The 59,011-nt window shown below is 37.5% G+C and overlaps 2 protein-coding genes across 3 annotated transcripts in view; one reads left to right on the top strand and one right to left on the bottom strand.

Moving 5' to 3' along the window:
- LOC140155342 (flavin-containing monooxygenase 5-like) overlaps positions 1-780 on the top strand; it is an 11,310-nt gene extending 10,530 nt beyond the window's left edge. The window contains exon 10 of the mRNA XM_072178141.1: positions 1-780. This exon is cut by the window's left edge and continues 610 nt beyond it. The gene's annotated coding sequence lies outside the window, so the exon portion shown is untranslated.
- An 18,926-nt stretch (positions 781-19,706) lies between these two features.
- LOC140155341 (uncharacterized) lies at positions 19,707-57,278 on the bottom strand. Of its 2 annotated transcripts, none has more exons than XM_072178139.1 (23): positions 57,048-57,278; positions 50,000-50,221; positions 43,454-44,057; positions 42,692-42,788; positions 41,742-41,847; positions 40,895-41,078; positions 40,323-40,439; positions 38,201-38,317; positions 37,468-37,566; positions 35,978-36,133; positions 35,423-35,515; positions 34,783-34,896; positions 33,755-34,047; positions 32,368-32,433; positions 31,282-31,384; positions 30,640-30,760; positions 28,356-28,958; positions 27,317-27,392; positions 25,725-25,800; positions 24,961-25,063; positions 23,736-23,841; positions 22,812-22,962; positions 19,707-22,138 (listed from the first exon to the last, which is right to left on the bottom strand). In XM_072178139.1, the coding sequence occupies exons 2-23, from the start codon at positions 50,185-50,187 to the stop codon at positions 21,938-21,940; spliced, it is 3,774 nt and encodes a 1,257-aa protein (XP_072034240.1). In that variant the 5' UTR covers positions 50,188-50,221; positions 57,048-57,278; the 3' UTR covers positions 19,707-21,937. The 2 variants fall into 2 exon arrangements, with proteins under 2 accessions (XP_072034240.1, XP_072034241.1); XM_072178140.1 differs by having other exon boundaries at positions 57,098-57,278.
- Positions 57,279-59,011: the final 1,733 nt, after the last annotated feature.

The following is a 59,011-nucleotide window of genomic DNA, read 5'->3' as shown; positions in this document are numbered from 1 at the left end:
TAGAAAGCCCAGCGTACCAAAATGCCTGAATCATTACATGGCATCTCTGTGAACCCCTTGATATATAGGCATCTGCCCTGATTTGTAGGTGTCACAATGTATAATCATGCAAAGCTGTAAGAAGGTACCATTTATTGAACATAAGTATAAGAGCCAAGGCAGATTTTGAATGACCCTCGTATCATCAGAGCTTGAATTCACAACCCTGGATTAAGCAGGTTTTGTTATTGCGTGGGACCATGTATTGTCCAAACTTTCATGATACCATAGAGTATGAAATATTGTATATTGTTAAAATTTATTGATTCAGCCATTTCTATAGGTCAGTTAAAAATTACTTCATGAAACAGATTTGAAGTCCTACCTAGTCAAACCTAACCCAAAGGCTGTTTTATTTTATATAAGTTACTATGTTTAACTGACCTAATTTGATAATGTAAGAAAGAAAACAATGCAAATATTGTTGCAAGTGTAATAATTTTTTATATGTTAAAGCTATTTTACTGAAAGTCACTGATTGGTGCACATGTTTTATTATGATATTTTTATTTGCTTTTAGCTTTGGTTAACAAAGAATCATCTTTGTTTTATGTAAGTGTACCAAAAACAAAACAAGATGCAAGCTTCAAATCATATATTTATGATGAAATCATGCAGCCACAAAGTACACAGTAATAGATTAAGGATATGTTGAACTCTGTATGATGCCCTGTGTAAGGATTCCTGAAATGAAAAATATAATTATGTGTGCTAAAATTGTTCCAAAACACAGCTTTTAAACTTAAATAATTGGCTAAAATTATTTGGTTTTTGTTACTGGTTGTTGTGTACTAGTCATGCATTATGCAACGCACAACCAGTGCAAGTGCTGCGCCCAACTTCATGCATGTCATTCTATATCAATACACAATGTTATGAGTCTTTCTTTTTTCTTTTGCCAATTATAAGTCAAACAAACTTTAAGATGGTTTATGACTTAGAAAAGAAATAGTACTGGAAACCTTCCGCCAGGTTTACTTGCCATGAATTAATGTGTGAGACACCCTCATCACAAAAATGTTTTAATAACATGTTTTGAAAGTATTAGTCTACAATGTCTCTGGAATCCTGATGATGAGGGAATTATATCAAAAATGTCAGGCTAGTTAAATTTTCAATTTTTGCTGAAAGTGAAAGTCAGTTTAGATTGTTTTGGATATTTAGCATGCAAAAATGTACATTCAAGCACTGTAAACTTGTGCTATACTCTATCCTATCCAATAGTCAACATTTGTGACATACAATGTAATCTTATCCAAATTTGAAAATGGAGTTATTATCATCAAGTTGCACCAAGGATTCTCGAGTACTAATATACTATAGGATAAGCCACTCGTTTGCGCAAATGAAGTCAGTCATTCAGCCTATGCGCCTTCATGCATGTGATGGCATAGTACCGGTACCCCTGTACGTGTAGGAGTGTATTACCTGTGGAAGAGATGATGCAATGTTTACGTCATCGTTTCCAAAAATATTAAATGGCGAAAAACGGCGAACATTTGGTCGAATCTTTCCATTACTATCATATCGTGAAAAACCAAATAGCTGAGGAGTTAGCTCAATATGCTAGGAAAATATTATAACCGATTACCCCATGACGAGACTGGCTAAATAAGCTGTATTTTTGCTGGACGCGATCCTAATCGTTGGTACTCGATGCGCAACATCTTGGAAAAATAGCTCAAAATAGACTTCCTCGACAGTCGTTCAAGATTGAGGAGATTTTAGCCTGACGATGTTAGACTTGATCAAGACGGAGTGTCGTTTGCACTGTATCGGTCTAAATGTGCACATTTCATACATAAAATTAGCTTGAAATTCAATAAAACAAGTAAAATATGGGTCTAATATTATCTCTACTAATATAAAATTTGATGAAAATGGTATTTCTTTCTTAAAACAAATAAACATACTTTCAAATTATGTTACAATCGTACCTGTACTTGCAGGTCTGAAACTAAGACTAATATACCACCTCGATGCCCTAGCAACTGTCAATCAAATACAGGATATGTCCTTTTGACCAGTAAAGCAGTAACGCGCATCATAGCCGTTCACAAGTACGTAAGTTTTAGGCTTACCACCTCGATGCATAGCAACCGGCATAGCAACCGTCACTCAAACTGTCGGCGAAGTGACTTCATTTTTTATACAGGGATTGAATACGAGTGTCACGGCCCTGGTTGCACTATATCCAAGCATGCTATATTGCTAAAATTCCTAATGCCTGTATACAAAGTTTTTCTTACATGTATCTTATTGTTTATTTGCTCTCTAAATCCCTTCAGCTATTCCATTTAATATCCACACTACACCTGTGGAAGATTTTGAAATATCTTCCACAGGGGAAGTATAATTTCAAATGGAATGAACACATTAGGCAGCTCAATTTGAATTTCATACACCTCTGAGAAAGATTCAACCTGAATCTTCCAGAGAGGGAGGGTGAGTTTAAATAGAGTTGCCTAATGTGTTTATTCCATTTGAAATTTTAATTCCCCCTGTGGAAGAAATGGAAGAGCCAATTGCTACCTGCAGGCTGTTTGCATCGGAGAGTGTCAAATTTTCTTTCTGAAATGATTAAAAAATGTGCAATATGTAATTTAGTATTATTACTTTGATTTTTTTTTAAAATAAATAAGTATTTCACATTAGTTTACTGACATGGTGCATTTGCAGGATTATGTAAGATTTGTGTTGCGACTTTGAACATACTCTTCTTTATGCTCTGCATGCTAGCCATATGCTTCAACATACAAAATTTTGAGATATTTTCTCAAAAAGTAAGAGCTATCTCAAGAACAACTGAACCAATACTAGGCTTGTTTGTACTCATTTTGATGCATTTTTCATGCCAATTCCAATTTTGATCATGAAAATATACAATTTTGAATTGATGGCAATATGTGAACTGTTTAATGTATTGGTACAAATGTAAAATGCCACAATATCAGATATTGTCATAAATGTCTCAAAAATATTTATTATAATTAAATAAATACATGCAAATCAAGGCAAAGCGGTTTATAATGTACAAGTCAGCAGTGGCGGTGCCAGGGGGCATGGGGGATTCCCCCAGTCCGTACTCTTGCCTCCCAGTAAAAACCCAAAATTACAAAAATTTCCACTTTTACAGTGATTTTGCAAAATTGGTTGATCCCCCTGAAATTCACTTTGCCCCCCACCAAAAAAAAAAAAAAAAAAAATCTGGCACCACCACTGTAAGTAAGCTTAAAAGAATGTATAGTGATACTGACTTGATCAGTAGGTTTTAATAACTAATAATGCCAAAAATGTGAACATTACTTTACACATCTCAAGTAGAAGCTTTGTATTCTAAAGAAATATCTTTTCAGTTCCAAGAGCCAAACTTAAACTAAGCTCCATAATGTCGGATAATTATATTTGACAATGGTGCGATAAAGCCATAATGTACAATTTCCATCAAATTTCAGTTTTGTTATTCTTTATTCAAAATACTGAAATAACATTAAGTATTAACTCAAGGGGTGAGTGACACAAAGATGTAACTCCATTTTGGCTATTCTGAGAAAAATGAGTTTAACGATAATGGTCCACATTGACTTATGTAGTTTGTTTCACTGGCCATTGATTTCAATGGGGTGCTAAATGGAGTTACTTCTATGTGTTTATTGGAAAGTGCTCATGTTTCTAAAAATTTTGATATCAAAATCTCATTTTCAAAAAAAAATGGAATTACGTCTTTGTGTCACTGACCCCTCGAACTGTTGGGAAAGGTATCTGTCTGAAAATACTAACAAGGTAAAGTGACCGAAAACCTGTTGGCTATGTTGGCCATTTAACATGGAGTTCTATAGGGGACTTACATTATGTCATAATTGCTCTGTTGACATGACAAACAAATTTGATTGATTCCATTTCTGCAGAAGTTGAGATAGGTGTAATCATTACAAATATGCCAAAAAATCAGGTTTGAAAAAGAATTAACAAATTTCATATAAAAGATTGTAGGCTTTCATATTATCCCGTCATATAAAGTCTTTCTGTAACAGCTAACTTTTGTTTATATATTCTGTGCCTTTCTCAGCGACTAGTTGGGTCTGATAGTCTTGAACTGAATTAATTCATACCAGCCAAAGTTGTCTGACACATGTCCAGTGGCGTAGCCAGTGGGGAGTTATCCCCTCCCACCACAAAAATTGTCAGTGATGAAAATGGGGACGGCAAAGAGTAAAGTGTCATTAAAAATGGCTAAAATGGGTCAAAAAATCGACAAATGGGGCCAAAAATTTGACTTTGCCCCACCCCTCCCCACCCACGCTAACAAAGCTGGTTATGCTGCTGACACTGCCTGTAAGGAGTTATATGCTGTGGCAATCAAGCCCAAGACTTAGTTCCTTTTGTGAATATGACCAAATCCATTACAGTAAGACCTACTCCCAATTCCAGAAAAATACACCACTTATTTTGGGTTTTTTTGTGATTAAAAATTTAAAAATATTATTCTGTTTTCCCAAATGAAACAAATCTAAAACGTAATCCTTCAGTTAGCCAATGCAAATCAAATTATTTTGGAAAACACATTTCACAATATTAAAATTAACATACAATATTAAAATTGTGAGCAAACTCTTGGCCTATATATACTCCAGATTTTAAGTACTTAACGCGGCTGTGTACTCTAGACATGGTTTCTTTCGCAAAATTGAGTTTTTTTTGATAAGTTTGTACTTTGTTATGTTTTTTATAAATACAAGGAATGAAATCCAGATTTGTAAACTCCAACTGCAATATTTTAAGGATTTTATTTCACTATTCCACTCATATTTGAGATTGAAAAGGAAAGAAAATCTTTGTTGTACCAGCAGGGTACATTGCAGCACATAACCAAGCATCGCGTTAGTGTCGCGCAATTTGTTAACGCACAAATCGCTACGCATAGCGTATCTACATCTTGCTGGCGCATCTTATGGAAGCACCACGGAAGCACTGATTTCACAAAAACCTAGCAGTCAAATGGCTCCGTTTTAGCTGATAAAATGTGGGTTTTTTCAAGTTCTTTCCCCCGATTTAAATATCAAGTTATGAATGGATTTCGCTCAAACTTCTCAAGGGGCTGTGGATTTACCCGATGTTCACATTATATAAGGTAGAAAAACGAAAACTGCCGCATTCTCCTGTAAGATTCGATGAAAGTGCAGAATGTGACCACTTTAAACTTCAACGGCCATTCTTTCAATGTTCATTTTCTCGGTAAAATGACGATTTAGGTACACGATAACTCAATAAATACAGCATCTATAGGTAAGCAAATATGATCATCGTAAAAAGCATGATCGACTCAAGAAACGGTTTTCTCATTTTTTATATTTTGGTCTATTTATGATTTTAGGCATCATTTTGTGCAAATAGGCGTTTGTGAATTTTAAAAGTTCAATTTGATGCCTTATATGGTCAATATCTCAAAAATAAGGCCAATATCAAAAAATAAAAAACCGTTTTTGGAATGGAGCCTCAAGATTGAGCTAAAAACAAAATAAAATATTTTGGAAAGAGTGTTTTTTTGTTATGATGTACCTAACAAATATTGCCAAAAACTCACTTTTTGTGATTTTCTTCATAATTGTTGTTTTACCCCAAATCTGTATTTATATTAAGATTTATTGATGTCTTGCCTTCATAAAATGTATACTTTTATATATCTTGTGAATAATTACAAAGTTATTGCACTTTTACTACATGCATATCTGAGAGTACACAGCCACCTTAAGTCTTGCTCCAAATCTTTTACTTTTGTGACTGCAATTATTAGTTAACATGCAAAAGTGCATGTTTTTGGCCCATTTCCCCTCAAATTGCAAAAATAATAGAATTTGACTTTTATTTGCCAGTTAGTACTAACTAATGAATTAGGATTATGATATGTTTCAATTAGCAAAACAATAATATTTTTAAATTCTAAATTAAGTAGTGCTCTATTTTTCTGGAATTGGTAGTAATATATACAATCAAGAACATAATTATGGTAAGACACTATTTTTATGAATGTGCAAATTATGATTTATGCTTTAAATTAAAAACGATTTAATGAAAAATATAACACTGTGTCAATGTGGTTACTTTGTTTCAAATTTCAAGATTTTCCGATTTCATTAATAATGTCTTGTTTCAGGAAATATTTTTTCGGGAGGAAGATAAAAAAACAACACAATTTTTTCTTGACACGGCACTTACACTACGTATTCCATCATTTAGTAATCAATAAACACTTTATACAAAAAGAATTAACATATTGTACAAATATTACAAAAAGATTATTTACAATTTCAACATATGGCAAAAAAAATGTTTGCTTGCCCTCCACCGACTGACCCAAAATTGGCCAAAATTTTTTTTAGTTGTTAGTTTATAATTTTAATGGTTTGTTATTACGTTTTTGTGTCTAAATTTTATTTCAAAGCTAAATTTGGCCAATAACATTTTTTTAGAGAAGAAAATCATTACTGTAAACTGCTAATTCACGCATCAATGTTTCCAATAAACTTTGCATCTGAAAGTATGCAGTTGTTCTAAATGAATGATGTAGGCCTATATCTTGCGTATTGAAGGTCTGAAGTGAAGTATTTATGTATTTTTCCACATGACCAATGTTCATTGCCTACAGGCATATACAGTATAGTGAGTCATCAAAAAACTTTTTCCAACCGACCGACCGACCCACCCTAAAAATCCCATTGGAGGGCAAGCAAACAATTTTTTAGCCCAGGTGACAGACGTAGCCAAAGCATGATGCTTTCCAATGCATGAAAAACATAAAATATGTTTGGCCTTCAACATTATTTCAGTATTGCAGCTGACCCAATTGTGTTTACTGATCAATAAAACATAGCCAGATGACTTACAAGGCACTAAACAACCCAAAAAACTTTTGGTAGTTAGGATTTGAATTTTGGAAATCTGGCCATAAAACACCAATACACTTACCCTAGACCTTCCCACGTTTTATATTCTGCACAACCATGATTTTGGTTTCTGTGTTTGAACTGTCCCTGATTGGATTGACAAAATTGTCTTATGGTGCGAAAACGCTTGTGCGGTGTCGAGGAACTTTTTATTTTTGTAATGTGCAGTATTGGCCAAAATTCTTTTATTTGGTATTTTGTGATGCAGTCCGGCCAGTAACTAAAAATCATCACGAATTTTAATCAGGGTTAGGGATATTGAAGTAAATCAAAAGATTTGATGAGCCTGAAAACTGAGAAGAAAAACCCTCCTGACTTTTGCAAAGTTGGTTTAACGTCAATTGCCGTCATTAATACTAGTTATGTAGATAGTATACTAGTAGGTATATATACGTTTTATAATTAATGTCTTATCAAGATTACTGATTTCCAAATGTAACTTTTACTTTAGATACAAAATGTATCAATCATAAAAACTCTACTTGCTCCTGCACCTCAGAGTGATATTATTTACATATTTCATTTTCTAAGCGTGGGACTTTTCCTATTTATAAAAATATTCAAATTTGAAAGTTATCAAGAACAATATTTGTTTTGCGCGCATCTTAAAAGAGTTCGTCACTTCTTCCCTTTCGGGCGAAGATTCTTGGGCTTGTTGTATTTCTTCAGTCCTCCAAAATGGAACAGTCGCTTCTTAAGAGATTTTTTGACGACAGCATGTTCATTGGAAGTATCGTAATGATTGCCATTGGAATCTCCCACTGTCGACGACGACATATCTGATACCCCATTGGCCAATGCCTCCGAGGGCCCGCTAACATCCCATGAATCGGAATCTGCTTTCCCTGCTGCTGGTGCTGCACCTCCTTCAATACTCCAAGAGTCAGATCCAATTGCTATTTCTCCTGGTGAGTAAACACGAAGCGTATCTTCAGATGCGTTTGGACTTCCAACACAAGTAGACGTTGACATAGATGACTCGGAGTCAGCTGCTTGACGCTGCGCTGGTGGTGATGTGAACTTTCTACTCTTTTTGGAGCGGAATATTTTGCAAAATCTAAATTTCTTCTTTTTCTTTTTGACCGACGATTGTTGCTCTGGTGTAACGGTGTTCTCAATCACGACGTCAGTTGCGCTGTAAAACGCCGGTTCTTGCTGTAACGCTGCGCTGTCCTCAACCACGACATCAGTTGCGCTGTAAAAAGGTTCTTGGTTGGACGCTGCGACACTTGGGCAGCTATCTGTGGCTAGAGTTTCTTGTTCAGTTGGAAGATCATCTGGGGATTCTTGTCTCATAACTTGTCTATCCATGCCTTCATCGTTTACTTGTATCTCATCGATTTTACGAAGTACCTCTTCTGATTCTTTCAATGCAGTGTTGACCCGATTATCAATCATGTCGTCCGAGATAGCACTGTAATCGCTTTCTTCTTCTAGTGCTGCAATGTGTTCGTCGGGATTAAACATGTCAGGTAGACTGCCACCGGTATGCATCCCGAAAGGAAATATGACATCTCCTGTGTCATGGCTACCGTAAAATGATGGATTGCTTGTCTTCTTGATATCATCACCATCATCATCATCATCATCACTTTCAATCTCATTTTGCAACCCTTCACTTTCCTTGCGTTTGTTGAGAAGCTCAGCTGTCCGTCCTTTAATTTTCTTACATTTCTCCATCCACGCCTGTATTTCCTCCTCACTTTCACTCGGTTTTACGAGAGCTTCTAACGCTGCCTCATTTGTGGCATCACTCGGTATTTCAGCATCCGAAGCTTGTAACCTGTCGCTACGGTCATCACTGGTATCCGCTACAGAGGTTTTCTCCTCAGCAACTGAATTATCCGCGATTGATTCGTCTTTACTTTGGCCCAATGACACATGTATCTGTGCTTCTTCCACTTGTAGACATGAAATTTCGTCATCACAAATTGCAAGCACAAAGTTGTCAGTGTTATCGTCAAAGTGTTCCATCGCTTCTTCATCAACACCATCGTATTTGGCTCCCTCGTCACGAGCTCGACTTTCTTCAAATTCTTCATCGTCGCTTCGGACTCTCGACTTCTTGTCTTCTGCACTTCCGCTTTGCAAAGCGAAAAAGAAAGCTCTGTTCTACCAAAAAGGTCCCTCGTGTGATTTCGTCATAGCAACTTGCTTCTTGCTGACATCGAGAGATGATGAAGATGACGTCTGTCTGGCAATAATATCCTCAAATTTTGAACTGCTTCTTTTGTAGGTGTTTCTGGCTTGACCACCGCTTTTGCTCGATTTTTCTTTGTCTTTGTCTTCTTGCGCTTTCCAATCTTCTCCCAGAAGAAGATACGTGTTTTTACTCGAGGACGTTTTCGTGTGCCGCCAGCACTTGTGCTTCTCTCGCGTTTCGCCCTTGATCGTCCCTGTGAATCTGCAGAGGATGACGATGCGGACGACACTACGGATGATGCGGCTGTGAATGATGCTTCGAGAGACGTCACCGGTGATTGTTGTTGGACCAATTCGTTAGCTTTTTGTTCAGGTGATGTCACTGGTGTTGTCATCTTCTTAACTGTTGTGGGTCTTCCCCTGTCATTTGCATCCTTGCATCTGATATTCTGGATTTTCGTTACATCATGAACTTCACTATTAAAAACTTGGGTTACGTTTGATGATGTCTTTGTATCCGAGCCATTAGCTGTTTTTGGTTCCACTTCAAACGGTATTATTGTCTGCTGTTGCGACTGGACTTTGGTTATTGTTGAACTGAACGGTATTGGTCGTTCTGCAGATGTTGTATGGGAATCATGAAGTACCTCCACTGCAGCATCTTTTGCACCGACGAGTTGTCTTCTAAGTGCAGCTAATGTCATCACTGATGCTGAGTTATCCGTTGAAGACAAGCTAGTCGCATCTTCCATGTTTTCCGTTTCTTGTTTATTAATCGACTCATCGGCTCTGTGTTCTATGTTAAGAACAGTTGTCACGATTGGAGCACTGACATGATTATCAGTGTCCAGCAGCGGTTTCTGATCACCTCCTTGATCAGTGGACAACTCACAGTTCATTTCAATGTCACGAATTTGAATTATGCCTTCGTCATGATTCTGAATCGAGTCTTTATTTGCCTTTTGATCATAGGACCAATCAGATCTCTGTGTAATCTCTATAACTGGAGCAGTGTGATCGTCGAGGCCCAAAATCGAATCTGGCTCTTCTTGATCATTGGATCGATTACATATCTGCGCAATATCTCGACTTTGCATGGTATCCTCATCATGGCTAAGAAGCGAACTCGCTTGTGTATCGTGATCCTTAAACGACTCAATTATCGGCGTTATATCTCGATCTGCAGCAGTAGGAACATCGTCTTCGTCAGATCCCGTGAGTGTGATGTCAGTTATGTCGCTTGTGACACTGTGATCCATATTGGGTATGCCTATCACCGTTATATCTCGACCTGGAGCAGTAGATATATCGTCCTCGTCAGGGCCAAAGAGTGTGATGTCAGTTATGTCGCTTGTGACACTGTGATACGACGAAGCTGCCGAAATACCACTCTCCCCCTCCGACTCGGATGTGCCATATTTCTCAATTACCTCCTCAATCGCTAAATCATACCACTCCTTGTCCAGATTGTCAGTTACTTTGTTCATAGTCGATAAATTCAATATGTCATCAACAATCTCTCTGACGATTTCAGCGTCTTCTTTGTCTTCTAAGATTCCGACGTGGATATCACTGAAGGAGCTTAGTGCGTCGCTGAAACCTGACTCACCCTGGCTGTCTGACACTGTCTCAATCGTAGTGGCACTGTCTATTTTGCCACTGACGTCTGCTTGTGCATACGCGGGCTCATCATCATAAACCACGTCACTCACCAATATAGACTCGAGTCCATCTACCGTTTTGTTTTCAGCTATTTCATTGGCGATTCTCAAGCTTTCTACATTCATTTTCTGCAAGCTTCTATGAATGATGCATTTCGTCAGCCTCACTGCAACTGCTTCGAGGAGAGATTCTCTAACAAGGACTGAAGCATCCTCCTCAGAATCCCGAGATTTCGCGTCGACATATTCGTCGTCACTTCCTCCACTCTCAGCTGAAACATAAATGTCTTCTTCAGTGGTGAAGATACTGTCACCTGCACTGGTTGATTCTACGTGACTACAGACAGGACGGGGGAGTGACCCTACTCGGCTTGGACCAATTACCTCTTCTTCTCGATAAGGCATCCACTTGAAACTGTTCTGACGATTTGTCTCTGCCAAAGAAGCAGCTGCTCTCTCAAATGCAGAGGACGACCAGTGGAATAAGACATCGTCGCTCGATGTCGGCGTGACAATATTCAAGGTTTCTTTCGCCGAATCCGTAACATTGGGCGTGTTTCGATTAAAATGCACACCATGGGTTTCCGAGTGGTGATCATCTGGTCGGGCCAGGTTATTGTTAAGCTTTCTCTCCAACAAATATGTACCCACTGCCTGGTGAACCACTCTGTAAACGAAATTCTCCACTTGCTTTCGAAAATCACCAGCTCCGTTACGATATCAGCAGCACTTGTATGCTTCTCAACAGCATTACGTAAGAGCGAGCTTTTCTGAGGAATGGTAGTTTTACTCTAGGAATGACAGAACTATTTGGACCTATTAGTTGCTGCTTGTAGTCGACTGGTCTGTTAATATCTGCAGGTGTTTCAAGACTTGTCAGCTGTGTCCGGTTGTTCGGCGCCAAACATATTTCAGTTTTGTCTCGGACTTCTGAATTAAAGACGCTCAACAGGGGCGATTCCGTTTGCATTCCTCGGTCAATTGCCGCTAACACGTCTTTAAAAGTCGGTTTTGATTTGCTGGAAATATCCGCAGCCTTCATTCGTTTCTCAAGGTTTTCATCTGTCTGTGTTGTCGCCGACGTACAGTTCTTCGATGTCTGTATTTCTTTATTTTCAAACGTGGCTTCTGTTTTAGCATCTCCCGTTGCTGTTATTTTGTCTTCAGCGTTAGAGTCATCGTCATTCACACACTCGACGTCGCTAAACTGCGTTTCCACAACTTTCTTCAACAGTCGATTACAGACGGGATTGCTCGTTCGCAACCTAAACGGAACTGGCGGACTCGCTTGATAAACTTCCCGTAATTTCATTCTGTCGTTTGATGTAACAGCTGGAGTAGTGTGTGCAAGACTTTTTTGTGCACTTGCTTCAGAAAACCGGTGCTCCTCAATTGAGTCATCATCATCATCTTCTTCATCAATCACCATCCGCGTGAATTGCTCAGGGTAATCAACTGTCTTCTTTGCCGCAAGTTGAGGAGCAGGTCTGAAAGGAGTACTTCCACGTGGTACAACGAACTCACTCTGACCTCGATTGCCTTCAATTTCAGGGATGTCAAAGGTCACTCTAGGTTTTTGAAGATCTGGTGATTCTTTCGTTGTCCAGTTTACACCTTTCTCGGCAGTTTCAACCAGTACGGAGTACAGAGTAAACATTGAAACGGCACTGTGAACGACTTCCTTCACCAATCTTGCCCCTTCTGCCTGAAGCAATGCTTCCCGGTACAAACTAGATGCTTCTGAAAGAAAGGAATATTTGAGCCGCCTCCAATCAGGAAAGCCGAAATCTTCGTCAGGCAGGGCACCACTGTCCATCTCGTCTGTTTGCATCTTCAGAAAAGCTGCTTCAGGCGTAAAGAACTTTTCCAAAACTGGGATATCATTTTGCGGTGTTCGTGTTGTCATCTTTCCGCTGATGGTGTCCGGCCAAAGATGTCGTTGGTTCATTTCTGCTTCTGGTGTGCAAAATATTGCGCATGAGCATGGGCATTTACTGTCTTTTTCATGGTAATCTTCACCTGCTGAATCCATGTTTATTGCAGTAAAATCCAGGTTTGCTTCCTGTGATGAGGAGCCCGCCTCTACCAAGGCGTCAAATTTTGCAGTCTGATGGTCTGTTGCTTCTGGATATAGAAACGATGAACGTCGCGTGGAGGACTGGTTTGGATGCTGACATTCTGGTTTAAGATGGTCGGGAATGGTTGCTCCTGGATACAGAAACGACGAACGTCGCGTGGATGAAGGCTGGTTTGGATGCTGACCGTCTGGTTTCGGTGCTTTATGTGTTCTATACGACTCTGGCTGGGATGAAGACGGGTTTGGAAAATTATGGTCTGGTCTGATGGTTTCTGGGTATGGAATCGACGACCATTGCAATGACTGGGTTGGATGCTGGTTGTCCAGTCTTCGTTGTTGACGTGTTGGTCGACTCTGTACCCCTTCAAGTCGCAACACTATAGCAAGGAGGAAATCGGCCAGTCGTTGGTAGCGTTGACTTGGATCGCTCGTACCGTCTTGCTGACTTTCGAACTGGTCTCTCTCCATCTGGTAAATATATAAATATAAAATTCTACCTTAGTACCTGCGTGTGATCAGATTGTGGACGGTCCGAAACACATATTGTTTGAGAAGGGGATTTGCCATTTGGTCTAATATCCATTCCGTCTACATCCATTTCGTCTAAACCCATTAAGTCTATATCCACTACGTCCAATAATCATTTGGTCCTTTAACCATTTGGTCCGATAACCATTTGGTCCCATAACCATTTAGTCTAATAACCAATAAGTCTAAAACCATTTAGTCTAACAACCATTTAGTCTAATACTCATTTGGTCTATAACCAATAGGTCTAATAGCTATTTGGTCTAATACTCGTTTAATCTACAAACCATTTAGTCTTGCAAGCATTTAATTTATTAATAAATAGACGAAATAACTGGTTATTAGACCATACGAGTGTTAGACCTTATGGTTATTAGACCAAATGGGTATTAGACCAAATGGTTATTAAAGAAATATTAGACCAAATGATTCGATTATTAGACTATATGGTTAGTATACATAGACCAAATGATTATTAGACTATGGTTAGTAAACATACCGGTTATTAGACCAAACAATATTAGACTAAATGGACATTAGACTATATGATTATTAGACTAAGTGGCAATTAGCCTTTCTGGTAATAAACCAATTGAATATAGACTAAACGGGAATTCAAGACGAAATGGTATTAGACCAAATGGCAATAGACCGTGGAGAACCATCACCCAAACATTTTAAGTTTGTATTTTATTATTGCTCCAGCGAACTTGGATTTTAGAAGCAAAAATGTGTATTCTGGTAGCCCATAGATCAGCACACGACTTACTTCCGGGATGGTAACCCTCAACCTACCATGCATTTGGGGTTTTTTATACATTTTTTTTTATAGGACCTTAACAAAATATATTCTGGGCCTAAATGTAATTGTCAGAGTTATGAGAAGAATAAAAGCTAGCGGGGGTGGGGGAGGGGGCAAGTGGGGGAAGAATGCACCCCTGACAAAAAATAAAGAGAAAATCGGGAAGGCAAAGGAAAAGCAAAGGACAAAGGAGTCAGCTTCCCAACAAAGTTCACCCCGATCATGGGCCAAAATAGTGTGAAATACCACAGTCCAAATAAAGCCTTTTTTTGGTAATTCGAAGACTTTACATGATTGTGCAGTCTCTCTACAAAATGTAAATATCTTACCGATAATAGCGAGTTCAAAATGATGAAACCGGGATTTCTTTTTCATCTTTGCCCCAAAAATATTTATTTTGTCCCCTCCGACCAAGGAAGTTGGCCACACCCCTGGAAATATGTGCAGCTTTCAATGAAAAAACTTAGTTTTTCGTCGAAAGTTTATCGCGTAAAATGAGTTTTTTTGTTCACTTGGCCCTGATTATACTGGTGAAATTAAGCAGTAGCGGGGGGCAAATGGGGCAAAGGCGGGTCGGAGAGGAGCATGACCTACATAAAATACCGTTATTGTAAAAAGCTGACACCCGGGGCTGACACACAAGAAATATAAACGTTATAAACGCGATTAGTGGCTTCCTCGACTCATCGTTTCCACATGTAAGATCAATGTGAATAAGAAGTAGGCAGTTTTAGCTAAAACTGACAAATGGCTCAATGGCCCATTTTTAAAAATGAATACTAAGTTTATTTTTCTTTGAGCAACAAAACACTTGATTAAGACAAGTCGACATCAAATTTCACGGTTGATCCGGCGGTTGATTAATTAGGCCTAAGCCATAACAAATAGGTTTTTATTTCTTTTCCACCAAATGTTAGATTTCACTGTCCGATAGGCCTACGTTCCCTTTACATTTTGACCCCGTTAGGCAAAAAATTTACATTACAATCGTGTAAATTTGGACAAACATTGAAGACGCGACCTCCTCATTTTTGTTTCTTATTTACATCCCCCAAAGATAAATTATTAGTAGGCCTATAATATAACTGTGAGCTTAGATTAGCTATAAAGATGAAGGCAAATAAATTAGGCCTATCCTGAATAGATGGAGTAGGCCTAAAAGTCATGCAAGTATACGGGTTTATCCGTGGCAGGTTTTATTGAAAATGCCATCCATGATATTTAAAAGCATAACTTTAATCAGAATTAAGCAAATTACGGTGAGTGAGATTGCAGGACTATAAGCGATATTTTTCCAGTTTTAGCCATTAACTAAAGTGTACTTTATTTAATTCTTAAAAAGTTCATTCATGCATCGATATTACTAGGAAATGTGTCAAGGAAGCCGATAAATGTACGATATTTTTTTTTTTTTTAATGTCTTGCGGTTCTTGAGTTGCGGCATAGTAAGTATATCATCAAATTAAAAACGAAAGTTTTGACTTTGGGGCGTTTCCCCCTCCTAGAAAAATGATGCCTATCATGACATGGGGGGTGGAAATTGGACGGACATTAATGTTGGTGTTGTTGGCCTATAATATTAAAAACTGGGCTTTAAAAATAAACTATAATTTTTCACCGTCAAGGTCGTATCTTAAAATCCTGTTCATCAAAATGAATTAGGGGTTCATTCATAGGATTGAGGGCATGATCGCTGTTAATGCCCGAGGCGTGAGCCGAGGGCATAAATCAACGATCATGCCCGATTATGATTATTTCCAAAATATTTACCCAAACGACACAACAGCAAAATGCACTGACATGGAACAGCGCCTTCCTGGACCACTACATCTCTCCCATTTGATGCAATCAATCTTTATTTATTCCCTGATGCAATACCATAAACGTTCGCCTAATGGCGCACCTGGAGCTACCTGGGCTCCTTTGTCTTGGGGTAAATTTCAATAGAGAGTTCGCTCCTCTAAAAATCCCAACAAGAATTAAGGGTAGGCTACTATATGTGCCCTTATATTTGCTGGTTGGATTTTTATGGGAGGGCACTTTTAGTGACTCTAGGGAGCACAAAGCGCCAGCCTGATGGGAACGTTTACGGTTTACATGTATAGGCCTACGTGTGTGTAAAGCAACTGTGACAGCCATGCGGACTTTCCTGTCTCAGGATTGCCTCACATGTAAAATTGCTAGTTTTAAAATGGCCGTTTTTACTTGTTTTCAGAAAAATTTCGGATCACCGTGAAAATTTTTCCTGATGAATGTTTATCGCGGCATAAAACATGATGATGATAATTAATAATTCGCATGTTCGGCGATCCTGACTTTTAGACCACCCGCGCTATATAGGGCTCAAATATTTCTATTTCATCAAGGTTTAATATTCTAACAAGCTTAAACTAAAAGTTTCATCTTAGGAGTCAAGCTTTAAACTATTAAGCAAAAATATTCATGATTCAACAAGCTAAAAACGATTTTTTACCCGTTTTTTTTAACAAGCTAAAACCAATTTTTGAAAAGAAGCTTAAAACATCAATTTTTAAAAAGCTTATACTTACGTTTTACACTTCTTCTGTTCTCCAGGAACCAAGATAAATATCGCTCTATAGGCTAAAATAGTGCTGAAATGATTCCCGGTATCAGATAACAATTTCGGTGTTTTTTTTAAATCATAAATTCATGAATTATGTCGAGTCAAAATGTTGTTAAAATTAATGGAAACAAACCGCAGCTGTTGCGCGCATCACTTGTAGGGCGATTGGAACGCATAATCGTGGACGCGTTAGGAAGCACGCATGTAGCGAGCATCAGACGCTGTTAAGCGTCTGATGCGCGCTACATGCACAAGACTTGCAATAAATAAATAAATAAGTAAATAAATAAATAAATAAATAAATAAATAAATAAATAAATAAATAACAACATTTTACTCAAGTTAGACTATCTTTTGAATAAAGTGCTCAATCCCAAAAGGGAGAGCGTATAAAAATTCAAAGAACAGACCGTCCTATAAATAAATAAATAAATAAATAAATAAATAAATAAATAAATAAATAAATAAATAAATAAATAAATAAATAAATAAATAAATAAATAAATAATAAATAAATATGCAAGAAGTATCAAACTGCCCGGTGGAAAAGTGCTCAATTCATTTGAAGAGCGAAATAAATAAATAAATAAAGAAAGAAAGAAAGAAAGAAAGAAAGAAAGAAAGAAAGAAAGAAAGAAAGAAAGAAAGAAAGAAAGAAAGAAAGAAAGAAAGAAAGAAAAAGAAAGAAAGAAAGAAAGAAAGAAAGAAAGAAAGAAAGAAAGAAAGAAAGAAAGAAAGAAAGAAAGAAAGAAAGAAAGAAAGAAAGAAAGAAAGAAAGAAAGAAAGAAAGAAAGAAAGAAAGAAAGAAAAGAAAGAAAGAAAGAAAGAAAAAGAAAGAAAGAAAGAAAGAAAGAAAGAAAGAAAGAAAGAAAGAAAGAAAGAAAGAAAGAAAGAAAAGAAAACGAAAGACTTTTTAATAGGCTATATACAGCTTTCAATAGGCCCTATATATTTTTCCTTTTCATCAGTTTAAGCTGTATAGTAGGCCGAAATATCACAATTTCAAGACAAAAACCTTCCAAAACGTCATCTGCGTCACGTCATTGAACTTGATTAAAATGAATAAAACCTAAATGACGGTTGTCTACAAATAGGCCTAACCAAATCTACGGCTGTTTTAGCATAAACACAATAGAATCGCGCTAAATCGTCGTGTAACAGTTTGAAGCCAATTTATATTTTACATCTGACTTCTAGGCTAAGGGCCTATATCTGCATAATTTTTGCATACTGTATTATAATAATATTATGTTGTACAGTTTCGTTCAAAAATTACCCAAAATTGCACTAATTTAATTATTATACGTTATATAATTTTCCGATATTTTGTCAACATTTAGATAACATGATGTTAGAAATGCTTTGCAGCCGTGTTTTTAAAACGTTGGACTGCATCATTTATACCATTTATACCGTATAACCCGACATTTTGACGTTTTCTGGCAATCTTATCTAATATTTTAAGAATGTTTACGGAAAGCGATATGGGTTTGCGGAGGCATAATGGAATCTACAACTAGAGCGATATGATAAATTAACGCAAAATAGAATAGGCCTACACTGATACTCCCGGCTGTACCAATGTAATGGTCGCGTGTTTATTGGATCGATTGAGCCCATATTTATTGGTCGAGACGTATAATAATAGTAGTCGAGTCCAATATTTTAAAACTCATAGCGAGACCAATAAATATTGGAGGTAAAACATCAATTTATCATTATTATGTGTTGGATCCAATATTTTCACACACTTGGATTCATCAAAACATAATAATGATATAAAATTGGATGGTTTGAACCCAATACACAAATTTATGAGTTTTAAAATATTGGACGAGACAAAAACCCTGGGCCTCAAGGAAGAACAGATGATTAATTGTGTTTTCAACTGATTGAGTGTCCCAGGTTAAAGAAGAAATAAAACAAACAAACAAACAAACAAAAACTCATAGCGAGACCAATAAATTTTGTATTGGGTGAAAAAAACCATCCAATTTGATCATTATTATGTTTTCAGAATCTTTTCTTGGTCAAAAACATGACTTTTGGTAAAAAATGTGTTTTTTGGTCAAATATGTAAATTTTGGGTCACAAATATGATTTTTGGTCAAAAATGTGATTTTTGGTCACTTTGTATCGGCTGCGTTACTTTTTGTGAGTTCTTTGTGTTTGTTCGTAATAGAGGACATTTAGTTATATCTAATGGAATCATGAGATATAGGTAACATCAAATGGAATCTCAAAAGTTAAAATGACGAAGTTTAGGTTATTTCATGGGTTTTTTTGCGGTAGTTTCTTGAGGTTGGAAGACGGTAGACATCCACAGGTTTGTGGGATTGGGCTTACTGCAGCAGATCCACATCCGACCCACCAATGTGCAAACAGCGGCGTATACAGCAATTGTGAACCACAAACTGGGCCTATCCCTAGCCCCTTTTGATGTCAAAATTATCAAATCTAATAACTGATCAAGGCATTTAAAGGAGTATTTCCTGATCCTAGCATCCTCTCTTTCTAGCATTTTCAGTACTCCACGAAAAAGCTTATTCCCACAATTTCAGTTGATTCCGACTTTGCGTTTGCGAGTTATGCGGCATGATTATGTGTATTACACTGCTCCATAGACAATGTGTTGTAATTTCATTCTGGTGTACCAATTCAAATTTCACGATATTTTTGCTAAACGAATTAATCTGCAAGAATATTTTTGTACATAAATATTATGTAGCCAGAGGTTTCCAATCATTGGTAATGGTTTTAAAATCTCAACTTTTTTTTGGAGAAAAGGGGGGGGGGAGTGCTGTTGATCACGAAATGTCCTTTTGACTTTGATGTCTGTTATTTTGGTATCTCTACCAACCCTTCACAGGGCCTATGCAAATCAAATGCACACAAAATTAAAATTCAATATACACTGTAATCTCCTTTGTGGATGTATTTTATTTCATTGCATATTAATATCATTTACTTTTCTTGGTAATTATAGTACTCGTTATTTTGACATGAAGTCACATGATACTTAATTTCATTACAGGTTTTCTATTGGACAAAATAGTACTTAATGAAACCATGGTCCGTACGCAAAAAACAATTTAGACCAAGTCTAACTTTAGATCTGGTCTAACTATGGAGATTAGTTTTATCATGGAGAAGGAACTTTTTGGTATTTACATACTTTATTCTATATTATTGTATACCCTGTTAAATGCAAATACATGTAGCTTAATATTAGATGGCTGCAGTTCAGGACTAAATGAGAACAAGAAAAGTCAAAGGATCCCACCCTTATTCTAACCTCCATGGTTAGACCAGGTCTAACATTAAACCTGGTTGAACTTGTTTTGTGCATATGGACTACGTCTTTTGCTGCTGACAATCACAAGTTTCACCAGACAAAAGCACATAGATATTTCTGAGTGTACGTGTTTGTATGTGGAGTGGGGTGTGGCTGTCTGTCTGAAAGTCGTGGACGAATGTGTCTTCCATTACTCTGGCCTTAAATTATAAAAGCTTTAATAAATCAAATAATATTCATACAAAATAATATATATTTCAAAACACAAATGTAACTAAACACATGTTTTTTCAGGAAGGATTGTACTTAGAAAACACTGCAAAAAATGGAAAACAAATAGCAAAAATATTTTTAAACCACAAACTCTGTTGTGATGAAATATTTAAAATAAATAATTTGGTTAACATATTTATGTTACATTTATATTACAATTGCATACAAAAAGTATAATACGGCAAACTCAAATAATGACAATAACAGACAAAACAGCCCATTAATCTGAAGGGGTCATTAGTCCGAAAAGGGTTAACGTTAGGGTTTAGGTTTAGGGCATTTTAGGGTACAATGATTAGGGATAATGTTACGGTTAGCATTTTTTCATTTCATTTTCATTTGAGTTACTTTTAGAGATAGGGTTAAGCTTGGGTTAGGATCAAAGTTAGGATTAGGGTCAGAGTTATGTTTCAGGTAATGGTGCAGTTTAGGGTTAGAATAGGGTTAGGGTGAAGTTTAGGATCATGGTTAGGGAACGGATTAAGGTTTATAACTATACATTGGTTCGCCTCAACTTCATTAGTGACGCAAGTTCGTATTTCGCTGGTCGCAATATCCAATCGTGGATGTAAAGTTAATCGCAGAGCGTACACGTACAAGGGCATTTTGTTGGCACGCTTGCAACGGAACCACAAAAAAACATTCATGTCACTATTGAACTTGAGGTTAACCAACTAAGTTAATGGGTTTTCACTTTCAGACTAATGACACTTCAGACTATCGACCTGTAACAATACAGACACACTAGTATACATACTTATTTCAGATTTGTCATGGAAGAAAATGTCAAATATACAAGTTGCAGAAGGTGGAAGCAAACTGGCATTATAGAAGATACAAAATGGAATGTATATTATGAATACTGGCCTGTCACAATTTTTGTTACACACGTTCTACAATATTACCTGCTATAGGATTGAATTCTTCAGCAGATTTATTCCTCTTACTGGCAAACATTTTCTAGCAAAATTTACATGTTTTCAAAGATAATTGTAAATGCTCCGTTCCACCAAAGTCTGTGAAAATTTGACAGAATACTTGAGATATAATCTGCAAATTACAAATTAAAGAAATACTTGTTCTTAAAGCATTTGCTGGGAAAGTTCTTCCCCTAAAATATATGTCAAAGTCCTTTTTGTCTGTGTTTTGCTTCACAATATGTGACATGATCAAGGGGAATGAGTCACATGTCGCCCCTGGTTGTAAATTAGTTTTACACATGTTTCTAATTTGGATATGTAGAGCTTTCAGAAACTGAAAACCCCATGTTGATATGACTTTTCTTTGTGAACTTACATCAATTTATCAATCGCTGAAAACAGTATAAAACAAAAGAATTTTAACACTGTCTTTGCCAATATCTCAAAATCAATATTAGTGACATCCGACTCATTTCCCTTGATCGTGTCACATATAGACACACTGTCAAACCCTTGTTGATAGGATGAGCAATGATGACTTGCCATTGAGTCAGCACAACAGCAGATAGCATATGGTGACCAACACAGAAGTCTGGCATGCAATACATGCTCAATGAATGCAAAACTGAGAATAATACTAGCAGTACGCCTCAGGAAGAGAACACTTTTCCTTCATCTTGTTTCTTTCCCTCTTATCCCTCTCTTCTTTGCAACAGCATCAGATCCGGTTCTTTTATCATTAGTATGCGATGCTTGTATCCTAGTCACTCTGCCTTTGCCACTCAGTCTTGACGGCACAGCTTTGGTAGCTACTGATGGCTTAGAAGGTTTAGATGATGAAGACCTACTGATGACAGATGGTAGCTGATGACCCTGATTGGAAAACAAGAGGAAACATGTCTTAGATTTCTACTGGTGCACAAGGCATAAATGTAAAGTAAATCACACCTAAATCACCAACATTTAGTTGTAATAGATGTGATACTGCCCTTCAGGTAGGCTGAAATTCAACATTACTTCCAACAGAAAATATCCAATTTGACATTCATCTTGTCACTATGAGTCACTATCTCATTGGCTGAAAAATTATACATGCATTTTGAACTTTAACATCCATTTACTTACTCGAGAACTCTAGCTTCAATTTGCACACAATATATTACGTATTAAGAGTCAGAAGCTATTATTTCTGGTAGCTCAGCGTTGACATTTTTTGCAATGCATGTTAAATATTATGATATTTAAATTTGGACGAAAATTATTTTGATGAGTTAACACTACCTTTTAGAGCAAAGATTGTCCATTTTGAATAGTCTAAAATTGAGTTGAAGTGCAATTTGAGCAACATTTTTCACACGATTATCTGTCATGATCACATGAGTTCACTTCCAAACTTCCATTGTCTTACAGTGTCATGCTTCATCGATTTCTACTAGATTTCGACAGCTTTGGACTCTAGCCTTGAATGCGAAGATATGGGTGAGGAAATTTGAAGCTAGAAGCAATCAACCATGAACACATTAACAATTTTTGCGACAATATTTACCTGTGATGGTGTATCTGTTTTTCCTTTTCCTCCCCCACGTGTCATCTGTTTATTACCAGGCTGCGTAGTGGATGTTGATACTTTATTACCCTGGTTGGTTTTGGTTTGTAGACGTTCAGCTGGCATGTGCCTCTGTTGGGCATCAGCAGTTCTGTATCATAACATTAATGAACAATTTATATGCACCTGTTAATTATAGGTGATGAGCAGCAATTAATTATGGACAGCGCATAAATCAAGTAGTATTTTGTAGTACCTGGGCGTGTTAGGGTTAAGGGCCCTCTCCTGATACACAACTGATACTGTCCATGCAAAGGGCTGATATTACAGCTAGAACACAAGTTTTTAAAATCATAATTATAAAGATCTCAAATTGTTTGGGAACCAAACTAATGAAAATACAGAACCACTTACAATGTGCTTTCATAAAACACAACAAACATGCAAACCATAAGTAGATAGACCAAAATCCAAAGAATTTAAAAACAACAAATCTGTTCAGTGGCGTATAATTCTTTTTTTGGACATGAGGGGGATGGAGTTGGAAAAAAATTCCTGAAGTATAGTGAATCCAGAACCATTTGGTAACAGAATAAGTTTGTGGTACAAATGCGCATAAAGCACACACAAAATTGACATTTTTGAAGCTTTTAAGCATTATTATTTTAAGCATTATTATTTAAGCATTATTTCAACAGTTAAAACTGTTGAAATAATGGTGCAAAAGTGGAATTGCGCAAAAATTTGCACTTTTGGGGCTAAAATGGCCAAACATGTGGTTAATTTGGTCAGAAAAACTACCATATACAGCCATCAACATGGGGAGGGATGATTGTATGGACAACCCCCCCCCCGGCAAAATATTGGGGGGATTTATCCCCCATCCCCTGGGATTGATCTACACCTATGAATCTGTTGTCCTACCTTGAGCGGTGAACAGGTTTAATGTGTACTGGATGTTGTTGTTGTTCCACTGGTTTATTATCTAGAACAGGCCTTTGATCGTATAAATTTGAAGTTGATAGGTTATCTGTAACAAAATGGACAAGGTCAACATGTTACTTATCAGTTAGCCAGTAATAACATAAAAAATGTACACAGTGCAGTGCAGTATCTTAAAAAGTGAGCATCAAAACTACATCTGAGCAGTATGCCTTGAGATCCATTTGTTGGGTGATACATCGACCGTTATTAATCTCAATATTTACATTATAATTGATACCTTACGTGTAGCACACCATATGTCATGAACTGGTCCATGGAGGCCAAAGAGGCATTTTTGAAAATAAAGTTACTATAATTATTATTAAGTTAAATACAAACATTAGGCTATCATGCATATACTGAAAACACCAAAGGTCTAGCATACTTGGTTCTAAAGTTTTGTGATGTCTATTTTTGTATGTATTTTATTGTTTTTTACTCCACATTTTTGCCGCTTTTGGCCTCCATGGACCAGATTGGGTCACATACCCTAAATATTCGCCTAATAGCATTATGTATGGGCTCCCTCTCTAGGCACAACCTAAAAGTGCCCTCCCGGAACTTTAATTCTTGTTTGGATTTCAGAGGAGGGGGCTCTCAAGTTGCACACAAAATTTTACCCCAAGGCAAATGAAATGAGCCCAAGTGCGCCTTTAGGCGAATCTTTACGGCATGTGGGTCCCAATCAAATTACTTGTTAGTAGATACACAGATGTTAATGATATCCATCAATGACTTCCGCATGTGAAGTAGTGCTAGTACATTGATTTCTGTGTTATGAACATGCTATGCGACAGAACAGTTTCCGAGTGTGTGACTACTGTATCTGCCATATAGCATGATTTTGTGTGAGTGTAATTGGTTGCTAGTGGAAATCCTGTTTGTTTGTTTTTTACAAGGGCAAACATTGTAATTGAAAACATTTATTTTTGCAAATTTCTGGCTAAAATATCTTGTTATTTTCTAAAGTGAGGAGTTGAAAAGTGACAGTTATGAATTAGGTTTTAAATAACTTTACATCAGTTTATGTTGGGCATTGTCAAAAATCAAATTATTTCACTTTGGACCTCGGAATATCCCTCAGTTCTAATGGCAAACTGTTTAGCTTTATCGCAATACCCTCCAAACAACTGATGCACACTTATGAACAAGGTTTGATAAATACCTTTAAATGTTGGAAGTCGTTCCTTCATCACTATACTACTGTCTGCAGGTTTGTTTGCCGTGTTTCGCTCCTCGTCTTGTGACCCTGGTGACCTATGTAAAAGCTGCAAATCAGCAAGAGCATTTGTGTCAATTACAAATTGTTATGTTCACATATCTATGATTGGAATCAAGATCAATGAGATGGAAAGTGACAACTTTTGAGATGAATTCTTAAACCATGTTGGGTGGCCTAAGACAAGAAACTCACACACTAAATGGAATAGAAAGCACCATAGGTGTCTAAATGTCAGGGCAAAATCATTGTAACAACATAAATATCTTATTCTGTTCTTATCACATTTGCCATATCTTTTGAAATTTCTGCTTTTCATTTTTTTAGAACATATGTTAATATTTTGTCATGCTTTGTTTTGGAAGTCAGTTAGCTCTTTTGACTCATTTCCATATTAATCAATATCATTAAGTTTTTGCTTCTGCAAAAATACAAATTTAGATGTTGGATGTCATAAACAACTAATGGGTATATTACCGAATATGAAAATTGTTTTCTGTCACACGCAAGGCTTAATATATTAACCAGGCACCCAGGCTTTTTTTTACCCCATGGTTGCCCCGTTTTGGCTCCTGGTGTATCTATTATTTTACACTACAAACTATAGGACCAGGAACCATCTTTGGAACCAGGAGCTCATTTTAACTGCTGGTGGCCTGGTCACGCGCATAAAGTCTTTTAAATGTTTCTTCATTCTTTGAAATGCTTACCATTTTGATATAATGTTGCAATGCTAGTTGTCGCTGTTCATGCTCAGCTAGCTTTTCCAGCAGCATCGTATTTGACCTGAAAAATTAAAAACACACAACCATATTGTAGTCAAGCTGTAACTCTTAAATCTGATTGGTAACATACATGTATAGTGGTTTTATTCCATAGCATCATGATCATCATCAGTCGGCTGCGGAGCAGGCGACTACAACTTTATAGCAACAAATCTCAGATAACTGTACACTGGACCTTTGTACTCTACCCACTGACAAGGACATTATTATAATTTGTGTGTGTGCAAAGCAGCTTGTGCTCCACACCTTGCATGCCATCACAGGTTGCATTCTAGACCATCATAATACTATTTACAGAGTGTCCGTCCGTGCGCTATCGCGTCGCGCGGATCGCTTTCGCTGAGTCCACGCTATTGCGTCGCGCTGAGCGCTTATGTTGAGTCCGCTGGCTTATCGCGTCTTGCGGATCGCTTTCGCTGAGTACGGGCGCGGGAGTATCCACCTCCTTCAAACCACAGAATACGCTAAGGAGTGCACTTGTTGCCCCTAAAGACAAGACAGAACCCTTTAAACAGTCTGGGATCGTATATGAAATAACCTGCGCTGACTGTGACGCTAGTTACATTGGTGAATCCGCCAGGAAGCTTGAGAAAAGGCTCAGCGAACACAAGTCTACTGCTGGCAGCTCCAAATCAGCGGTCAGGGAACATGTTGTAAGATCCAAAGGTCACCAGATTGATTGGGAAAACGTCAAGGTGCTCGAACGGGAACAAAAAGAGTATTCCCGGAGAGTTCTTGAAGCCATCCACATAAGGACTCAAAAACCAAGACTAAATCGTGATCAAGGACTTGAAATAGACCCTATTTGGGATAACCTGCTGATGCCCAGGGGGGGCGGCGCTACATCGTAACATCCTATGACGTCATTCTGTCAATCATATGACGTCATCAGTGAGGAATATCCCGATTGTAGATAATAGTTCTCTAGTATTACATATACATAAATACATAATTATTACCCGAGGTCTATACTTTGAATTTGTTTCTTAGCTCACCTGTAAAGGGTTTGAGCACTCTTAATTCCAAATTTAGTCACTTGTAAAGTAAACTTGTTACATAATTATTATGTATTGTCACTCAGTATAAATAAAACATAGTGATATGTTATGATATGTATTCTTTCAAGTTTGATAGGTTAAGTTCAAATTTTCAATCTCTCCATGCTGCTTTTCAAACTGAGAATGTTCTATACTTCATGGGAATGATAAGCCATCTCATGAACAGAAGCACACAAGTTCATGTATGTTGTATGGCAGTCATTTTGCCAAGGTGTAAAAAATGGCTTTCTCATTCCATCCAGGTGGGCTCCCGAGTGCCAGGCTCTCATTCAGGTGAAGCATCGTATATACAAAGTATACATCATACATTAATTATATCAGTTTCCTTTCCAAAATATATGTTTGCATACCTATATATCTTTGTTACTTTAAAGATATGGTGAAAATAAAGTCAAGCCAAACATTTTTCTTAGTTCATTCTCAAATGACATACCAGAAAAACACAAAAATTCAGTATACCTTGATTGGTGCATGGGTGCAGTTGACAATTCACTCAATGATTCACTCATTGGACCAGTTGATACAATAGATCCAGCTGACAAAAACAAAATATTCACACATAATTAGTTACATATGGTTAAATCAGTCTCTGTGTTGCTAACAAAATTGTTACATATCATGATGATATCAAGTAATTTGACGGCAAGTACACAAAAAATGGCATTCACTGGGTGGAATATGTGGGAAATTAATGATCAAGAGAAATGAGTCGGATGTCGCAAATATTTTTTTGAGATATTGACAAAAACAGTGTTCAAATTCTTTTGTTTTATCTTGTTTTCAGCTATTGATAAATTGCTAATAACTCGGTAACCAGATGTCCGATTTTGATGGAGTTTGCATCAAAATGTAGCATTTGCAAACTGCCAGAAAATGATGTAAAAAACTTCTAATTGAAAATTGCAAACATGTGACTCATTCCCCTTGATCATGTCACATATTATTTTGCCATTTTAATAGGCACCCATTTTTTTAAATAGTGATCACTATCAGCAATTGTTACGGTATTCTCTCCCCAAATGTAGCATTTTTCCAAAATGACCCAATTTTGGCTCACAAACTCCAACTGACTAGTTATAATACAGAATTGCAAATTTGTGTGTGCCAGATCTCATTTTCACTGGGCCAAAATCGCGACATACAATCTCTGAGTAAAGATGGCCTTAACACAAAAGTTTCAAAATGTTGTTTATCAGCTTTGTCAGTGAGCTCTTCATATGTTGCAGTCCACCTACACACCATTTGTTACCATCTCAAATCCTGAAGAAAAAGAGTTCATTTGCTATCATACTATATCCATATTGTAAGTTATAAACAAATTTACTGATATAAAATGAGGAGATTATTGGAGTAACATACCAACTCATTGCTAACACACTTCACTGTAGTGTTTTAATTTCTTTGCAATAGCTTCGATCATAATGGTAAAATTAGCCGACTAAAACATAATTCATCATCTGAAAAAAGATTCCATGATCAAACAAATCATATTACTCACTAGGGCTTCTTGCAACTGCCTGCAAAGGCAAAAAATCCCCCGAGGTATAGCCTCTTCCATCTACAAAGCTCTCCTCAAAACTTCTATCAGGATCTTGCTGTAGTCGGGGAATTTCTTCCTGTCTTTGATGACCTCTGCTAAAGTCACCAAACCTTCCACCACCCGCACCCTTCCCAGCATGCCCCTCTGTTTGTCGTTTTACAGGCTGTACACCAGTCCCTCTTTCTCTGAGAGATTGCAGTTGATTTTGTAATGGAACATTGTAGGGCGTCCCAGAGTACAATGCGTCATGAAATAGTTTATGATTCTCCTGTGATGGTGATTGCAATAGAGAAACATCCTCTTGAGCATTAATTCGAGACATGTGAGATATCTCGTGCTCGGAGAGAGCCGTGGAGGAATTATGCAACATGCCTGCCGCTGCTGGTAGAGAACTAGGCATGCGATGTGATGGGTGTTGATGGGAGGGTGTGCCATGATGGTGGTGGTGTTGGTTGTGATGTTGGTGGGAGTGGTGCTTGTGTTGCAGTTGGATAGTAGTGTGGAGCGAGGCTATTTGTGAAGCCGATAACTCGCCTAGACCATCTTTCTTAGATCCAAAGCCTGCATTGAAAAAAAAGGGAAACAAAATAATGCAAACCTGAAACTGACCATTTGTGAAAAAAGTGGAAAATGCTTTAAAAAAGAGGAAGATAGCACAAAATCATGCTAAAATTGGGCTGATAAAAATTCCCTTTAAAGGGAAAGCCAGCTTCAATGCAGAAGAGGCCTTGTAATTAGTTTGGGTGGTGGCATTTTTAGGATCACTCTTTTTTATGATCCATCATGTTTCATGACAGTCCACCAAACCATCAATGATGAGAACATGCACACAGAAACAGCAAACCAAACAACTCCTATAACTTCCTGTCAATTAATTACTCCAAATTGTTCTGTCTTTTTGTCTTTTCTGCCTTTTAGGCTACCCTTAGCTCATTATTAATATAAAGAAATGCAGTTTTTAGTTAATTGGCTAAAACTGCCATCCTACTTGCCTTATACATGCACATTAATTTTATATTAATTACAATTTATACTTAATATAGCACATTATAAAATGTATAAAGACTGATATTGTTCAATTATAATAGGCCTACATGTATATAAATTATACCCATATCAAAAATAGGCCCTGAAATTGCATCAATTTTTCCGTTGAAAAGACAAAACTGATGTTTAAGATATAAATTATTTCATAAATGACATTTTGAGTCATTTTTATCCATAAAACGATACAGATTATAGGATATTTTTACTTTGACTTTTACGTCCATAAAGGTTTTAATCATGTTATCAATACACTCACATCTCATGCTGTGCTGACCTCCAGGAGGTCTGCGAATGTAAATCTAAGAACGCCTGATAACAAGGATTCTATAATTTTCTTTCGTTGATATGCTGTGGAAACTATTATCGGCCTGGCATGAACTTTTAATGCCATATTTCCTTCAAACCATAACTTTTGAAATTCTCACTCGTTTTCATTCGTTGAAACGGCAAAACATACTTTCTTTTTCTTACAAATCCAATAACAGGTCTATTATATATTTTCACCATAAAAAGTTCCGCAAAGTAATTCAAACCAATGCTAGTACCCGTAATCTCTTTAGCAAACAAAGACGATCTCCGAATTAGATCATAGCCAGCTAACGCTGGCGAAAATAACAAATAATGCGTAAATTTCAGGAATAAAAAATGAGGAAATACTTGACTTAGAAGGTGATATACCACTAATCCCCACATTTTATGTTCATTTCTCCTAAAAGAAACCCATTTCAGGCCTAAAATTACACTAGGATTATGAGGAAAATATGAGCTTCACCGATCCAAAATATGCAGTTTGATGGAGTTAAGTACATGCAGGTACGTGGATTGGGCTGTAAATCAGGTCACTCACCATCGACACACCATGGATGCTTTCGATAATTTTTGAATAAAATGTCACATTGTAATTTCAACTTGCAACTTAATATTTTGATAATTATCTTGCTGTAATAAAACCTATCACTTCTTTTGCATTAACCCATGAGAACTACCTGCCTATTGGTCAAAAAGAAGTTTTCATTATCAATTGGATCAATCAGCAACATTGTTAGAATAATTTCACCACACAAAAATTGGGGTGAATTATTTGCAAAGCTCCATTCTGATTGGTGATTAAAGGGAAGCCATCATGTAATTGACCAATCAGAGGGAATGTTAGATCGTCAGGTAGTGCTCAGGGGGTTAAACAAGATTTAATTACCTGTATTTAAGCCAGAAGGTAAATGCTTTTCCATCACTCGGTGTGCACCTGATGTAGTAGTCGGTGGCTCTTCAAATATATATGGTGTAACAGTGCTAGGTTTACTAATAGGTGATGATGTCTGAAGGAACAAAACAAATGATGGTCAAATATATAGGAACAGTGTTGTAGTAATGTAAATACAGGTTGAATATCATTTTATTTGTTAAAGTATGTTTTCTTAATACGAACTATCTGAGCTATGGACAGATCAAAAAAGCCAACTCAGTCCATGGAGGCCAAAGGCGGCAAATTTGAAATTGAGATAAAAGGCAAAACTAAGTAAAAAAACAAATAGACATCACAAAACTAAAAAACTTCAGAACCGGTATACCAGAACGAAATTACAACATGGCCTATAGAGCAGTGTAATAAACATAGTCATGCATAACTCGCAAACGCAAAATCAGAATCAACTCAAATTTTGGGAATAAGCTTTTTGCGTGGATATCTACTGAAAATTGCCATAAAAAGAGGACGCTAGGATCTCAAAATCCTCCTTTAACTTTCTAGGAAATAATTTATTTTCTACATCTGGGTATTATTATTATAAGGAGATATACTAAAAATACTGTTGTCGGCAGATACATTATTCAAGCATACCTGACTGGGGTGTGTTGGACTTGGTGACAGGGTCTCTGAATCTATTAAGGTTCCACTATAATATGCTTGAAGAACATCTTGTAGCTTGCCAACAAGAAGGGTCCTGAAAGAGAGAGGTATGTGTATAAGAAGACAACATATTAGGTCACCTTAATTAAAACCAGAGGTCTCAAAGCTTGTGAGAAATGCATTTTTTTAAATTTATTTTATGTGTCAGTACTGGTTTTGGCACAAGAATTTTGTGCAAAATCACTGCTTCAAAATAATTCTGTGTTGAAAACTTGAAAAACATGCTGAGTTTTATTTTTGCCTTTTGTTCAATAATAGTTATAAAAAATGAATTTCTTGATTTCAAAGAGTATAACACTAACGACACAGCAGCTTTGAGACTCAGGTTTTATAATATAAGGTGGCCTGAATACATGAAAAAAAGAAGCAACATAGCAGATCCATTAAACTCCATTGTTATATTCAGCAGTATAAAATCTTTACATTTTAGATCATGTGATCGCATATTGTTGTAGTTCCCTCACAGAACCAGCTGACTAAACATTTTTTGAGTTCCAAATTTCCTTTCACTTAATTTTAATTCATATATATGTCACCAGAGAAACTTTTGGCCAATGAGACAAATTGTGTTGTTCCCTTGGAAAGAACAATCAACTCCATTGCTGCAATATACTGGATTATAACTTCACCTTGGTTCACCCAAATTTAATTGACCTTCTGTAAATTCCATAAGCCTTTGCAAGTAGACCTGAGAAATGTTCACTAAACGATGTGTGCATCGGCATGACATCCAATGACTACATTTCAGTTCTACTCGCAGAGGCTTATGATATTTACCAAAAAGGTCAATTGTGAAAGCTGCATTGCTAGGGCTATTCTTATAGGCTCTGGATATTGGAGCTGCATTCTGAATAATATGTTGAGTATCTTAGGCTAATCTGATAGGGATTTGATCTTACACACTGAGCCAAGCCCAGCATATACAAACCAAGAAGGTTGCCAATGAAAATATTTAAAATTCCATGAAATAATCAGAAGTGTTGTTAAAAAATATGCGGGGAATTTGGGAAAACTCACTTTTCGTGTTGGACATCTTCTGTCTTGTTGGTAATTCTAGCCAATTCCTCCTGATTCTCATCCAATCTGTGATAGATAATAAATGAGTAAACAACAAATAAGAGGTGGGTTTCAAGTACAATGTCTGAATTTTTCAAGACCCAGGTCTCACAACTGTAGGGCCCAATCACCCCAATACATGTGCACACCAAAGAAGATTTTCACTGCATACCCAGAATGCACCATGCACTATGCATGCCAACTGTGTGAAATTTGACTTTTATCAGCCAGACCAAGCAGCCCACAGGTAGTCTTACTTCCATGGTCACCCTTGTGTGGGAGATTATAAGGTCATGTCTTCCATAGGGGATGTATGGATTTCAACTAGCATATAGCCCATTGACCCTTACACCTCCAACAATGTCTAAGAACCATTGCCATCTTTGGTCTCTGTGCGCCTACCATTACACAAAGACTATTCAGGTATGTTTCTCTGTTTGCCAGTATTTACAAGTACACACATGAACGCATGAGTCTAAGTGAAGTATGCACTGATCAGGATGTTCTACTGAATATGAAAATTCAATATAAATTTTTAATCTTGGCAAATAATATACTGTTTTGTAGCTCTGATTTTCTTAAATCAAAAGCATATATCTAAACAGGTGCATAGAGTGCACCTCAGAGTCTGAGACTATGCAAAAGAAACTATTGATTTAACCCAATACTATTACAGAATATCATTGAAAAATATACAAACTCCAACCCATATAAATGAACCCCATGGTTTAATATACTCAAGAAACTTGTTACACACTATTTTAAATACAGTCTTCATTGAACAGCTCTTTCTCAGAGCCAACAAACCTTTAATTTAGCAGATAGGCGAGGTCTGCTTGTTTTCTGTTGACAAGGGGCAGTCTTCAGTGAACGGCTCTTTTCAGAGCCACCAAACCTTTAAATATTTAGCAGATAGGCGAGTTCTGCTTGTTTCTGTAGACAAGGGACAGTCGGCTCTTTACAGAGCCACCAAAACCTTTATATTAGCAGATAGGCGAGATCTGCCTGTTCTCTGTAGACAAGGGGCAGTCTTTAGTGAACGGCTCTTTTCAGAGCCACCAAAACCTTTATATTAGCAGATAGGCGAGATCTGCTTGTTCTCTGTTGACAAGGGGCAGTCTTCAGTGAACGGCTCTTTTCAGAGTCAACAGTAGACAAGGGGCAGTCTACATGTCTCATTCTTAGGTACTTTGTCCTGAAGAAGTCAGAGCTACTCCTGACGAAAGCTTGACAGTTCTAAACTTGTCCGACGGTGAACCTGCTAAAAACCCACTACTTGTTTTAAATACATTATTAGGCACCCATTATTTGCCCTGCTGTTATAGATAATCCTTTCTTTCATACCAACCTCTCTTGATACTGCTGTCTCAGTGTTTCCAATCTTTTTTCCCTCTGCATGATTTCTTGCTGGTGAACCGTCCTCAACTCATCCACCTCTTTCTGATGTTGATCTTGTAGATCTGATATCTGTGCTCTGTGTGACTCTTGAAGCTCTATTTCCGACTGCTGCGCCTTCTCCTGGCATTCTGTCAGCCTCTGGCTCATGGTTTTTTCCGAGTTTTCTTGCCACTCAGCTTCCTGTTTCCTTTGTCCGGCTTCAAAGCGAGCTTGCTGCAAGTTGAGCTCTAGTTGGGAATTTTCCTTTACAAAATAGAAAACATAAAATATCCTATGATTTACACTGATCACAATGTCTATATCTATGGCTCAGTAACAGATGTGTATCTACTACACTAGCTATCAGAGAAGAACGGCACTCTCTTGTCCGTGTGGCGTACACAGCGTAAACACGTAACATAAGAGAAACTAGCTATATAGACGGAATAATTCATGCCTAGTCATAGCAAAGTGCAACACAGTTGCTATGACTAGGCATGAATTATCCCGTCTAGTTTCTCTTACATTACGCGAATAGTTTTAAACGAAAGTGTAACGTAAACACAGGTCACATTCAACCCCGTCTGACTGCATACTGATTGACCGGTGCTTCTTGAATAAAATTGTTGGAAAAAAAGTTGGAATATTTGTGGACTACAGTAGAGATAAATAAAGAGTTATTAGGGCTGCCAAAGTGTCTGTGAGTCTCAGCGTGGTTAATTTTACAGAGCAATTTCCTATTTCTTCAACTTTTTTTTACCAGTTTGTGTTTTCATCTGCCATATTTTCCTTACGTTACACGAGCCTTGTGTTCGTGTCACAGTAAGACCGTGTAATGTTTACATGCTTAGCTATGACATTCTAGCTAAAAGATTGAACTGTCCAATACATAACACAAAATTTCTCAAAAAAATTTCAGTGCAAAGTAATGAGAACATTGACAGTTCAAACATTTCCTATTCTTAACTCTCTAGCATGTACAATTAAATACATTCTTACCTTTTCTCTTATAGCTGATTCTAATTGTTCCTTTAATTTCTCTACATCCCTCTGTACAGCTGTCAATAGCTGACACGCTTCATGGGCTTTGTGTGTTTGCTCCTCAGCTCGAGCCTAATACAAAGATAAGGAATCAAAACATTACACCAAATCAAATCAATTCAAATCACTTTGTTCTTTTGAGATAAAAATGATTAATATTGACGTACATGTACATAAAATCTGCGAAGTGTAAAAACTTTCCTATAGTTGAATTTATATATGAAAGTTTTAAAAGTCTTCAACCAGGGTGTTAGCTAGTCACCCACCACCTGTCATTTTTTACATGCAGTTTGCTTCTGGGATAGGCAAAACTAATGCTTGTGACATTATGCTAAATTCTATAAATAATGCATGAAAAAGTTCTGTAAACTCAAAACAAGGCCAGACAAGTAAATCAAGACAATAGCTATTTGAACTGACTGAACCCAAAGAAGGGGCAGAGGTCTGGTTTATGTTTTCAGGGTCAAATTTTGGACAGTTAATTTTGGTGAAAATGACAAGCGCTTGTCAAATCCTAGCTAACACCCTGTCTTCAACAATCACTTTATTGATATTACCAATTAGTTGAATATAATTGATCTAGAAGTTGCTGCTGTACCTTTTCTTTATTAAGAACTTGCATCTGTTCCTTCTCAAAAGATCTCATCTGCTCATGCAATGATTCTTCTGATGTTTGCTGGTGCTCCTTTTCCTACAAAATTAATCAGATCCAAAATGCTTGATGAATCAAATTGTCTATAGATTGCATCAATTTTTCTATTTGCTAAAATATCTGATATGACAAAAAATATATGTGAGTGAGTGAGGTAAAGCCACATCCAAACAATAACTTCTCATATAAATTGTCCAAACACTTTTGTAAATTTAGTAAGTAAATTATATTAAATTATATTAAATGAGTATGCTACTTTTGAGTATACATCTTACGAGGAATTTTGAACTCAAATTTTTGTTGTACCTCAGGGCTCCAATTCCAGGGAAGCCACCAAGGCCATTGCCTGCCCTTTTTCCTTTTTGGCCTTGGTGCCCAAGATCTTTGTCAACTTCAAGGCATTCTTGATTATTATCACTTGTTGGCCTTGGTGCCCTTTGGCTTTGCCCAGTGTCCTTGAAAATGGTGCCCAAAAAAATTACAATTCAAGGCATGTTGTACCTGTACTAGTGATTGTTGAGTCTGTCGCAATTCCCTCTGTAATCTTTGTGACTTGTCCATGACAGATTCATGCTGTGCGTGCAACTCTTGGACTTTGCGCTGTTCTCGCTGAAGTTGTTCCGTCACTGATGATCGCTCCTGCTCCAATGCAGCCACCTACACAAACAAAACACAGGCATGTACAGATAGGTATGTAAAGCCACAATTTCTCCATGTTACAAAATTTAAAATCTGTGTTACAACTTGTATGATTTCTGTGAATTTCCGTTTTCCACTAGAAAGCACTGGAAAGTGAAAACAAACATGTTTTAAAAGTGTTTTTTTGTTTTACATGTACCTTTTTACTGTAATCTCCCTTCAACATCGCCATTAAAATTGAGCATCATCAATGGTTGAATACTGCTAAAATAATCACTTTTCTTTGTTTTATTTTGCAAATCAACACAAAAGTTGACATTTTACACTAATTAGCTAATTGTCTAACCTGTACAAAACCCGGGGAGCTGATCCTGGTTGTGGAATGTCTAGGGTGTGCGCTCTTAAAGCTGCAAAGTCTTTGAGTTGTTGTTAAATGATTTATGGCATGTTGTGGGGCCATAGTGGTTAGCGACAACCTGTAAAGTGTGCCAAAGCTTGTGGATCAACATCTATGCATTGTGCCTGAGCATAGCGCACTATAAATAACTGAATTTAAAAAAAAATCCTAATCCTAATCCTTCATCAGCAGTTTTGAGGCAATGAGCAATTAGCCGTTATCCACATGTCAATTCACAGGCATGATATGAGTATTATAACAGCACTGTTGAAAGTGTGTACTATGGTTTACCCTGCTGGCAAACTCACCAATGGGGCAATTATCAATAATTATGGAATTAGTAGTTTACTTTTTAGATACAGAAAATCAGACTACATGTATAAATGATCTGCATCAACACCTCCACTATCAATAATGATACCGCTTTGTATATTACATTTTGTACTGCAATCATTCTTAAAAATAATGTTTTTAATGATTTATTACATCATTTCTAGAGCCTTTCATTACAGGCAATCATATAGGCTCCTTTTGCATCTTGCATGACAAGCCACGCGCCATGTTGTAACTGTGCTGCGATTCAAATCAGGGTCTATCAATAAACTTATTATTTGTGACACAATCTGGTCCATGAGGGCCAAAGGCGGCAAATTTGAAACTGAGATAAAGGCAAAAATATGGAGTAAAAAACAGTAAAATACATAAGAAAATAGACATCAAAAAACTTCATAACTTTAGAACCAATGGTGTTTTCAGTAAATGATAGCCTATTGTATGTATAATGTAATAATTACAGTAACTCAATTTTCAAAAATGCCTCCTTTGGCCCCCATGGACCAGATTGTGTCACATATATGTGTGCTTGCTCAACTGAAGATAATTTGTAAATTAGCAAATCGCATGGTACAATGAGTGGAAGCCATTTCCAGTACCTTATACACCATCCCTGGTTTACCTGAGATTCATATTCATCCATTGCCTGTTTGCTCTGATTTTCAATGTCTCTAAGCATTTTCTTCATTTCATTTACTTCTGTAGTTTGCTTTGAACATAGCTGAAAACATAATAACAAAAAAAAAATTAATGATAAAAATTCAAGCAGATCTAATTATAATTTGGTTCACCTCAAGTTTGGTAGCGACGTCAATGCTTTTGCGTGGTTTTGCCGCAAGCGTGCCGTCAAGTTGCACCTGAACGCGGGTGTGTACACTCAGAGTGTTTAAGTTCATATGCGTGATTCGATACTGCAGCAAGCGAAATATGCACATACGCCACTACCGAACTTGAGGTGAACCAAATTATAGATTCATAGGGGCAGTGTTCTAGAAGCTTCCATGTATCTGTTCACAGATCAGGGGCAATGATAGATTATACTTCCAGATAGTTTATCAGGTAAAGCACAAACCTGAAACTGGGCACAATGTTTTATTGCCTTTGCCACACAATACCAGGCTGCTATACCATGTTACATATGCACTGCACTTGCTTTAAAAATCCTACTAATATAGCTACATTTGACTTCTTCTGTGTTCAAGAATCTATCAAGGAATCCAGAGGCTCAGTTCTTTATCATTTGTGCAGGAATGCTCACTGATACCTTTCAATGCAAAAATCTTAAAATGTTACCTGCTTTGCACTGCGCCTTAGTGTCTTTGTAACACTTCACAAATAACAGTAAGGAAACTTACTTTTTGCAATTCTTGGAGCTTGCTCTCTGAGGTCTCCTTCTGTAATTTGAGTTGTTCCATGGCATCAGCTTTTTCTTGATCTTGCTTCTTCCAACCTGCAACAAGTCTAGCCAATGTCTAAATGTGAGGGCAACAATAAATTCAGTTAACAGTTTACATATATTTGTACCACCATGCAAGACATCACCCTCACTAACATCACATCTATACTATGATCAGGTCGTAACAGTTGGGACATATAACATAGTGAATTGATATAGAATGGCGTACACATAGCTGGGAGCAGCACCTACTCAAACTATGCACTGCGTGACCGACCCAAACTTATGTGAATGTAAGCAAACATAGAGTTTGGACTTTGACGCGCACAGTAACATAAACTGAATAAGTCTCACTTATTACAAGTTGATCATAGTACAGGCAACATGCATGCATAATGTGTATCTTCCACACACCCATACATATTTCCGCTTCAAACTGCAGAAGATGTACAGGACTGTGCAAGTGCAGATGGTGCATTATCTGTAATATATTATAAAATACCACATTTCCTGTCTTTTTTGGTAATGATTTGTGAATACATTTTGGAGCAAATGAAATACAATACTTCACATCAACTGTGGACACTTGCCTGTAAGCGCCTCCATACGAGGATGTACAAAGTAAAAAAGCACTATACTATCCAATCAAGGACACTCATTCCTGAAGTGAATCGACATACTGTGTACTATGAAATAGTGCTATCTAAGGGGGTACACCCCCCTATACCGCTAAGAGTGGGCCCTCTATAAATAGCGCTTTTACATCATTTCCGGCATCCTGCATCTATCGACAGATCGCAGAGACAGTCATGTGTAGGTACATGTCCACGGTTTGAGGTGTGTTACCACATCGGTTTAGGTCATTTTATTACTATTATACCAACTAACTTTATCTAATTATCTAAAACTCATCGTTAAGGTCATTTTAAGGGCAGAGTAATAGGAGAGAACATGGACCTTTTCGAGCATCATTATTTTTGAATTGTATGTCTAAAGTATATACAACTATACATTTTTGGAAAGGAAATGAGTCAAGGAATCCCATGGTGACGTCAAAATCACAAAAATGCACTTTTTTACCCCAATTTTTTGGTGACAACTTTAAAAAAATCCGTTCGAGTAAAAAAAAATTAGTTAGTTTTTCATGGAGAAGGGAAGGGTTTTTTATTTTTTTGAAATTCGTCTTATTTTTCGAAATACAGCAAAAAACATGTGAAAAAAGCAATTTTGTCACTCTATTAAGCTAAAAATTGCACATAATGGTGTATATTTTTGTTCAAAACAAATATTTTGAAAAAATGAGAAAACCTTCCCTAGACTTTGATGTGCTCTAAACGATAGTGCAAAAGGTTTACCTTTTGCTTGCATATTTTTCGAGTTATCTTGTCACAAAAGTCATACAATATTGTTAAAAATGAACTCTGAGAAATCGACATTTTAGTAAAAAAATGTCAAAATTATGCACAAAACGTCCTTATATTTTAAAACGGCAAGACTTTCACGCTTGTAAAAGCTGTATCTGGTGCATGGTCTAAATATGCATCTTTTTGCACCAATGAATCTATAATGTCTGTTTTTAGTGCGCCTAAATCCAAAATAATTAAAAAATCTAAGTGGCTTTTTTCACTGAAAATTTTTGTTTTGCTTACATCACATTTGCTGGCGTTAACAACATACCGAATGCGCCTTGACTGCGTTGGACATACGCGCAGAGTTGCGCCGTGTCATGTGACGCGAATCGCGCAGATAATCACAATATTTCGCAGATTCGCTACAAGCATTACCGCTCATTATTTCCGCCAATTTACTAAGCTGTCTTGAGCCATGTGACTTTTAGAGTTGAAAAGAGTGAAATAAATCAAGCAAAAATACAAGTAAATATTAGGAAGTTGTATTTTTATCAGTTTCAAGTGAAAGAATACATCTTAGTGTTGATAAATATCACGAAATTTCAAATTCGGGTGTGGACGAATGTGTCTCCCCTTACTCTGGCCTTAAACCTTTACTACAATATCCACTTACTTTATTGCTCTCTTTTACAAATTACATGAAGAATAAAACTGAATATAACACCAACTCACCTTATCTAATTGCTCTATCATGGCATCTTTCTTCTTATCTGTTGATAAGGCAACGGCTAATTGCTGCTGTGTTTCTAGAAGTTTACTCTGCAGCTCACCTATCTGTTTTTCACAATGCTAACAAGAGAAAAAACATATATACATAATAATTTATCCTAAATTTGGGCATAAATTAAAATTTATTTTAGCAATTCATGAGCTCAGACTATGAATAAACCTGGCATTTTTTTACATGAAGAATAAAATGTAGGCTCAAATGTTACAGTATTTTTTTAATCACATAATAATAATTTGTGTGATGTGAAGGCAAGTTTATAAAATGATGGTGGTGGGTCTGTATTTTATATTTTTCTGTTTGAACTACTGATGCAATGCAGTCATCAGCAATACTACATCTAAGACACCTGTGCACATGTTTAGGAAAAGCAGGTATTCCAATGAACAAGCAAGCAATACAACACATGCTTCTGACAATACCAGAATCCAAAAACAAATGAAGCGTGAACAAATTACTCTGCATGTCAGGATCGACTTGTAAAATAATGCAGACGAAAAAAATATCTTGTTAGTACCTTTCTTCTAAATCTCTCTTTCTCCAGACTATCTCTTAGCATATGATTCTCTGCATTCAGGGTTGGATCTTTAGCTGTCTCTGCAGCATCGTGACTCACATTACTGGCAAAGCTTTTGAATGCATTCAGACTGAAGCCACTGTCAACATTGAGAGGCGATACGTCATTGCTGTAAGGTCTGGTACTGTGAAAAGATTAGTAGAGTCATTCAAATATTATGTTACATTTTAAAGCTGACATCATTTAAATGATTCTAGTGTAATATTTTCATGTTAGTCATCATCATTGAAGAAGATAGTAACTGACAGAGTAATCTTAAAAAAGCCATATTTGTAGTGAGCTACTTGCTCCAGCTTGTCCATGCCTTGCCATGCTCTCACAGTACCAGTTCTACTGGCAGGACCTTCATCCACGTTTGAAATAGTGGATGAAGGTCCTTTTCGATTATTTGACCCGCGATTCAGGCCAAAATATTTTGGCAACCTGCATGTACCAGTGATAGAGTGGTAGCACAAGCTACTAATTTATCATATGATCGGAATATCTGGCAGACCGTCCTGTAACAGAAGTTACTACACATTTCCTAAATGGTGTGGATGGCTAAGGTCAATTTCATTTATGACAGCAACTGACTGTAGATGCTTCTAGCTAGATTAATTTGTAATTTGACATTACAGTCATATACACTATATTTGAAAAAGATATTTGGTCACATCATGTTTCAAAGATTTTCAAAAGTTTCTTACAACAGAAAGTCTGGGTTATCATCATCATCATCAAACACTTCCTGGAAAGTTTGATAGGAGACAAATTAATGTTTACAGATATCAATCACTGTTCCTAATACCTTAGCAGAGCATCTGTTTTGATGCTGTCCAGTGAATCAGACTGGTACTTGTCTTGATGTGGTAATGCTCCAGCAAGCAGGTCAGTGGGTGTACTTCTAGAAGAATCTACAAGTGATAAGGTAAAATATAGATTATTTATATCTTTTGTAACTTATGTTGACATTTTAATGGGAGACACTTTTAATAATAACAGTGGTTACCATCACACTCAAATCCTATCCCTATCACTAATCTGCTGTATTAAACCCTAATCTTTATAGTTACATTGAACCTACATGTACTTGTTTAATACCCTAATCATAATCGTAACCATATGAAACCTAACCCAACTCTAATCTTAACCCTAAAACCTAACTCTTGGGTAGTTGAGATGGTGGCAGGTATTCCAAAGTCATGCCCTTTACACTGACTGAAGATATGACAGAAAGCATAGTTTGTCACTATTCATATCAGACAATAGAATGTCAGAAGTTCAGAACAGTTGCCCATGGAATATCAACAGTACTGTTGCCGTATATTTTTTCCCAAAAGAAATCTGTGGAACTGATTCTCTGACATGACTTTCACCTGCATGATGCATCTGAAATTCAATTTAGGAAGATTCAGCAAACAATTGTCTAAAAACAGCATACTATTGACAACAGGTGCATTGGAAGTTGCCCTGATGTGCAACAAAGTATAACACTACAGTTTGTCCACTCTGAAGTACATAGTGACAATGCGCGCATAGTCCGCGTACACAGTGCGTAGTGCTGCGTCTCTGCTGCAGGTATAAGTGCCTTCAAAGTCGGCAAAATGTGTGTGTCCGCATCATTACTTTGTACTTCAGAGTAGACTGACTGTATGTTCTGTGCTTTTAGACACTGCTTTTCAGTAACCAGTGCAAGTATAGCCAAAATAACATGCACATAAAGTTGGTACATGATGAAGGATTCAGTCAAGCTCCTACCTTGCTTCTTCAATGATGTGTTAAGCATTTGATGCAGAGATTCTCGGACTCTCTCCATTTCTGCAATCTCCTGATGATGTGCTGGTTGATATTGATCCTGCAATTATGCAAACATTAATCAGACACTGTAAAGAGACACCTCTTTCATCACATCATGTGCATGAGAGTTTATATTATCTTGATGTACCGGTATATACCGTATACAAAAAAATATATTGATGAGGATCTTTTAAAGGCATAATCAGTGATTACTAGATTATGTTAAATTTCATGCAAAGTCAGATTTTGGAAGTACATGATGTACATTTATTAATACGAAAGTGATCTGAGGCTATCAAATTTAGATACCATGGTTAATGTCAGAAATTGAGAAGTAAATGAGTTACTAACTATGTTTTATTCAGGCGCTATTATGATAAAATTCACCTATTCAGTTTCATACACACACACAAAATATTTTCTGTTTTGGAGATTTTTCAATTTTTTGCTGTGCAATTAAAACCATCCATTTTTTTTATCAAAGTGGATTGATTTTGACAGAAATTTTTGAAAACAAAATGCAACAATTTGTCAAAATATGTTTGCAAATTTTTTAAAAGATTTTTTTTCAAGCTTTCGGTGATTTCTTTAAAAAAAAAGACAAAAATGGGTCGAACGACCCTACTTGGCAAATCCGTCCATAGAACATGTTTTTTTGTCACCTTGGCCAGAATAGTATGTGCAGAAACTCTGATTGGACCTTACTGATTCATCCTCACTTACTGTTTTATCCATGTAGTTTCTACTCATTGTGTCAGCGGATAGAGGATCATGTTTCTTCACCGATGATTCAGCAGCATCGTTGGACCTGTTCCTTTGTGGCGGAGCCAAATGATCACCATGTTGCAAACTTTCAACACCTCTCCTGTAAGGAACCGATTTATCATCCAAACTCACTGGCTCATATGACTTGTACGATCTGCTCGCTGCTGTGTACGCTGTGGAATGTGGAGCTCTATACAAACCACTGTTATAATCTTGTGTTGTTTTGGTAAACAATTCCCGCTTTGTATGTGCAGGTGCTGCTGTGTTTTGTTGATATGACGGATTCATACTGCGTTCTCTTAACATCACTTCATCTGCAGAAGCCATAAGTCGCTTAGATTCTTCCGGAAGAGGAGCATGCGTGAATGGCGTATTTGGCATTGAGCTGAAATCAGTTGTCGTCGTGGGATGGTTGACAGGTGGATGGTTTCTTGAAGTGGATACTGGTGGTGGGTCAAACTGACGATTTAAATTTCTCATTAATGTGGAAGACTGCGGTGGAGATGCTTGCTGGTGATGGAGTGGTGATATTACATCTAAATCTTTACCTCTTGGACTTTCTCTGAAATGAGAGGGATGTATTATGAAAATCTGATAACAAATCGATATGTATAAAGAATATGCATATAGTGTAGCTATATTTACCAAACAAAATATGAATAGAACATGTCATTTGAGCAAAAACTTCATTGTGCCTTACTAGATTCCCTTTGAATGCTGTTTTTTATACCCGCATGCGAATCATGAACGGGTATATTGCCATTCTATGGTTTCTTCTCCTTCTCCTCCTCCATCAAACACATCATTCTGTCAAGGCTAGCGCTAAAACTACAAGGGCCACAGGGCCCATATGTGGCACACTTATGGGCCCTACCCCGTAGATTTATCCTTTGCCCATCTTGGCCCCAGAGGTCAAAGGTCACGGGCCCCAGGGGCCCAAATGTAAAAATACAAAGCATGCCGCTTCTCATCAAATGAAGCAGCCTCAGGGCCCTGAGTTGGTACAATGATAGCCCCAGGGGTACTCTATATATACAAGTATACATAAGCCCCACATGTTATATATTATGGGCCCCAAATGTTAAAATAAGGGGCAACAGATTGACAAGGCTAGCTATAAAACTACAAGGGCACTAGAGCTCATATGTGGCACATGTATGGGCCCTAAGTTGAAAATTGCCTTTTGCCCATTTTGGCCCCAGATGTTTAATTAAGTCTAGGGGCCCCAGAGGCCCAAATGTTAAAACAAAGGGCCGGTCGTTTCTCAGCAAATAAAGGAGCTACAGGGTTCAGATTTGGTACACTAATAGGTCTTTAGCATTATATTGTTATATGTATATATATATGAGATCCCATGCGTCACATAATATGGGCCCCCAGGGCCCCAAAAGCCAAAACATAGGGCCGGTCGTTATTCAATAAAGAAAGCAGCTACAATGTCCAGCTTGAGTCTGCTGATAGCACTTGAGAATTATATTTCAACATACGCACATGAGCCCCATAAATCAAATATTATGGGTCCCGGGCCCCAAATGTTAAAGCAAACGCCCGGCCGTTTTTCATCAAATAAAGCAACTTTAGAGCTCAGAGTTTGTACACAGATTACACCTGAGAATTATATTGTTATATGTACATATGAGCCCCATATGTCACACCATTGGCCCCAGGGCCCAAAACGCTAAAACATAGGGCCAGCCGTTACTCAGTAAATAAAGCAGCTACAGTGCCCAGCTTGAGTCTACTGATAGCAATTATACTTCAACATATGTACATGAGCCTCATAAGTCAATATTATGGGCCCCAGGGGCCCAAATGTTAAAAAGGGCTGTCCGTTTATCATCAAATAAAGCAGCTTCAGGGCTCAGAGTTTGTACACAGATTGCACCTGAGAATTATATTGTTAATAACACCCATCCCATCCCACCCCATACACGTAGGGAAAACAGATTCACAGACAATAGCGTAATTATAATACAGATAACATAAACGTTACGGCTGTTCCAGTTAAATTGCATACCCATTGGCTGCTCTATTTAATTTACATACTCCCTCTGGAATGGCCACAAAATAGGCTGTTCCATTTAATCTACATACTCCCTCTGAAATGGCTGTTCCATTTAATTTACATACTCCCTCTGGAATAGCTTTCCCCTAATCAAATTGCATATTGTGAATTTCAATAGCGTATTATAATAATTATAGATGGTGATTGGAAATACTATGTGTGAAGCGTTAAGACTGTTCCATTTAAATTACATACCTTTGGCTGTTCCATTTAATTTACATACTCTCTCTGAAATGGTCCCAAAATAGCTGTTCCATTTAATTTACATACTCCCTCTGGAATGGCTACAGAATAGGCTGTTCCATTTAATTTACATACTCCCTCTGAAATGGCTGTTCCATTTAATTTACATACTCCCTTTGGAATAGCTTTCCCTAATCAAATTGCATATTGTGAATTTCAATAGCGTATTATAATAATTTAATTATATATGGTGATTGGAAATACTATGTGTGAAGCGCTAAGACTGTTCCATTTAAATTACATACCTTTGGCTGTTCCATTTAATTTACATACTCTCTCTGAAATGGTCCCAAAATAGCTGTTCCATTTGATTTACATACTCCCTCTGAAATGGCTGTTCCATTTAATTTACACACTCCATCTGGAATAGCTTTTCCCTAATCAAATTATGACAGAATTTCAATCCATCAAATTGCATAGCTTCACTGTGAATTTGAGAGACTGACAACAGCAACCTAAGTCCTCAGCAAATAAGGACTGTAAGTTTGTGTAAACCGATAAAATGCGGGTATAGCCGTATTTGTGTACAAATATATAGCCTTCTAGTTCTCCTTCTTCTCCTCCATCAAACACAACATTCTGTCAAGGCTAGCGCTAAAACTACAAGGGCCACAGGGCCCATATGTGGTACACTTATGGGCCCTACCCCGTCGATGAATCCTTTGCCCATCTTGGCCCCAGAGGTCAAAGGTCACGGGCCCCAAATGTAAAAATACAAAGCATGCCGTTTCTCATCAAATGAAGCAGCCTCATGGCCCTGAGTTGGTACACTGATAGCTCCAGGGGTACTCTATATATACAAGTATATACATGAGCCCCATATGTCATATATTATGGGCCCCAGGGCCCCAAATGTTAAAAAAAGGGGCAACAGATTGACAAGGCTAGTGCTAAAACTATAAGGGCCACAGGGCCCATATGTGATACACTTATGGGCCCTACCCCGTAGATTTATCCTTTGCACATCTTGGCTCCAGAGGTCAAAGGTCACGGGCCCCAGGGGCCCAAATGTAAAAATACAAAGCATGCTGTTTCTCATCAAATGAAGCAGCCTCAGGGCCCTGAGTTGGTACACTGATAGCTCTAGGGGTACTCTATATATACAAGTATACATGAGTCCCATATGTCATATATTATGGGCCCCAGGGCCCCAAATGTTAAAATAAGGGCAACAGATTAACAAGGCCAGCTATAAAACTACAAGGGCACTAGGGCTCATATGTGGCACATGTATGGGCCCTAAGTTGTAATGTGTCTTCTGCCCATTTTGGCCCCAGATGTTTAAGACTAGGGGCCCCAGAGGCCCAAATGTTAAAACAAAGGGCCGGTCGTTTCTCAGCAAATAAAGTAGCTACAGGGTTTAGATTTGGTACACTAATAGGTCTTCAGCATTATATTGTTATACGTATATATGAACCCCATGTGTCACATAATATGGGCCCCAGGGCCCCAAACTCTAAAACATAGGGCCGGCCGTTACTCCGTAAAAGAAAGCAGCTACAATGTCCAGCTTGAGTCTGCTGATAGCACTTGAGAATTATATTTCAACATATGCACATTAGGGTGGGCCAAAAAACACTTTTTTCCTCGGATCGACTTGGAACTCTCGGAGAATTTTACTGGGGTACATACTAGTATTGTGCTGAAATATCAGTAATATCGGAGCATGTTTCCCCCAGGCAGTAGATTTTCACAAAATCCCTACTTTTTGCTATTTCTTACTGTATAACTCTATATAGAGAAATCAGTAGAAACAATCTGGGAAAAGTAGGCATTCAGATGCCATCCTAACCAATATTAAACACTTTGGGTAGTTTGTTTGGACCCTCTAGAACATCACCAAATAGGAAGCCGTCTCCAATTGGTTACCCATTATTTTCGCTAAAGACACGCATGTAAGTCAAATATTAATGATATTTGAGTTGGTATTTTAAGGGGTAGGGGTAGCATTATGGAGAATTTTTCCAGTTCTACTCGGTCAAATTTCCCAAATGTGGCATTGTTGCACAGATATGAACTGCAGCATTGCCAAAAATAAATGCTATATGATTTTTGGTTATCCATGTTTTGACCAGAGGTCAAAAGGTCACACAGCCTTGAAAATTACTACAAATTAGGCGTCACATGACCCTTTAACCCCTGGTCATGTCAGAGCGGCTCTAAATTCATATCTCATGTATTGTTTGTACTTTTGCAGTTCATATCTACCCAACAAGACCAAGATTGTGAAATTTGACTCAGTAGAACTGGGGAAATGCTCCATAATGCTACCCCTACCCCTTAATTTAGCAACTCAAATATCATCAATATTTAACTAAATACAGGTCTCTAGCAAAAAATAATGGTAACCAATTGGAGACTGCTTGCTATTTGGTGATGTTCTGGAGGGTCTAAACAAACTACCAAAACTGTTTAATATTGGCTATGATGTCATCTCAATGCCTACTTTTCCCAGATTGTTTCTACTGATTTCTCTATATAGAGTTATACAGTAAGAAATGGTGAATAAGTAGGGATTTTGTGAAAATCTACTGCCTGGGCGCAAACATGCTCCGATCTTACTGATATTTTAGCACAATAGTAGTATGTACCCTAGTAAAATTCTCCGAGAGTTCCAAGTCGATCCGAGAAAAAAGGTGTTTTTCGGCCCACCCTAATGCACATGAGCCCCATAAGTCAAATATTATGGGCCCGGGGCCCCAAATGTTAAAGCAAAGGCCCGGCCGTTTTTCATCAAATAAAGCTGCTTCAGAGCTCATAGTTTGTACACAGACTGCACCTGAGAATTATATTGTTTTATGTACATATATGAGCCCCATATGTCACATAGTATGGGCCCAGGGCCCCAAACGCTAAAACATAGGGCCAGCCGTTACTCAGTAAATAAAGCAGCTACAGTGCCCAGCTTGAGTCTACTGATAGCACTTGAGAATTATACTTCAACATGTGTACAGCCTCATAAGTCAAATATTATGGGCCAGGGCCCCAAATGTTAAAAAGGGCCGTCCGTTTATCATCAAATAAAGCAGCTTCAGTGCTCAGAGTTTGTACACAGATTGCACCTGCGAATTATATTGTTAATAACACCCACCCCACCCCATTCACAGACAATAGCGTAATTATAATAATATAGATGACAGAAACGTTAAGGCTGTACCAGTTAAATTACATACCCATTGGCTGTTCTATTTAATTTACATACTCCCTCTGAAATGGCCACAAAATAGGCTGTTCTATTTAATTTACATACTCCCTCTGAAATGACTGTTCCATTTAATTTACATACTCCCTCTGGAATAGCTTTCCCCTAATCAAATTGCATATTGTGAATTTCAATGGCGTATTAGGCCTATAATAATTATAGATGATGATAATTGGAAATACCATGTGTGAAGCGTTAAGGCTGTTCCATTCAATTTACATACCTTTGGCTGTTCCATTTAATTTACATACTCCTCTGAAATGATCCCAAAATAGCTGTTCTATTTAATTTACATACTCCCTCTGAAATGGCTGTTCGATTTAATTTACATACTCCCTCTGGAATAGCTTTCCCCTAATCAAATTGCATATTGTGAATTTCAATCTATCAAATTGCATAGCTTCACTGTGAATTAGAGAGACTGACAATAAGTCCTCAGCAAATAAGGACTGTAAGTTTGTGTAAACCGATAACATGCGGGTATAGCCGTATTTGTGTACAAATATATAGCCTTCTAGTTATCTTGACTGTGATTCAAACTATATTAGATTGATGTCATATGCAATGCAAAATTGATACAATGCAATTTTATTTTCTTCATTATGCACCAAACATCAAAAGCAGAAAATAACAAAAGTCCACATATTAAATATTAATTTTTTGGTTCATGTCGGGAGGATTTTCATGAATTGATGAGGGAGGGAGGGAGATGCTTTCTCCCTGCAATGTAAATTAGCATTGTTAGTAGTTTTCGGTCTTTTCCAACAGTGCTTGAGGAGAATGAGGATAACCATTTTCTTCTTCCCAAATGCGAAACATAGAGTACCACAAGAAGACTTGAAAGTGATCTTTGTTACATGTATCTAATGCTTTATCTGTATTCATTCCTAAAGCATTCCAAAGTCATAAATTTTTAGAAAAATTTAAAATAAAAAATCTTGACTAATCCCAGAAATTGTGGCACTTTGTGGGGGAAAAACCTTTGTCCACTTACCTGCACTTGAAGTGTTCTGGATTCTTTGGAGATGATTGTAAACTACTATGATAACTGCCAAAACTGATGGACAGTTTGCCGTTTGAAATTGAGCCAGGAGAAGCTTGCAATAGCGCTGATGTAGCTGTGCTGCTTTCTAGTGGTTCTATACCACTCATGGCATCTGTATCTTGGCTTGGGTCCATCATTACGTGCCACCTGCACCATCAATCAAAGTACCTGCTACTTGGCAAAATAAAGAATAAAACAACAAAATAAGTGCCCTGGTATTGTATACAGTAGACTACCCCCTACCTGTTCTACGACCTATGTCGAAATTAAAAAAAATAAGAACAGGTATTGGTTCTCATACTATTCGCTGGCGAAGTGCACGTTAGAATATGACCATTGCCAGGTAAATTGGCTCACACTTTCTATGTTACGAATCACTGATCGCAATGATCACAACATGAAGGCTATAGCATATTATAATTCGGAATGTTGATTGTGTATGAGACCAGGCTTGAAGCAGTAACCAATGGTTACTAACATGCACTATGGCAGCGAATACTATACTGTGGTTAACATCAAATTTGGTAGTGAAGTCAATGCTTTTTTATTAGGGATGCCCACTGTCAATACAGTTTCCACTAGAACGATTTTTCATTTACTGTGTGCGTGCACTCACACACGTATTGTCTATGGAGAAACTGATCGATACAAGAAATCCCAGGCCTGTTAAATGGCATACATACTTGTTTTGATCCAAATGTATGCCTATATCAGGGTGTTTCAAGAAATTCCTGATTCCACCAGAAAACATTAACCAAACTTTTTCCTGTTTGGTCAGTAAATAGAGAGGACCTTCCTTCATGAAGAGATCAACTTTTTTAATGAAAAATTTAATGAGATGAGAACTACAACAGGTTGAAGTGACACCATTCCGTGCATCAGGTGTTCAAATGCAATTATCTCCGAATTTGGAGTGAATCAGACAAGCAAACTTACATACTCATAAAATTTAACTATTTTCGAAGACAAAATGTGCAGGATGTTAAGAAATTTAAGAATGTTTAAGCCTACCGCGGCCCATCTCAAATCATGCACTTCCCTGTGTACTTCTCACTACCATGTCCATTTCATATGCCATGTATGCTATCCATCATGGCTTCCATGCACACACACAGTGTATTGCTCAATGTAGTAAAGATAACCTTTGAGTTGGAGCAAATTTCTCAAAATTGGTAGTGATTAATGTTACCAAACTTATGCCATGATGAAATATAATAATTTTTGAAGATAAAATGTGCTGACCTTAAAAGATTGAACAATGTTTAAGACTACCGCTATTCATTTGAAATAATGCACTTATTGTTCATCTCCTCTATGGAGATATTTTCCATATGACCATCTATGATCATGCTTGAGGTTTCACCAAACAAACCATGGGTTTTGAGGTCTTATATTTTTTGTTGTATGTCAACAAAATCGATTAACTTTTCAGGATGATCTTATTTTCATGTTGTTATAAGCAAATATAATGTTCCAGATAACGCAAGTTAATAAATACATTAAGAAAAAGTACCTTAAAGTTGCACTTTCTGTTAGTATTCCTTTTTGGACTTTAACTTTTTAACATGTTCTAGCAGCCCTATATAAAACCGTGACACTCGAAAGGCCATATCTCTGGAATGAAACGTCCGATTAAGATTATTTAAACGCCAAAATGTTTCTTTCATCAATTCCCAGCCAATAAGTTAGGTCTGAATCAATTTAAAAGTACTTCAATTTTTAGTGGACATGCCTATTTTTATGGTTGCGCCGCAAGAGTGCGGACAAACTATACACATGTACACTCTGCACGATTATCTTTATGTGCGTGGTACGGTACTGCGTGCAGGGAAATATGCACCTGTCACTACCGAACTTGAGACGAACCACAGTACCGGTACATCTGGGTTATGTTACCCCGGCCCTGCCTACAATATTTTTTGCATACGGCCATGCGTTTTGAGTTGGGCCAGTAAATAGGTGGAGATGTAACATGCACGCGACATTGTGGGGTTCATCTTTTTCATTTTCTCAGTGGTGTCAAATTAAAGCTTGTGATGAGACCGATACAGTTAGCATAATAAATGTTGCAAAAAGATATTAAGGGGGTGCTACACCCCTGCCCAATTTTGTGCCTATTTTTGCATTTTTCTCAGAAATTATACGCATTGGTGACAAGTAAGGTATGTATATTATAGGGGCAAGGACAACAACTACTCCACTGGAAATTTTATTTCAGCACAGACAACAGTTGTGGAGTTACAGTCAAAAATGAGGGAAAACCAATATTTGATCAATAAATCAATAAGGTACTTGCTTTGAGTTGCTGAATGTTCAGTGCAGTAGATGTAGTCCTTGCCCCCAGCGTTCGAAATAGGGCCGGTTAGCCGGCCATTGGCCTGTAACTTTTTGGCCTGGCCGGTAACTTTTCTTACTGGCATCTAGCTGCCGGCCTGGCTGGCCGGTAACTTTTAAGGTCAAGCCCGGCTGGCCTGTAACTTTTTGAGGCATATTTCGAACACTGCTTGCCCCTATAATAAACATAGGCCTATCTTACTTGTCACCAATGTGCTATAAATTTTGAGAAAAATACAAATATAGGCACAAAATTGGCCAGGGGTGTTACCCCTTAACATTTGAATAATTAGCATCTAATTAGCATAATGTGTGGGTGGAGGATGATCAGGAGGAGCAAATTTAATAAAAGTGACCCCAGGGGTCATATGATGCATGAGGTCCTTCATATTTTTACAAAACCAGGGACTGCCTTTTGAGGAGAACGGGACTACAGGAGCAATCACTCTCTACTGCTCTCCTTAAATCTGATATAGGAGAGTGATTTTTAGCTCTCCTTAGTTAACCATTTTCTCCTTACATTCTATTGTAAATTGTCTAAACAACTCTCCTTGAAAGCTCCAGAAGAGCTATTTAATGCTCTCCTGCAAATTCCAAAAGACAGTCCCTGTTTAATTAAACTGCATACTTTATAAGGGTGTGAGTGAGTCCCGGAATTCGAGTCCCGCCTGATATTCTATTACCCGGCAGGAAATTCCCTGCCCGGTACCTGAAAAAAAAAAAAAAAAAAAAAAAATTTGGTTGACCTAAAAAAAAAAATTAAAAAAAAATTGAATTTTGCACATTGTTTTGTGTTTTTAATATGAAAATTGATACATAGTTTTCATGTCATACTCTATTAATGATATCAAAATGCATTGAATTTGAATTTTTTTTTTTTTTAGTCAACCATGATCCTAGCATTTAGGTCTAGGTCCAGAGACACTACAAAACCAAAAACAAACTTTGAAAAAAAAAAAAAATTGTAAATTTTTTTTGTTGTTGCAATTACGGGTACCCGGTTACCGGCCCGAAAAATGCGCCGGGTACCCGGGCACAAAATTACCCGAAAATCACACCCCTAATACTTTAACACCATACAATTACAATCATATTCCAGGTAATTTAATTTGCTTTGAGAAGCAATTTTGCATATTTTATTTTCCGTTTGGGTTACACATTGAAGTCAATGGGAAAATATGCCTTGAAAGAGGCTGGCGCAAAACTTTTTTCATTTTATTGAACCCTATGAGGCTATATATAAAAAGCTCTGACTGAGAGGAATGTAACTTTTAAATATGTGAGGGTACACCTAACTTTTTTTAATTTGTTTTCAAATTTTCCATTTTTTCCTAAAATATTTGGTATTTTCAGTTTCTTCTTAGTGTTACACCCTGTGTCATTTTAAAGTGCATTTTTGGATTCCTTGGGTCATTTGTTCAGAAGGTTCATTTTGTTTACATGTTTTGCATGTTTGCTATTAAAGTTAATTTTTTATTACTTCCATGGTCCAGGTATGCACTGTTGAATTGTGATCGCGTCGAAGTGACAAGGTCGCCTACTTAGCTAACTACCGGCTTGTTGTCAAGTGCGTTGATCAGCCAATCAGTGTGATTGTTTATTTCTTCTGTGTGTATGCTCATCTACGCTTGGCTTGCTCGAGAAGTCTAGCCAAGAATTTGCACACCGATAGCTTCACATTCTAGGCTAGAGACCATTGCATTGCATTCAAAATCTAGTCGGATTCGCTGAAGCATGACACTGTGTACTGTAAAGCAATGAAGTTTAGAAGAACACACAACCGATCACGACAGGCAATTGCATCAAAAATGTTGCTAAAATTACACTTCAATAAAATTTTAGACTGTCCAAAATGGGCAAATCTTGCACAAAAGATACCGTTGACTCATCGAAATATTAAACTTTCATCCAAATTTCAACATTAACAGATAACCTGGTGCAAAAAATTGCACCGCTGTCCGTCCGACCGAATAACGATAGCAACGCACTCTAGCATCGAATGCGTAACTATACCGTGTGCAAATTTGAAGCGAGTTCTCGAGTAACGCTTGCCTGTTGCATGTGTTGGGAGCCTTGGCGCACAGCACAGACCAAGTAATAAAAAATGAACTTTAGTACCGGTACTGTAAGTGTATTAGGGCTGTGCAATAATTATGAGGGGGGGTAAAATTTCAAAAAGCGGCTTGCCAAAAATCGCTTGCCCCCCTCTCGGCTCGCCAAAAATTCTTTGCCCCCCCCCCTTGAACATGCCAAATTTTTGGGATCTCAAATTACAAACTTCAAATGGTCCAGATGTATGTTGCGAGTGCAGCTAAGCGAGCAGGAAAATTTGCATATTTAACTTTAAGCATTTCCGTAGTGTTTTCCTAGGGCTAGGCTAGGGCAGCTAAGCCTTTTTAGAGCGTTTTATTAAAAAGGCGCCCCATGAATGCGGGCCAAAAATCGCTTGCCCGGCCCCCCCCCTCTCGGCTTGCCCTCCCCTTTCGGCTCACCAAAAATTTCTTGCCCCCCCCAATTTTACCCTCCCCGTTGTGCGTTTCAGGCTCAGGCAGCCATTTGAGAGCAGCACAGCCACAGCACCACAGATAATCATAATATAGGTAACCCAGGCAAACCTTAGTTAACACATTTGCTAGTCAGCCAAATTCGCCGATAATGTCAATGCATTTTTACATAGAAATTTAAAACTTGTGCCCGAAGAAAGAAACCTACCGTACATAAATATGTTTTCTATACTTCACTTGACCCAAATATATGATTTTTTATGGTGATAAGTTACCCGCACATGGAATTTTAGAGGGATTTGGATAGCAGTTCCATTAAAAAAAGCTGCTATCATAATGAGACTAAGATCTAGAAACACGGGTGTTTCCCGAAATGGTCCCCGAAATGCCGTTTTGGGGAATTTTGCTAGCTGAAACTTTTTGATGAAAGTCAATCTTTGACGAGATGTAACTTTGCTACGGAAAGTGCTATGAAAAAATGGTTTTCAGTTTACTCAAGGGCTTTAGTTTGATATATGAAATGATGCAGTTTGATGGCAAATTTGAATTCACCTAGCTAGGCATGTTCACAAAATTTTCAAGTAGGATATTTCACATGGAAATTATTTTGTTTAAAAAGGTGATTATTTAACTTAAAAAATGAGGGGTCAACCATGTCTGTAGGTCAAAAATTAGCGAAGTTATGGGCAAATGTCTGCTTTTAAAAAACTGCACTTTTCTGCAGCCATCATTGTCATTGACAATGCCTTACAATGACTTACTGTACAAAAAAAGCATGTAATGCATCATTTTTTACCACGATGATCCATTTTACACAAAGGCATTTTATTTTATGAAATCTAACTTTCACTGCATGCTGAGTTCTGTATCAAGGATAAAGTACCAACACTTTTTGGACTACGTCGTCAAGTTTCTGGTGTCCAAATTTCAAATTTTTGTATTTCCCTATGGGGATTACACAGTTAAGCCATTGACTGTGAGCTACTGTGGACACAACTTTTTGGATTGAATGTCGCCCTCTATTTAAAGCAATGTGGACATGTCTAACCTAGCATACCTACATAATATAGGTATCCTAGGTGAATTCAAATTTGCCATCAAATTGCATCGTTTTATATATCAAATTAAAGCCCTTGAGTAAACTAAGCCAAAACTGAAAACCTTTTTTTTCATAGCACTTTCCGTAGAGCAAAGTTACATCTTGTCAAAGATTGACTTTCATCAAAAAGATTCAGCTAGCAAAATTCCCATTTCGGGGGTGTTTCTAGATCTTAGTCTCATGGCGATGGCAGCTTTTTTTTAATGGAACTGCTATCAAAATCCTCTAAAATTCCATGTGCGACTTGATTATCACCATAAAAATCATATATTTGGGTCAAGTGAAGTATAGAAAACATATTTAAATGTAGGTTTCCTTCACCCACCTATTCTCGAAAAAAATTCAAATTTCTATGTAAATATGCATTGTGTTGGGGCCCCGGTCTCGGCGAATTCGCTGACTAGTAAATGTGTTAACTAAGGTTTGCCTAGGTTAGACATGTTCACATTCCTTATTATAGAGGGCGACATTCAATCCAAAAAGTTTGGACCACAGCAGCTCAAAGTCAATGGCTTAACTGTGTAATCCCCATAGGGAAATACAAAAAATTGAAATTTGGACACCAGAAACTTGACGACGTAGTCTAAAAAGTGCCGTACTTTATCCTTGATATAGAAGTCAGCATGCAGTGAAAGTTAGATTTCATAAAATAAAATCGCCTTTGTGTAAAATGGATCGCCGTGGTGAAAAATGATGCATTACATGATTTTTTTACAGTAAGTCATTGTCAATGATGGTCGACTGACATTTGCCCATAACTTCGCTAATTTTTGACCTACAGACATGGTTGACCCCGCATTTTTTAAGTTAAATAATCACCATTTTAAACAAAATAATTTCGATGTGAAATATCCTACTTGAAAATTTTGTAAACATGCCTACCTAGGTTACCTACATAATATGCAGATTGTAAGTGTAACGGGAAGGGCTCATAATTATTGCACAGCCCCTTATAAATGCTATATTGCTAGACATCTAAGCTTACATGTCACCACTCAATTTTTGTCCCATATAGTCATGTTAATGATACTTTACTCTTTGCCAAATGTTATAAGCTTACGTGTGTACATGTATTGCAAACAAATATGCCGAATTCGGAAGGTTATTTACTCGACTCGTATCGATGATAATTATCAGCTTTCCTGAACTGATTTTCACAACCAAACTTATTTAGAGTCCAGCTGTACAATAGAATGTCGTTTGATGATGTATCTCCTTGTAAAGCAAAGCGGTCAGAAGTATATTATGACAAGAAATAACTTTTTCTACCATTCGTAATTGTTGATTCAAATTTGGCAGCAATGCACAACAACAAGCCTCATTCTGACATGCGGCAGAATGCGGCGTGCCATACAAACATTAATCAATTTTTATCACACAACAGGTCAGGTACACATAAACACACAGTGCATGTAGTAACGAGATTAAAAAGTTTCCAATCAACGAGCGCCCTCAATAGGTGATGTGATGAAAACAAGCAGAGTTCTCAAAAAGGAAATGCTCCCTTCCGGAGGGGGATATTTGGGGGGGGGGGGGCTGGCATTTTCCTCGGAAGGGGGTGGGGGGCAATTCCCAAATATGTCAGTGACCGGAGTCAATTTTGTTATCGCAGGCAAAATTTTTACGACCCCCCCCCATCTGTCAAAAATTTGTATGAAGCCCCCTTAAGACAAATTAGGCCTATATTCATTGCCAGAGTGCTCCAAAACTTTAAAGCAAAGAAAGGGTGCAGAGCGCGTTAAATTTTTTATCGTAAGTGTAAAGAAGGCGCGGAGTGCATAACATTTTTGCATAGATTGTAGGCCTACACACATTTCGATTATGAAGTTAAAGAAAGCACCAGCCCTCAATAATTCTATAACCCCTAGTTTGGGTGTTAAAAATTACCCCCCATTTTTGGTCTGAAAATTCTATTACCCCCCCCCTGTATTTTTGGGACCCCCCTTTCCGAAGAAAATGCCAGCCCCCTTAATTGACCTTTTCGGTAAATCCCATAAGCCTTTGCGAGTACACCTAAGAACTCGTCATTCTGCGTCACGCCACTCTGCGCCGATGCGCACATCGTTTATCGAACATCGTTACTGCGCATGGCAAGTCGGCATGACGTCAAATGACGAGTTCTCAGGTGTACTCGCAAAGGGTTATGGGATTTACCGAAAAGGTCAATTGTAAAATCAACATTGGGCTGTGCGATGAGATGGAGGGGGAGGGGCAAGAAATTTTTAGAGAGCCAACTAGGCCTCTAGCGAGAGGTGCATGAGGGGGAAAGCGATTTTTGGCGCGAATCCAAGGGGCGCCGCATCAAAAATTTTTGGTAGGTAGGCCTAGGCCTATGTTCCCCTGGAATCAAGTTGAGGTGGTGGGTCTTTGGGAGCTGACGGCGCCCACCGGTAAAAGAAAGATGGTCTTTTGGAGCTACCAACAAATGGGGGACGATGGAGCTGCGATCGAACAGTCAAAATCAAGGGTCTTTCTTGACTTTTTGGTTGAAAATCGCTTGAAAAACCCAGAATTAATATGAGGGGTGGTGCAATAATTATGTGTACCCCGGGGGGTGAATTATAGGGGGGCAAAGATTTTTGGCAGGCCAAAGGGGGGCAAGCATTTTTGGCAGGTCGAAAGGGGGTCAAGCGATTTTGGCAGGTCGAAAGGGGGGCAAGCAATTTTTGGCACAGATATTTTGGGCACCGTTTCTATATTACGCCCTAGAAAGGCGTAAGAAAACGTTACGAACACGTTCGCGTTCAAATATGCAAAATTTCCTGCTCGCATTATATGTTAAGGGCTGGGGTATGAACGTTTGGACAGTATTTATTTTGGGACATTAGAGCACATCAGACATATCGAATTGCATTCTGAATACGAAGAATGTCATTCTGATATCAAATAATTTTGATTTTTGAAATTCGCAATTTAATACACATTTTATGGAAAATCATTAAAAATTGATATTTTTGATATTTAACAGTACTTGAAGTAAACTTTATAAATCTGATGATTTATACTTAAAGTGTATGTAGGTGG

Source organism: Amphiura filiformis, chromosome 6 (genome assembly GCF_039555335.1).
Source record: "Amphiura filiformis chromosome 6, Afil_fr2py, whole genome shotgun sequence".
In the NCBI taxonomy this organism is placed as follows: Eukaryota; Metazoa; Echinodermata; class Ophiuroidea; order Amphilepidida; family Amphiuridae; genus Amphiura; species Amphiura filiformis.
Note: the sequence above shows the minus strand (reverse complement) of the source record. Positions and strands in the feature narration are given on the sequence as shown.

Excerpts from the sequence above, each read along its gene's own strand:
- LOC140155341 (XM_072178139.1), bottom strand. The coding sequence starts at position 50,187 with ATGATGGACCCAAGCCAAGATACAGATGCCATGAGTGGTATAGAACCA. Across the intron at positions 44,058-49,999 it reads CCAGAACACTTCAAGTGCAG|AGAAAGTCCAAGAGGTAAAG; the intron begins GTAAGTGGACAA and ends CTCTCATTTCAG. Across the intron at positions 38,318-40,322 it reads TGATAGAGCAATTAGATAAG|ACATTGGCTAGACTTGTTGC; the intron begins GTGAGTTGGTGT and ends CCTCACATTTAG.